Genomic DNA, 71,719 nt, shown 5'->3' with positions numbered 1-71,719 from the left:
TAAATAAATAGAATTTTAGAGATTTTATAATAATTTAGTTGTTTTGATTAATAATTTAAAATTAATGTTTTTATTTCTTTGTATTATTTAATAAATGTCATAATGACTTTTATTTATTGAGTTTAATGCACCAAGAATGTAAAATATTTTAAATTGTTAATGCATCACAACATGACTTTAAAGATGATTATTCCATAATTCTAATATAAAATTACAATTTTTAATTCATTTAAAATTATATAGTAAATAATTTTAATCTATATTGAAAAGAAACATATTTAACTAACCATCAACTTTAAAAATATATATTAATTTAGCTATAGAGACTATAATTACATTAAAAAAATGTTAATTACATATTTTATTTTACCTTATTTATAATTAAAAGTTAAAAAATTTATATAAAACAAAAAAATGTATTTAAGTCTGTATATATTTCTACGAATATAAAACTCTTTATATAATATTCCTGTAAAAATAATAATAATAATAATAATTATAATGGGTTAGTGATTTGTCTCGAAAAAAGAAGTGTTGATTAAATAGAGAGTAATGTATGAATGTATGAATGAAGTTTTATAGCAGAGAAGAAAGAAAGAGAGTCCCCTCTCTACCGCCTCAAAGCAGTCTTGCTCGGTGAAGTAGTAGTTTAGTAGCATATCATCATCACTTCAGGACAGAGCAAATCAGAGAGATTTTTGTGTGTGTTTCCCGTTTCACTACTATTGCAGGCTGCGCGTAGCAGAGTGCTGTTTTCTGTTCTGTTCTGTTCTCTTCTGTCTCTCTGGTTTTATAAGATATACTACACCCAACTCAGTAGAACAACAGCAACTACCATTTGAAATGCAACAGCACCTGATGCAGATGCAGCCCATCATGGCTGCTTACTATCCCAACAACGTCACCACTGATCATATTCAACAGGTTCTTTCCTTATTCTTCCCTTTCTTCTTCTCCTTCTTATCCCTTTTCTTCAATTGGATACACTCTCTTTTTCTCTGCTCTGCGGGACCATTTTTCTATGTTCACCGAGTACCTTCTTTTTGGCTTCATTTAACTATTTATTTTCTCTCTTTTTTTTTTCAAGCAGTACCTAGATGAGAACAAATCCTTAATTCTCAAGATTGTTGAAAGCCAGAATTCTGGCAAGCTCACCGAATGTGCTGAGTAAGTAACATTTACTATTGTCTCACTTTGCAGGCCAATATAAAAACTAAAACAACCCCCCCTCACTGCTATGTATAACTAAAACCAAGGTGTTTCAATATTTTGAGTTACATGGAGTATGGGGCTGTGACTTTCTAATTTTTGCAGCCTTTTTCTAAGATGTTGGATACCCCACAAAACTTTAAATACTTTTGACAGTTCTATATAGTCATTGACAAGAGTTTCAAAACATGATGACTTGATGAATAAAGTTACAACTTTAGGCCAACCTTTTTTGGAAACTAGATCTTCAAGTTTTATCTGCATATTAACTTTTTTCCTAAAGAATCATTAGTGCTTAACATAATAACCCTCTTGCATAATTTAAGGAACCAATCAAGGCTGCAGAGAAATCTCATGTACCTAGCTGCAATAGCTGATTCTCAACCTCAACCACCTACCATGTCTAGTCAGGTATATACCTATCTATTTTCAGAATGTTCATAACTAGTTAACTCAGGCCCTAAATATATGAGTCGATAAAAGTTAATTTATTTGATTTAAATTTGGAAAAAATATATTAATTTTTCAAATAAATGAAATTTTGTTGATTCAACTTTATATTTAAAATTGGAGTTAGTCATATCTCTATCTCTAGTTATAAGTCTCTTTGAAATATAAATAAATGTTCAATTTCAAATTAGTAGATACGTTTTTACATTTTTTAAATAAATGTATCCATACTATAATTTGTATTAGAAAACGAAAAGTCAGATTTGGACACAGCTACACTCTATTCAATTTTGTTTAACTTACACGTATTAAGAATTAAGAAATGACTATAAAGTGAAGAAAGATTAACCATTTAACAAATATTCTTCTTAATTATTGACGCTGTTTCTCATTATCATAAATGCAAAATAGAATTAATGCTGTAGAAGTGATGTACATAATAATAATTGAAGAGTACAATTGCAATAAATAATTGAAATTATATTCAAAATTGAAAATGAAATTCATTTTGAAACACAATTTTAGATATTTATTGAGACAAATGGAATACAATATTTACTTTATTTTTTATTTTTTTTAATATTCCTATGTGAATATGATAAAAAGTCTTTTCAAGGAAGATGAAATAAGCTATCAGTTAGAAAGCAATTAACTATATGGAAACTTTAACCTTAAATCTCAAAAGAAATATATTGCAGTCTGTCTACAGTTAGAGATATATGTACAATTGACCAAGCTCCATGATTAAATTTCTTATGTTCATTCATTGCATTTTTTCATCTGTTTTTCTTTTGAATAAAAGTTGGTATTCTAACATGATACAATTTGTTTAGTGAAATTTCATATTGTTTTGAACCACAATGCAGTATACTTCCGGTGGAATGATGCAGCAAGGAGCACACTACATGCAAGGTCAACAAGCTCAGCAGATGACACAACAACAACTAATGGCTGCACGCTCCTCCCTTTTGTATGCTCAACAACTTCAACAGCAGCAAGCTTTGCAAAGCCAACTTGGTATGAGTTCAAGTGGAAGTCAAGGCCTTCACATGTTGCATAGTGAAGGAGGTGGCAATGCATCTATAGGTACCAGTGGTTTTCCCGATTTCATACGCGGCTCCACGGGGGACGGTATTCATGGTACTGGTAAGCAAGACATTGGTGGCTCGGTTGAAGGACGTGGAGGAAGCTCTAGTGGTCACTCCGGTGATGGTGGCGAAACCCTTTACCTGAAATCTTCTGGTGATGGGAATTAGTTGTGAAATTAATTCCTGGTCTTTTAGTTAGGAGGATTAGGCAATGGATTTTAAGTTTAGTAGGGTAAGGATGCCATGTTTGTTTGTTTGTTTGTTTGTTTTGTTTTTATGTTAAATTAAAGGGAAAAGAATCAAAACGTTGCCTATGTTTCTGTACTAGTACTAGTAACTTTATGCATGTTGTTTTTTCTTGTGTAAAGTTTCAGCTAGAAAATGAGGTTGCTCCATTTCAGTTTTCAAGGATTCCTCTTTCTTTTTACCATCTCCCATTTTGGAACTAGCGTGAGCGATAGTAGAAATGGTTTCTCTGCTGTTTACGCGGTTATGCATTAATAACTCAGCAGTTAGATTTGGTTTATGTTTTACAATATAGTTTAAGCCAATTTAAACATACTAGTTTGATTTTAATTCAAATGTTGAGATATTTTATTGCGTGAAATTCTATGCGAAAAAGTGTGGTCATTGGTCAGTTAGCGGTTGGAATTTTGCAGCAGCATAGTGTGTCCATGCTATCAGTATTTGTCTTTCCTATTATTAAAAGTGTACTCTTGCTTTTTGCGTTAAGCAATTTTCTGTAATTTTGTGTAAGTTTTGCTATTCGTGTAATAAAGGTCATCAGATTCTCTAAATGTTTGCATGAACTACTAATCTTGTTTACAAAATTTGATTTGCATTCGCACTAGATTATGAATTCAGGCAATGTTGCGAGAACAAGACAAGCAAACTACAAATGGGGGAAACGGCATTTCTAAAGCTAGATGAAAATATTTTACACACCATACCAAAAAGAAATATACTCTTAAAAAAGGAATATAAATTCTCGAGAACTTTTAAAATAAATAGACATAGTTACCGAATTTAAGAGAATAATCAAATTTAAGATCTTTTTAAAAATAAATAATTTTTTTTATTAATATATAAATATCTTTTTTAATTTCGTAATATATATATTATCAAATTTTGAAATATTTTTTTATTATTGATCTCGGTAAAAAAATATGTTTAAGAGAGTACTCTGTAATTACTAATATTTCTTTAATTAATTTTAGATTTTCAAGCAAAAAAGAATAAATAGAGTCTAAAGAAGATACTTTGTGAATATAATACTATTTTATATTGGTCTTCCATAAAAATTCATTGTTTTGTTATATCAGCACCCTTTTGTATGGTTATTAGTGATATGACATAAAAAGGGTAATTTTTTGATAGAAGACAATATAAAACGGTTTTAGATTGTTTTTGTTTATTCATTGAACTCTTATAATAAAATTCAATTAGAAGTTTAAACCACTTTTTTATAAAATTTAATATTTTGAAAAATAAAATAAATAATGAGTAAATAAAATAAAACCATTTAATAAGTGGGACAAACAAAATTCCCTTTCACCTTCGCTCCAAGTCCAACACAAACCTATAATTCAATATTCCATCAAATGCATTTGGCTAATAATTAATATTATAACTATCAATAATTAATTTCTCTCTCTCTCTCTATCTATATATATATATATATAGTTATGATATTATTTATTGTACTCACTTTACACAGAGTCAAGTTCTTGTCTAAGATACAAGAGAGAGAAATTCGGATTTTGTATTACTTTCATCCAGAAAAAGTAGTATTTATGCATTCAGGACACACGCAACCGTTTAATAAGCATCATACGGTTTAAAAAGTACGAAGGTTTTACTTTTTATAAAAAAATATTTAAAACAACGAGCTTGTGATATAAACCGTCTGATTTTCTATTTATGCCGCAAATGCATTGTTGTGGTCTATCCCAGATCGCAGAGAATTCGAACCCGAGAAATTCCGTTACGAAGAAGAAAGAGTGGGTTAGTAGTAGCCACGAGATGGCGCGAAAGCAAAGGAAAGAAGAAGAAGAAGCTGCCGAAGTTGAAGGACAGAGTGAAGAATGTCCCTTCACGGAGCCATTCACTTTCATCTTCCATTTCACTTTCTCTCAAAAAATGGCGTTTCGCTTTCAACACTTCAACGATTTCCGATCACGTCCCTAACCGTAACCGATTCCCTTCTCTACTCTTCAATTCATGAAATCCACTCTCTCTCACACAACCCTTCCAACTTAGACCTCTTCAATGGTACGTTTCCTAAATTTTTATTTTCAATGCATTTTCCTTTCGTCTATTTTCTATATTACAACAAATCGTTCTCTATATTATTCTTCAATACTTGCCTTTTGTTTGCATTATCTTCGATTGAAATTAATTATGCGAATAATGGAATCAAGTGGCACTACTTGCTTTTTAAAGCGGTCCGCAACTGAGAAAACTGCCGCGGCAAAAAGTATAGGTACAGGCGGTTACCGTTATTTCCTGGTTCCCCACGTTACTTGCGACAAAACGCTGTTTATAAAAAATGCCGAGAATCCGGTTTTTTTTCTTCATATCATAGGAATAAAACCACGTTTTTAGAATAGATTTAAACACTATGTTAGCTTTTTGTTTAATTATGACCTTCTCTCATCTTTCAATAAGTATTATATATTATATGATAGGACAAATAATTTTAGTAGAATTTGTGCAATATTGTTATTAATTTACACTGCGACGATCACAATCTGTAACACAACATCTGTAATAGTTGAAATTGCAAAATCCTTAACGGGAATGCTATTTAAAACCTGGGATGGAATCGTTCTACAAACTATCTTCCTAAGAAGGTTAGAGGATCAGATTCAAGTGATTCTATGTAATGCTGAATTGCTGGTCCTCCATGATCAATGTTCATTGTTTGGAACTTCAAAAGTGTAGGGGAAACGGAGTTTTGGAGTTCAATCTAAAAGAATTGCGAAATCTGGGAGACATTGTATTGAGATAAAATTTGGCCTAATCGGGTAGTAGTGCCATTGGATGTTGATGCTCCAATATAAGAAACAAGAAAAGTGATGAATCATTCAATGCATACAGAAAAATCACAGTTAGTTTTTTGGTTACCATGTCAATTACATTTTGTTTACCTTAGTTTGGAAATTTAATAATCTTTCAAAACGCCCCCATCATGGAACAAACATGTGTAAAGTTTTCATTAGCTTTTCTTGCTGACAAATCAATATTTAGAACTTAAGTAAGATCTTAAAACAAATTATTACGGAAAAAAATGATGATTCCTCATCTCCATCTGCAGGGGACTCCAGTGAATATTATTGTGGGTTCTCATGTCTGGATTGAAGACCCAGAGGTAGCTTGGATTGATGGACAGGTATCAGATATCAATGGAAACGATGCTGAAATTGTAACTACAAATGGGAAAAAGGTTTGTAGATTGCCATTAATATGATTACTTATTTACTTTATTTAAATTTTTGCCTTTTTTGATGATTTATTTATTTCAAGAAACATCTGTAGGTTTATTACCAATTTTTGTTGATGATAGGTAGCACTTTATCTTGATAAATCAAGTTTTCACTCTGGAGTAGATTTATATTGCATTGGATGACAAAATAGAGTAAAGGTCCTTTCCATTTTTTAGAAATGGACATCTCCAAATACTATGGTTTTGGTGTATAAAGGTCTTTAATGTCACCAGTCTTAGAAATATTTGTCTTTATATCCCTTATACATCCTAAAACTATAGTAATGTACTCTTCGTTTCTTTTGATAAATGAAGAGGAACTCTATTTGACTAAATATTTTACATTAGCTTATTGTATGAGAAAACTTGGTACAAAAGAAAGATAAAGTATTAATGGTGTAAACGATTTACCTCTACTTTAGGAAGGGCAAATTGCTACTGAAGGGAGTCTTGGGTCCTTCCTTTTTTTTCCTTTCTTCAAACAGTGACTAGGGAAGAGATGCACAAATAATCATTGTTTATTTCTTTCACTGTTGATCTTCCGAATTCAGGATTCAATTAATCATCATGATCTACGGAAAAATTATTTAACTATGTTTAATGCCTTGAAAATCTACTTCAAACTTATTGAAGTCCAGATCAAGTTTACCACTCTATTTGGGTCTAATGTGTTCCTGCTTTTTCTTTCCGATCTGAACTCTACAGTAGGAAAATAATAATAATAATAATTTCTCTACTTCTAGATTTGTTTTCTGCATTGCTTGGTGCAGTACTAGTTCTCTCTCATGCTTGTTTTGCTGACTGATGAAAGTGAAAAGTATTGCAGTAACTTATCAAGCCAAAGATTACATCTGAATTATATTACCTGCACTTCTATTTTTTCTATTTTAAGGTTGTTGCAAATTTATCAAAAATCTTTCCTAAGGATATGGAAGCTCCTCCTGGTGGAGTGGATGATATGACTAAACTGTCCTATTTGCATGAGCCTGGAGTCCTGCAAAATTTAAAAGTTAGATATGAATTGAATAAAATATATGTAAGGCTTTCTTCCCTTTGATGCGATAAAATCCAACGAAGTTTATCAATGTAGTAGTTACCTATATTCTTAATTTTTATGGCAGACATATACCGGAAATATTCTGATTGCGATAAATCCATTCAAAAGTCTGCCTCATATTTATGGTGCACACATGATGGAACGATACAAGGCAGTGCCCGTAGGAGAGTTAAGCCCTCATGTATTTGCAGTAGCTGATGCTGCATATCGGTAATCTTTGGTTTCTTATGATTCAAATCTCATTTCTACCATTGAAGAGAATATATATTAATCAACTGACTTTAATAATATCAGGGAAATGGTTATTGAAGGGAAAAACAATTCAATTCTGGTGAGTGGAGAAAGTGGAGCTGGTAAAACCGAAACTACAAAAATGCTTATGCAATTCCTAGCTTTCGTAGGTGGTAGAGTTGCTACTGAAGGAAGAACAGTTGAACAACAAGTTCTTGAAGTAAGATTCAATTAAATGGCACTCATTATTGAACTCATAAGAAAATTTCTGTTCTTGTTTTCTTTTTACGAATAACATTCTATCTTCTTTTCTTTTCTTTGAAAATAAAGACTTCTAAATTTGGGTGCAGTCAAATCCAGTTCTGGAAGCATTCGGTAATGCTAAAACTATCAGGAATAACAATTCCAGGTGAGACTTTCTTATAACTGTCCAATAAAGGGTTCCATGGATTTTATTCTGTGATTGTCTGATGATATATAACCTAACATTTTTGTCCGGTTTTTTGATTCATGGGTAATAAAGGGTTCCCTGTGTTTCCCTCTCCCTTATAGTCTGACAGTATAAATTAACTTTGTCTTCAGTTTTGTTTCATTTCACTCCCCTAACACCCACTTGGTATTGCCAAAAGGTAGTTTGATGTTAATATGGACAGTTAGAACGGTGACTTTTTAATAATTTTGTCAATTTATTCTTTCCCGAAAAGGAAATGTTTGCCAACATAAACTGCTACATGATACTTTGTCTAAGTCATTACGGAAGAGTCTGTTTTAAAGTCTCCATATTTTTAATGGTGCAGTCGTTTTGGTAAATTTATTGAGATCCAATTTGATAAGAGTGGAAGAATCTCAGGAGCAGCCATCCGAACATACCTTCTTGAGAGATCTCGGGTTTGTCAAGTTAATGATCCTGAACGAAACTACCACTGCTTTTATCTTCTCTGTGCTGCACCACAGGAGGTAGCTCTCCATCGACAATCTACCTTTTTGTTGATTCATTCAATTATGTAAACTCATCACAAGTCTGGCTAACAGGAAATTGAGAAATACAAATTAGGAAATCCTAAATCATTTCACTACCTTAACCAGTCAAAATGCTATGAGCTGGCTGATCTAAACGATGCTCAAGAGTATCTTGCCACCCGTAGAGCTATGGATATTGTTGGAATAAGTCAAACAGATCAGGTAATTATTTCACAAGCATGAATTTAGCTTTATTCTCGCTAGAATAGAGAATGATTGCTTTTTTTCTTTCTGCTTTCCCGTGCTTTCTTTTTTCAGGAAGCCATTTTCAGAGTTGTTGCTGCAATTCTTCATCTTGGTAATATTGATTTTGCCAAAGGAAAGGAAATTGACTCATCAGTTCCAAAAGATGACAAAGCCAAATTCCACCTGAAAATAGCTGCCGAGCTTCTGATGTATGGATGTTTTTGTATTATTAATTCTGTCCATATGATATTCAATTTCCTTTCAATATGATTGTCAACATTGATCAGGTGTGATGCTGATGCCTTGGAAGATGCATTATGCAAACGTGTTATGATCACCCCTGAAGAAGTTATAAAACGGAGCCTTGACCCACAAAGTGCAACGGTCAGTAGAGATGGACTGGCAAAAACAATTTATTCTCGGCTATTTGATTGGTAGGATACTGAAAATCGAAATTAATCCATTTTTTCAGACCTCTATATTGTCTTACTAATACAAAAAGTACTGAAGATACAGGGTTCTGATTGTGATTCCTACTGCATTTGTGTGTGCTGTAACAGGCTGGTGGACAAGATTAATAATTCAATTGGACAAGACCCCAATTCTAAATGTTTGATTGGGGTCCTTGATATCTATGGTTTTGAAAGCTTTAAATTAAACAGGTAATATGATAGTTTAGAAGAATAAATATCCCTATCTGTACAAGTACATACGCAAGATTGCATTACTGAAGATATTGAAAGCATCCACCTATGCGTGTTTCCAATTTCATTCTTTTGTAACTTATTTTCAGTTTGTCATGCTCTGCAGTTTTGAGCAGTTCTGCATTAATTTCACAAATGAAAAGTTGCAGCAACATTTCAATCAGGCAAAATTTCGGACTAAATTATGCACTTAAATTTCTTTTTTTGATTTCCATATTTAATATGGTTTTGATGACGAATTTCAGCACCTGTTCAAAATGGAACAAGAAGAATATACAAAGGAGCAGATCAATTGGAGCTACATTGAATTTGTAGACAACCAAGATGTTCTGGACCTTATTGAAAAGGTTTTTCTTTCTCCCTTTTCACTTTTATCTAAGGGATTGAGGATGCTAAATTAATTTTTGATTTGGAAGTCTTTGTTAGAATATATGAAAAAATATTTTTTAATATCTTGATATTATCTTGAATTATCTCATAGGATTAATTTCTTATCTTAGTATCTCTTAAGATTAATTTCCATATTAAATTAGTCGTTATCATGATTTGTTTTTCCATTTGATTAGGATTTGGAGTTTTGTATTAAGGTCAACGCTTAATCTTCTTGTATCATCAAATTATGAATCGTAATCATAATCATATTTTATTCTTTATTCTTTCTCTCCTCTCTTTATCTGAAGCCTCACAACTTCAACTTGGTATCAAGGTGGTAAAATGCTCTGTAACTTGTTTTATCGTCATCATGCTGTTGAGTTCCCCTTAGTATGAAGGATTTCATGCCATCTTGTCAACCATACACAAAGTCCACAACATGTTTTTGAAACTCTCTTCTGCCGTGCTTTCCTTCTAGCATGTTTAGAGTACCTTGTAGGTGTTTTTCAAAATCTCTTCTCCGCCGTGCCATCTTTCTTGCTGTTGAGTAAGTCAATACTTTTATGCTAGTACTATATACATCCTATGCGTTGCCAATAACATAAATCTCCTTTGTCCTTAGCAACTTCAATTGTCCTCCCCGTGGCAAGCTCGTGAAAAACACAATGGAGCTAAAAAAGTTATTTCACACTTCAAGTTGAGTTTGTGTATATAAACAATATTATAAAAAGTATGGGAACACGTAGGACATTGTTCAAGCATAGAAACAGTTGAATGTTGCCGTGTCCAATAATAGATGCATGAAATCCATTAGCAACAATAACATGTTTCTTTAAAGACAACATGGAGTAGGATGAGTAATATGAGGAAGAACTCACAATCACTAGCACTAGAATCTAGTATACAAATATTTTCGGGAAACAAATCATTATAATAACTAAGTAATATAGAAACTAATCTTATGAGATATGTTATGATACTCTAGCATAGTATCAAGATATGAGAAGCTACTTATACTCTAACAGTTAACATATAGGCTAATCCAAATAAATGCTAATTAGGAAGTAAGGAAACAAAATATATGCTAATAATTAAAAAATATGATTCTACCCTAAATCAGAGCAATACATATTTACAACAAAAGCTCTATTTCATACCAGTCTTCAAGTAGGCTATTATTTTGGGTTTATTTGTTTGCCTAATTAGATCCCTGGTGAGGCTTTTCACTCCGTTTTGTTCTCCTTCCCTTCTTTTACAATTCTTTTACCTTGATTTTGCTTTTGCAGAAGCCTGGAGGAATTGTTGCTCTCCTTGATGAAGCTTGGTAAAATATTGTTACATTCCGTTAATTACTTCTTTTTATGTTTGCTCGCTAGATGGTTTTAACTTTCCTTCTTTTTTTCTTTACGTTGGTTAAATTAGAAATGCTCCATTTGTTTGGTTTCGTTGAATCTAAAGCTTCCTGTTGCATAACATACTATATCTACATACTTATTCTTCTTTTATCATCTCCTTTTTCTTTCAGCATGTTTCCAAAGTCAACACATGAAACATTTGCAAACAAGTTATATCAAACATTTAAGAATCACAAGCGCTTTATTAAGCCAAAATTGTCTCAAACAGATTTCACCATTGCTCATTATGCTGGAGAGGTATGACTAGCTCTCTTCAAATTGGTTGTTGCAATTTTATTTATTTGGTATTCATTTATGCCATCATAAAATATGCAGGTGACATACCAATCTGACCAATTTTTAGACAAAAACAAGGATTACGTGGTTCCTGAACATCAAGATTTATTGATTGCTTCCAAATGTCCCTTTATATCTGACCTTTTTCCACCCCTTCCAGAAGAGACATCAAAATCTTCCAAATTTTCTTCAATAGGTTCTCGTTTTAAGGTATCTTTATTTGGTTAACTTCATTTCTATTTGCGGAGTTTGCTTTAAATAACAAATTTGATGCAAGCTCTTGTAAAAAAGAAATTATCTGCAATCTTATTATCAGGAAGCTAACAAATTTGAACGGTGCAGCTGCAACTACAGCAACTAATGGAAACATTAAGTTCTACAAAACCCCATTACATTAGATGTGTGAAACCAAACAACCTCCTCAAGCCTGCAATTTTCGAAAATGTCAACATTATGCATCAACTCCGCTGTGGTGTGAGTATACTTTTATGTTCTTCCTATATTGCATTCTTTGTATAATGGTTCATACAAAACTATAGTTTTTACCAGTCTTCAATCCTTCTTCGACTGTCCCTAACTCTTTCCTGTATAGGGTGTGCTGGAGGCTATCAGAATCTCTTGTGCTGGCTACCCTACACGCTGCCCTTTGTTTGAATTTGTAAACAGATTTGGCCTCCTTGCCCCAGAGGCCATGGGAGCACAGTAAGCACTCTTTTAGTATATTTTCTATGCGAGGGAGGAAGTAAGTTTTGATTTGACATGTCTGATATTTTGGACCAAACTCGGGCATACTTCTAATTTGTTAAGTCATTGCCCCTATGACAGCTGTATTGAAAAGAATGCTTGCCAAAAGATTCTGGAAAAGATGGGGCTTAAAGGATATAGGGTAATTTGAAATGTTTCACCAGAATAATTATTTCTTGTGTTCTTGTCCATAATTCCATTATAAAACTCTAACACATTAGCAACAACTTTAACTCATTTGTAGTATTCATTTATAATACCTTCTTCAGATTTAGTTATCTAATATCAACAGGGATCTTGTACAGTCTTATAACATGCATCTGTGTATAATATTTATTCCCTACTCATGTTCACAAAATTTGTTTTATTGGCTGTCAAATGTTGTAGATTGGAAAAACAAAGGTATTCTTGAGAGCAGGTCAGATGGCTGAACTAGATGCTCGGAGAGCTCAAGTACTTGGTAGTGCAGCAAAAGTTATCCAACGGCGCATACGAACCCATCAAATTCGGAAATATTATCTTGCATTGCAAAAGAAGACCATATATGTGCAGTCTCGGTGGAGAGGTGAAATATTTTAGAAGTGAAATAGCCTAATTCATTTCTTAGGATAGATGTAGTTTTATTTTCTCGAAGTATGGATGTCCTTAAATAGAACGATGTATCTCAGAGCAGGAAGTCCCAGTAGGAGGCCTCATTGCACAATCATTCTCCCTTCTCTACACAATTTAAAATACAACATACTTTTTGTAGGAAGACTTGTATTCAAACGCTATGAGAAAATGAAAAGGGAGGCCGTTGCTGCTGCTGTGAAAATTCAAAAGAATATACGCAGATATGAAGCTAGGAAGGCTTATAAAGAACTTCATAGGTCAGTACTTATATTGCAATCAGCTTTAAGGGCCATTGCTGCTCACAAGGAGTTGAGATTTGGGATACGAACCAAAGCTTCCGTCATTATTCAGGTTTTGGCTGATAACTAATTTGGATTCTACTTTAGAGCCATAAGTATTCATTATTTAATATTCTCTCTCCCAAAAAATTGCAGGCTCGGTGGCGGTGCCACAAAATGGCCTTACATTATAAGAGGCTCAAAGAAGGTTCAATAGTTACACAATCTAGATGGAGAAGGTGTTTAGCCAGGGAAGAGCTCAAGAAACTGAAAATGGTATGTTTCATGTTTAACATGATTCTTAATTATGTGATGAACTCAATAATTATGAGAAAGACATGACTTAAAAGACCCATTATTAACCAATCAACCTAATGAGAAGAAAGGAAAAAGCTGGACTCCATCTATATAATGACATATATAACAAACTAATTTGAACCCAAAAGCTGGAATTAGAATCCCACAATTTTTGGTATTCATCTCATAATAAAGTCCACTCATATATCCATCATTAAGTAGAATCTTCAGAAATATATGACAGAATATGTATTGCACTCAACCTGCATAACTTCAGGCACACTTAGTGAAAGATGCTATCTGATGATATTTTTATTAGTAAAATCGTGCATCATCATGTAAAATTACATTCAAATTTCATTCTTTTTTTGTTCCATTTTTGTCATTATAGTACTCTGATCCAAAAAGTTGAAAATGTCTTTTAACTTTTCTCATGTGATTACAGAAGCCAAAAGATTTGTTATCTTTCTGTTTTTATATTTGGATTTCTCAAACCATTGTCATATCTTCATTGTGAAAGAAGTGATGCTGATAAAAAAATATAAACCCTGCAGAGAACTACAAACATTAATATCTCATCTGTATTGACCCTGAATTAAGTCATGCTAAAGTTTTGTGTCCCCTGATCTTTCTTTTTGGTGATTATATGAAGGACCAAATCTAATACTAACCTCATCTTTTCATTATATCATTCCCTTATTTTATCTCTGTTGAAGTTGTGGGATTTTAGAGAAAAGGAGGAGAGAAAATAATAAGGGTTTGAATATTATTGATAATAACTTTATGCTATCTTGATTACAAAAGACTCAATACTAATCTCTATTTATAGAGAAACATAGACTCAATCCTAAATCAGGAATAAATCCTAATAATAATGAGAGATATTCTAAGATATCTCTATGAATATAAATTGATCCTCAAGATACTCTAATATAATACAATAGATATTATAAGATATTTTCTAATATTCTAACAATCTCATTTAAGTTGACATTTGTTTCCATTTGCTGTAGGCTGCAAGAAAAACTGGAGCACTTCAAGAAGCAAAGACGAAACTTGAAAAACAAGTGGAGGAACTCACTTGGCGTCTCCAACAAGAAAAATGTTTAAGGGTGAGATATATCTTTTGTCGTTAAATATAACTTGAGAGGATGTTGTTGTCCTGATCTTTCCCACAATTCTCATTTTGAAAAACGTTTTTGCACAAATTATACATAAAAAGAAGGGTAAAAGGCCAAATATTTGAAAGTTTTTGTTGATCGTAAATATATTTTGTATTTATCATTTGATTTTCTGATAGGATCCTAATTTTTTTAGATGTCCAATTTTGTTTTGATTTGATCCCGATAGTCTGGGATTGTGTTTGCTTTGCTTCTGGGATCGTGTTTCCTTATGAATGATATGAGAGATATTCAAATTTAAGTTGGTGCTAGAGCACTCTGGTTTGATCCCTTTCTTGCTACTCCATCTTGTCTCTGTTTTAGTGTTTTGAATCTCTATTTTCATCCATGGAAGAGACCTCTTAGGAAACTAAGTCTGAGAAGAAGAGTTTGATTTCTTTTTCCTTTTTTGGATCTCCTACAATCATGTCAGAGAAGTTGAATGAAAAAAATTATTTGGACTGGCCTCAAAGGCAGAGCCAAGATGGAGTAGTGGGAGGAGCCAAACAGCAAGAAACATTGTGCAGAAGTCAGTCTCTCCCCAAATTGTTACATAACTCTACTGATAGAAAGAAAAAAAAAATGTAAAGATTTATAAAAGCTGAAATAGTTAAATTTAAATTAAATTGAGGGAAAGAAAGCATTGATTTTGTTCAAAATAATAGGTACTTCAAAAATAAGTGTTAAATGAAGCATGAGTTTTGTTACAAAAATTGTTACTCGGTACTAAAAACAATAAAAATAATTGGTTCTTAGAGTATGATGTAACCTGCTCAATAATTGGTTATCTCAAAAGGTTGTATCGATTACAAAACATACTAATATGAATAGTATGATTTATAATTGGTAAAAGAAAAAAAATCAAAATAAGGTATAACTTAAACAAGACAATAACAGTAAAGTATACTGATCAATTTTTGGCAGGGGCTCAGGCCCTTAGAAGCTACATCGTAGCTCCATCCCCGACTGGCATAATACATTGGAAATATGGTTTCTAGGTCAAGGATTGTATGACCAGCTTGAGAAAAAGGCAGGTGACATTGGTGTTTCTGAAAAAGAAGATTGGAAAAGTCTGATTATCAACTCTTGGCATTATTGTTGCAGTCCATTGAACGTACACTTTTGTCCATAGAAAACATGTCATGAGATTTGGAAGAAGGCCCAAACGGTCTATACTAATTATATACAACAATTGTACGAGACAATCCATAGCTTGGCAAGTTACTTCAGATGTCGATCTTGACTTGCCTTCCTATCTAAACAAGGCACAATCTGTTCTAACCAATTAAGCTGCTTATTTACGAGTCATTCTTAGTATTTAAGATTTAAGTAGCATAAAACTTAAATTTCAATTTTCATCATTTCGTTATATCAATCCCTTATTTCATTTCTATCTGATCTAAGTTGACATCTGTTTCCATTTGCCTTAGGCTGCAGGAGATACCGACGCTCTTCAAGAAGCAAAAAATAAGCTTGAAAAACGAGTGGAGGAACTCATTTGGCGTCTCCAACTAGAAAAAGGTTTAAGGGTGAGATATATCTTTTGAAGATAGATATAACTTGGGAGGATGTTGTTGTTCTGATCTCTTACGAAATTGTCATTTTGAAAAACATTTTTGCACAAATTATTAATAAAAAGAAGGGTAAAAGGCCAAACATTTGAAAGTTTTCACGTATCTTCAAAATTGGTAAACCCTCAAGAGAATCATTTGGAATCATGTGCAGACCAATCTAGCGGAATTCAAAGCAATGGAGATAGCAAAACTGCAGAACTCATTGCAGGAGATGAAGAGAAAAGTTGACGAAACTAATGTTCTGCTCCTCAAGGAGCGAGAGAATGCAAAGAAAGCTATTGAAGCAGCATCTTCTGTTATTAAAGAAACGAAGGTTCTTGTTGATGATAAAGAGAATATTAACACACTAAGAATGGAAGTCGAGAGCCTAAAGGTAAAGTTAGACATAATTTTCTGTTAGGTGAACCTTATTTCAAGGGTGTATCTCTTTCTGTATATAATAATGCTTCTTTTGAAATTGAAATCTTGTATGAGAGAGCACATTAAGTTCTGTTTACAATCTAAGTTAACATTATTGTATACATATTGTCTTACCATGTTAGGAACAAATCATTGAAGATGCGCGATGGAGGCACATGACTGGTTTTATATCTCCATTAAGAATTCATAATTGATTCAAGTAAAATGTTTTGTTTTTGAATATGCCTATGGACTAGTTTATCACAAAACTGACTAAGGAACACAATTTCTTTCGAAGCTTATGGTGATATACCTGTGTTTTTATTAGAAGTATATCATGATGATATCTTCGTCTGTGATATTTTCTTGTCATTATCTTCACACAGACTTCACTCAAGTTGGAAAAACAGAAAGCCAAAGAGTTTGAAAGAAAATATAACGAAGCTAAAATTTGTAGTGAAGAAAGAGGTAAAAGGTTAGAAGACACGGAGAAGAAGCTTCGTCAGCTCCAAGAATCAATGACTAGGTAGTATATATAATGAACAATAATCCCTGATTTATGTCTACTCGTGATAATCAATAATGATTTCTGAAAATATTGATTGAAATGTTTAAAATTCTTGAGTTCCAAATTTCTTGCTGTATAGGTTTTCTTTCTAGTGAGATGTGGGGATACATATCATTGGCTAACTTATCTTAATTTTATCTTTCTTTTAACTTAGGTTTACTTCTCAGAAGACCTTATAGCTAATTTCAAAAGTCATCATCAAAAGTTACATCAATCCCACTCTTAATTTGCTCGGATGGTTGAACGAAATCTCACAGTTCTATTATTAGGTTGGCTAAAAGAGAAGATAACTAATGTAGAATCAGTTTCTACATCAACAATTTGTGTCCATGGTGTTGGGTTGTTCCAATTTCATTGTTTTTTCCATTTTCTGCCTCGGCCACTGCTTCAGTTTCTGTTTGATTATGTTGGGTTGTTCCAATTTCATTGTTTTTTCCATTTTCTGCCTCGGCCACTGCTTCAGTTTCTGTTTGATTATGTTGGGTTGTTCCAATTTCATTGTTTTTTCCATTTTCTGCCTCGGCCACTGCTTCAGTTTCTGTTTGATTATGTTGGGTTGTTCCAATTTCATTGTTTTTTCCATTTTCTGCCTCGGCCACTGCTTCAGTTTCTGTTTGATTATGTTGGGTTGTTCCAATTTCATTGTTTTTTCCATTTTCTGCCTCGGCCACTGCTTCAGTTTCTGTTTGATTATGTTGGGTTGTTCCAATTTCATTGTTTTTTCCATTTTCTGCCTCGGCCACTGCTTCAGTTTCTGTTTGATTATGTTGGGTTGTTCCAATTTCATTGTTTTTTCCATTTTCTGCCTCGGCCACTGCTTCAGTTTCTGTTTGATTATGTTGGGTTGTTCCAATTTCATTGTTTTTTCCATTTTCTGCCTCGGCCACTGCTTCAGTTTCTGTTTGATTATGTTGGGTTGTTCCAATTTCATTGTTTTTTCCATTTTCTGCCTCGGCCACTGCTTCAGTTTCTGTTTGATTATGTTGGGTTGTTCCAATTTCATTGTTTTTTCCATTTTCTGCCTCGGCCACTGCTTCAGTTTCTGTTTGATTATGTTGGGTTGTTCCAATTTCATTGTTTTTTCCATTTTCTGCCTCGGCCACTGCTTCAGTTTCTGTTTGATTATGTTGGGTTGTTCCAATTTCATTGTTTTTTCCATTTTCTGCCTCGGCCACTGCTTCAGTTTCTGTTTGATTATGTTGGGTTGTTCCAATTTCATTGTTTTTTCCATTTTCTGCCTCGGCCACTGCTTCAGTTTCTGTTTGATTATGTTGGGTTGTTCCAATTTCATTGTTTTTTCCATTTTCTGCCTCGGCCACTGCTTCAGTTTCTGTTTGATTATGTTGGGTTGTTCCAATTTCATTGTTTTTTCCATTTTCTGCCTCGGCCACTGCTTCAGTTTCTGTTTGATTATGTTGGGTTGTTCCAATTTCATTGTTTTTTCCATTTTCTGCCTCGGCCACTGCTTCAGTTTCTGTTTGATTATGTTGGGTTGTTCCAATTTCATTGTTTTTTCCATTTTCTGCCTCGGCCACTGCTTCAGTTTCTGTTTGATTATGTTGGGTTGTTCCAATTTCATTGTTTTTTCCATTTTCTGCCTCGGCCACTGCTTCAGTTTCTGTTTGATTATGTTGGGTTGTTCCAATTTCATTGTTTTTTCCATTTTCTGCCTCGGCCACTGCTTCAGTTTCTGTTTGATTATGTTGGGTTGTTCCAATTTCATTGTTTTTTCCATTTTCTGCCTCGGCCACTGCTTCAGTTTCTGTTTGATTATGTTGGGTTGTTCCAATTTCATTGTTTTTTCCATTTTCTGCCTCGGCCACTGCTTCAGTTTCTGTTTGATTATGTTGGGTTGTTCCAATTTCATTGTTTTTTCCATTTTCTGCCTCGGCCACTGCTTCAGTTTCTGTTTGATTATGTTGGGTTGTTCCAATTTCATTGTTTTTTCCATTTTCTGCCTCGGCCACTGCTTCAGTTTCTGTTTGATTATGTTGGGTTGTTCCAATTTCATTGTTTTTTCCATTTTCTGCCTCGGCCACTGCTTCAGTTTCTGTTTGATTATGTTGGGTTGTTCCAATTTCATTGTTTTTTCCATTTTCTGCCTCGGCCACTGCTTCAGTTTCTGTTTGATTATGTTGGGTTGTTCCAATTTCATTGTTTTTTCCATTTTCTGCCTCGGCCACTGCTTCAGTTTCTGTTTGATTATGTTGGGTTGTTCCAATTTCATTGTTTTTTCCATTTTCTGCCTCGGCCACTGCTTCAGTTTCTGTTTGATTATGTTGGGTTGTTCCAATTTCATTGTTTTTTCCATTTTCTGCCTCGGCCACTGCTTCAGTTTCTGTTTGATTATGTTGGGTTGTTCCAATTTCATTGTTTTTTCCATTTTCTGCCTCGGCCACTGCTTCAGTTTCTGTTTGATTATGTTGGGTTGTTCCAATTTCATTGTTTTTTCCATTTTCTGCCTCGGCCACTGCTTCAGTTTCTGTTTGATTATGTTGGGTTGTTCCAATTTCATTGTTTTTTCCATTTTCTGCCTCGGCCACTGCTTCAGTTTCTGTTTGATTATGTTGGGTTGTTCCAATTTCATTGTTTTTTCCATTTTCTGCCTCGGCCACTGCTTCAGTTTCTGTTTGATTATGTTGGGTTGTTCCAATTTCATTGTTTTTTCCATTTTCTGCCTCGGCCACTGCTTCAGTTTCTGTTTGATTATGTTGGGTTGTTCCAATTTCATTGTTTTTTCCATTTTCTGCCTCGGCCACTGCTTCAGTTTCTGTTTGATTATGTTGGGTTGTTCCAATTTCATTGTTTTTTCCATTTTCTGCCTCGGCCACTGCTTCAGTTTCTGTTACAACAACCGGTTCAGGTTCTGCTGTCCTTTCAGCTGGGATAGGGGCAGTTTCTGTTTGTTCAAACATCCAAGGTTGGTATTCTAAAGTTTCAATTGGATATGTGTGTACTTGCTCCCCCTGAATGCCAACTTTGGGGTAGTATGGTTGGTTCTCAAAGAAGGTTACATCCATGGTGTGGTAGAATTTTTTGGTGATGGGTGAGTAACATCTGTACCCTTTTTGGTGAGGTGAGTAACCAAGAAAAATGCACTTGATAGATTTGGGGTCAAGTTTACTACGGTGTGGGTTGTGGTTGTGGACGAAGGATGAGCATCCAAAAATCTTTAAGGGAATGGAGGTGAGTATTTTGCTGGTTGGGAAGAAGATTTGGAGTGTGGAGAGGGGGGTCTTGAGGTTAAGGATCCGGGAAGGCATTCTATTTATAAGGTGTGTTGCCGAAAGGACAGCTTCCCCCCAAAACTGGTTCGGGACATTTGTGGCTAACATGATTGATCTAGTTACTTCCAAAATATGTCTATTCTTTCTTTCCGCAACTCCGTTTTGTTGTGGAGTGTCCACACAAGAGCTTTGGTGAACAATGCCAACTTTTTGTAGGTAAGAACTTAGAATCGAATTGTAGTACTCACAACCATTGTCAGTTCTAAGCACTTGGATCTTGTTGTGAAATTGAGTTTGCACCATGTTGTGGAAAACCTCAAAGATCCTTCCTACTTCTGATTTCTCTTTCATTAAAAATACCCAGGTAACACGAGTGTGATCGTCAATGAACGTGACAAACCATCTAGAACCAGTAACATTCTTAATGCGTGATGGTCCCCATACATCACTATGAATTAGGGCGAAAGGTTGGGATGGCTTATAGGGTTGGGGTGGGTATTGGCTACGTGTATGTTTGGACAATTGACAAATTTCACACTGAAAATGCTTCTGATTTTTATTGAATAAAGAAGGAAATAATTTTTCCAGATACATGAAATTTGGGTGGCCTAATCGATAGTGCCATAACATTACAGGATTGTCACTACTTGGAACACTAGCTGCTGCATATGACTGGTTCTTGAGTCCTCTTTCTAATTCTTCAGCTTGAAGTAGGTAGAGTCCAGCACACTCTTTAGCACTGCCAATCGTCTTCCCCGACTCCAAAATCTGAAATTCACACAAGTTAGGAGAAAATTTAGTAACACATTTCAAATCTCTTGTGATTTTGCTAATGGACAGCAAGTTGCAATCAAGTTTTGGCACATATAGAACATATTCTAGTGTAATATTAGGTGACAAAATAATTGATCCTGTACCCATGACCTTAGAATGTGTGCCATCTGCTATTCGGACAGTGCAGTTAAATGGATAAGGAGAATAACTAGTAAACAAATTAAAATTTCCAGTCATGTGATCTGAAGCCCCTGAGTCAACAATCCATGACTTTGTTTTTCCCATGCTAGTATTTAGAGCATGTGAGACATTACCTCTCTGAGCCACTACAGCCGTACCACCTTTTTCTGTAGAGAGCATGGTTTGTTTGAAGATTTTTTGTAAAGCCTCCATTTGTTCCTTGTTAAATGGAAATGAAGTAGATTTTACCTCAGCTTCTTGGTGGTTAAAAATTGCGTTGCCTCTGCTGTCCCTGCTTTTGAATTGCTTGGCTTCTGGGGGTTTTCCATGTATAACCCAACATATTTCTTGTGTATGGCCTGGTTTCTTGCAGTGATCACACCAGGGACGATTTTTCTTTTGAAATGGCCGAATTTGGTTTCCTCTTGCAGCCATTGCTGAGCTCTCGGTGGGAGGTGTTGAGGTGGCATTTCCCAACATGAGTTTCCTCCTGCTCTCTTCTCTCCTTACTTCTGAAAAGGCTTCCCGAATTTTGGGAAGAGGTTTGGTTCCAAGGATCCTTCCACGGACTTCATCAAGGTCCTTGTTTAGTCCCAATAGGAACATGTAGATTCTGTCCTTCTCCACCAGCTCTTTGAATTTTTTCTTATCCCCTGGACAGTCCCATGTGACTTCTTCATATACATCTAGTTGTTGCCAATGTCTACTAAGTGTATTAAAATACTCAGTAACAGAAGATTCTCCTTGTCGAAGGTTGTGTAGAATGCTTCTTATCTCAAATATGGCAGAGGTATTGTCCACATTTGAATATGTTTCCTTCACAGCATCCCATATCTCCTTTGCCGAATCATAGAACATGAAAATTTCACCAATTTCGTTGGTCATGGTGTTGAGCAGCCATGACATTACTTGGCTATTCTCAAGTTTCCATTTTTGAAGGGTGGCATCTCCTTCTTGGGGACATTTTGTGTCTCCTGTGATGTAGTCTTCTCTCCCTTTTCCTTGAAGGAAGATCTTGACTGATCTTACCCATTGGGTATAGTTTTGACCATTTAATTTATGGCCAGTGATGAGATGACTGAGCCCATCATGTGAACTGGTCGGAAATGATCCAGTTTCCATCTTTGGCTGTTTGTCGGAAGGTTCACCCATTGCTGGCGGCGCTAGGGTTTTCTTAGGGATGGATCAGATCGAGCTCTGATACCATGCGGAATTTTCTTATTTTATTTTCTATATCTTTACAATAATACAAAGCAGAATTTATATAGACTAGGAGATTAAGGCTGGGCGCTAATCTAGCCTAAGAATTAGGGAAGTTATTCTCCTCATAATTGCTAATTCTAATGAGATAGGAAAGACTAGAAATTAGCTAATACTAATCTATATTTAATGGACATACAGCTGTCATAAAACTGTACAAAACAAAATATGTTGATTCTCCTTAATTAGCGTCAATCTTCAACAATATGCATGAAAACAAATTAAAGCTTGACAATTGTTTTAAAAATGTCTCTTCTCTGTTGGTAGAGAGCTGCTGAAAGTGGTCATGTTACCGTGGGGGTGATAATAGGCCGAACTGAACTAGACTTTGCAAGACCTGAGTTTAATCTGTCAAAAAAAATCAAGGCCTAAGCTTGACTTGTGGCCTATCATAGACTTTTTTTAGGCGTAAGTCTGACCTTTACGAAAGTTTGGTACGAACTATTAGTCTATTTAAAAGCCTAGTTCATATTAACATTTTAAATAAGGATTTAGACATATTTTTTAATAGATTAACAAGTTAATATATTAATGATAAGGCGTGTACAAAAGATATTTTGCCTATCTCTAAAAAGACTAATAGAACAATAAAAAGCGTGAATTTTGTTGAACCTGTACAACCATAACATCCATTTATTTCACTTTTTGCAACAAACTTGATGTATATATGAACAATTATTAACAAAATAAAATAATAAAATACATACGTTAAATTTATAGCACAATGATTTTGAGAAAGAAGAATAAGTATGGAGTGAGAACAAAAAATTAGGGTTCAAAATTCTAATAAAGAGTCTTTTTTTAAAGAGAGAAAATGAAGAGTCTTTAATACACAAATATGACGAGTCTTTTATTTTATTATTACTATATCTATATATAAATATTATATTTTAATTACATATATACGGACCGGCCTGTCAGGCCTAATAGGTTTTTTTTAGAAAGTATGAGTCTAGGCTATTTAAATAAATAAGTTTTTTAAAAAGCTTAACCTAACCTTTTTACTAAACAGGTAAGGCTGAGCTAGACTTTTAATAGGCCAAGCCATAGGCTCCTGTTGGGCGGCCTAGTTTATTCGCACCCCTACGTGGATGCAAAAACATCTTTGGTAACTAAATCTATTTTAAACCAAATGTTATTGGTTTGGGTATTTCTATGTAAATTTTACTTTTTTCTTGGTCACCTAATGATTAATCAGGAACTGCATAGCCCATGAGTGAAGCAGACGCATAGCCCATGAATGAAGCAGACGGAATCGTCTCTCTTAAATGGAGGATAAACCACAGATGTCACTAAATCAACAACAGGAGAATCAAGAGTTACTCATTAGATGTATTGCACAATCTCTAGGCTTTTCTGGGAACAGACCAATTGCTGCTTGTCATATGCAAATGTTTCTTGCTTGCACTGGAGATCATTTGAAGTTGAGTGTAGTGTTTTTATCGTATCATCCAAACTACTGGCCATGCAACTAGGTGTGAAAACAGAACTTGCTTGTGCTATTGCTCTTTTTCTTGCGTGTCTTACCTAACATATTACTTTCAAGTCATTCATATTTCCATTTGGACTTCAGACCCAGGATAACAATAATGTCTTGGCCTATTGGTAATCAAATGCCTCAACACTTGCCTTGTTACTCCAGAACATACTCAAAGCAAGTGGTTCTGCCGGAATGGCTCGTCAGCACTGTCATTCATCATCAACAGCCTGTTTGGGAGGATGACTCGAGTAACATAGCTCCTGGCTTGAATAGATTAATCCCCGTTGAAAAGCTTTTATTTTCAGATAATGTTAAATAACAACCAGAAATGAGATCTGAATAATATTTCGTTTTATTAAGTGTGCATATATATATATATATAATAACATGATACAAGGCTACAGAAATGGAAACAAGGTCACTCCTAATTTTGTAATAATTTCCTGTCTAAAGCAAGAATAACGTCCCAGACAAAATAGCTCAATTTAAGAGACTATGAGTTGATTCTCCTACTTAATTTACACCCTATTTACAATATTCACATCTTGACAATAAGCCTAGTCCATTTCTTTTTCAGTGTTTTCGTGGAACTCCAGATGGAGTCAATTTTTCCCTAATCTATGGTAGCACAAGCAGGAGAGTAGATACATCAAGACAAGTTGAAGTCAATTACCAATCTGTGCTTTTCAAACAGCAGCTTAGAGAATATGTGGAAAAGATATATGGAATTATTCGCTATAACTTGAAGAAAGAAATTTCTCTTTTACTTGGATTGTCCATCCAGGTATGACAATCTCTTCACTACTCTTTAGTAAAGCTTCTATTAGGTTGAAACATTACTATTTTTATGTGATGAGATAGGTGCCAAGACCATCCAGAGCAAGCTTGGTCAAGGGATCATCATGTTTTGTTGCAAACACCAATGCCCAGGGCGCAATGATTGCTCCCTAGCAGGAGAGTGAAAAGCCTAGGAACTATTTTGAGTACTTTGAAAGAAAATCATGTTAGTTGAACCGCTTTTGCATCATTATTTTATTTCTATGATTCTGGCTCCGTGTAGCAATTTGAGCCAACTACACTACTTGTTCTTTACGGTGTGTGTGTGTGTGTGTATATATATATATATATTAGGATCTCTCCTATTAAATATATCACTGATAAAAAAAATGTATACTTTTCTTGAAGTATGATAAAATTACACGACATTCCTTGTTGTTTCTCAAGTTACCTGTATATATTCTCTATTTTGGTTTTAGGCAGTGGATGGTTTGTGCTAATAATTAATTAAGTTAGGTTTATTTAAATTTGAGCTAGAAGGTTGATCTACATAATTTCCTCAAACCTTAGTGAGGAATGTACATACATTTTTTACATAAATTTATTTTCCTTTCTTTGGGTGGTGGTTGTGTTTTCATTTATTTCTAGTTGTCATGCTCTGATTTCCTCTCACTTCTGCTTTATTTTGGCAGGTTCCCCCATTTTGGTTCAAAGGTGTTCACACGAAAATTTTCTCTCATGAATGTACACTTATTCAACAGGTTGTTTTTTGTACTTTTTTTTCATTCTCATTTTTATATCCTCAAGTATTCATTTTTTATTAGTCTTCTTTGAAAACAAGAGTGATGCTCATTTAGTAATGGAGAATTTGTCAAAGCTGGTTTGGCTAAAGTAGATCATTGGTGTTATGATGTGCATGAAATTAACAATGGTGTTATTCTTTTCGGTAGTTCAGTTCATTTAATAGGTACGCTAACCTTCCTGTCCTTTCTCCAAAAAAAAAAAAAAAAAGCAGTATACAGGTTCAGCCTGGAATGAGATCAAACATATTAGACAAGCTATTGGATTTCTGATATCTATATTCTTGGCTACATATCATCTTGCATATGTTAAGAACCTAGAGAGGAGAAATGGAAAAATGTCAGAAATAGAAATTAGGAACAACTTATTGAATGATTAAGAACATCAATTTTTTTCTCTAGTGAAAAAACTGTGTTTCCCTCCCTTCTTCTAACGGTCACAGATGGCAAAATATGGTAAACTGATTTTTTCTTACCTTTATTAATGTAATAAAGTCATCCATCCGAACCCACATAAAACACAGGACGATAAGCCATGACTTGTGCCCATTAAGTGAAAGAAATCTCTGATCAGGTCCTTAGTATTCAGCAGTTACATTGAAATAGCATCATGTACTGGGATGCCCAATTTAATTAATATAAGTGCCTTCGTCCATTGCACGGTTCCAAGTCACAGGGAAAACTCTTTCCATGTTCAATTCAAAATATTTATAATCTTTTTGAGTGGAAGAGTAGCCAAGAAAACACATTTAATAGCACGGGGTTCAAGTTTACCAAGATGTTTATGTTCATGAGCAAAAGTCATGCATCCAAAAATTTTCAATAGTAAATCAGCAAAGATTGATGCAATGGAAAAATGTTTAAAGAAAATTTGAAAAGGAGTTTGAAATTGAAACACACGCGATGGCATGCGATTAATCAAATATGCAGCTATCAAGACAGACCCACAAATATTTTGGGACATTGGTAGAGACGAGTAATGCACGTGCCACCTCAAGAAGATGTTGATTTTTTCTTTGCAATTCCATTTTGCTGAGGTGAGTTAACACATGAGCTTTGATGAACAATTCCATTTTCCATAAAAAAAAATCTCACGACTGTGTTAAAGTATTTAGTTCCATTGTCAGTTCTAAACACTTGTTTTTGAGAGTTAAATTGTGTCTGCACCAATTTACAAAAAGTTTTTAATATATGAGCTATCTCTTATTTTTCTTTCAATAAGTACACCCAACAAAGTCTAGTATGATCACCTGTAAAGGTGATAAACCATCTTTTGTTGGATTAAAAACTTATCCTATTAAGCCTCCAAACATCACTATGAATCATCGAAAAAGGTTTTGAAGGTTTATACTCATGTATTGGAAAGGAATTTCGATGATGTTTAGTAAACTAACAAATTTCACATTGAAATGTGGAAATATCTTGATTAACAAAATGTTTTATTATTTGAATATCTTGATTAACAAAAAGTTTTATATCTTGATTAACAATTATTTAAAACTAGGGTGGCCTAACCTCAAATGCCACAACATAATATCATCTTTATTATTTGAAACAAAAAAAAAGATACAACTGAAGAACCTATGGGTCCAGATTGGTGTCTGTTTTTAGGTCTATCTTCAAGATAGTAGAGTCCACCACTTTGCTTAGCATTGCCAATCATCTTCTCCGAAATCTTGAAATGCACAATGAGTTTCAAAAAAACGAGCTTCACATTTTTTATTTTGGGTTAATTTACTGATAAAACATTTTCCTACCACGACTGAAAAAGAGCCATCAACAACCTTAATTTCTAAATTACTTGCACAAGGTTTATATGAGAAAAATAAACTAAGTACTTCAGTCATATGGTTAGTAGCTCCGGAATCAACAATCCAACTATGGTTAGGGATGACACTAAGATGGACTGATAAAAAATTACCTTTTTGAACCATGGAGCTAGAAGGGTTTGAGATTCAAGAAGTTTGTATAATTGATCTATCTGCTCCTTGGTGAACGGAAATGAACTTGAGGAATACCGTAACTCTTGATTAGAAGTAGCTTGAAATGCACGACTTTCTCCTTTCTTCTTCGCATTAGGAGGCTTCCCATGTAGCTTCCAACAAGTCTTGCGCATGTGCCACAGACGTTTGCAATGGTCACACCATGGCTTCTCTTATTTCTTACTATCTTTATTGCCTTCCTCATTGAAATTTGTTGAAGAATCAAGGGAAATCAGATTTGATTCTCTTTTATTTTATATTCTATTTATTTTTATTTTATAATTCTGTCATTATTACATAGTATTACTATTGTAATTTTTTCCCCTATATAAACCGCTTAGGGCTGTAGTAATAAAACATGAAAGTATTTTGTCTTTTACTTTCTTCATGGTATCTAGAGCTCTTGGTTAGGTTTCTGTAAAGCTTTCTCCAACCCAATGGGGTTTGGGGTTCCAAAATTAGAAAGAGTACTAACATTTTGTCTACCTAATGGCACACAATACCCCATGGAAGGCAATCCTTATGGGTAGTGGCGGCGGCAGATGGTTTGGGTGAAAAATCAGAAACAATCAACAACGCCAGCGGTGTTGGTTTAGTAGCGGCAACCTTGGTGGTGGTGACCTAGGCAGTGGTGGCCCTGGTGGCGATGACTGGAATGGTTTATCTAACAACGGTTTTTCCAATTTTTTTGTCCATGAGGGAACTTCTAATGCCCTCAAAGTTGAAATCCAGAAACTCAATGGAAAAAATTATGTCAAATGGTCCCAAACTGCAAGATTGATACTAGACGGGAAAATATGGTTTCCTCACATGAGAGGGGCAAATGCCTATAACTGATATGAATTATAGGTTTTGGAAATTTGAGAACTCTTATTGAATTACAGGTAAGTTTCCCAATTCATATCTCCATTAAACTAATTAGCCAAGCAATGATTAATGATTAACGAATTTTCAGATTCTCAGAACTTCTAAGTTGGATCTGGTTCTGCAGGTTCCTGAATTGTACCATTCATGAAGCCATATTTGCCTTTGCCGTCCAAAATGCTCACACTGTTTGGGCTCAATATGTGTAATTTTTCCCATTCAGTTTCTGCACGATGACTTGTAAGGAATTACTTTGGTTGTTTCTTCCCATACCAAAACCACCAACATCTCTGTATCCGATGCCAGAGCCATCGTAATAATCGTTGTTGTAAAACCCTCCAAAGTTACCTCCAGTTGAAAGGAACCATCGTTCCACTGACCGGTACCACCAGAACTGTGATCGCGTCCATGGCTGCTGCCGCTGCCAGTACCCCCTCTTGGACTGCCACCATGGCCCGTGCCATCACCGGCACTGCCACCTGGTCCGGTTCCATCACCAGGGTCGCCGTCACAACCAAGGCTTCCATGTGCTATGCTGTCGGTTGAGTTTCCATTGCCGGTAGGGTTACCACAGAGGAGCCGCTTAGGGCTTGTCACAAGATAGGTGGTTCATCCCTTTTGCCTAGATAAGAAATCTATGGCTCTGATACCATATAGATAAATATTATTGATAATTGTTGTGTATTATTCTGCCAAATAGAGGTTCCTTTTATAGGAGAAAGTACAATTACTTCTTAAATTTAGAAGTGACATAAAGAAATAAAAAAACTGAAAGAAGAGGAATAATTCTAATAATGACAAGATATTTGGACAGTATTCAACAGCTATATTGAAATAGCATCATGTACTGGGATGCCCAATTTAATTAATATAAGTGCCTTCGTCCATGCACGGTGTGTTCCAAGTCACAGGGAAACTCTTTTCATGGGCAGTTAATTTTTAAAATAAAACCCTCTGAAAGCTGTCTAAAAACAGAAAATGGTTTTCAGGTTGCAAAGTTAGCTAATCTAAAAACACATAAATAAAGACCAACATATCGATCGTGTAAACCCGTGAGGGCCTGGAAGTACAACAATACACATATAGCATGAAGGAGTCTGTTTTATTTTATATATAGCAATAATGAGTAATAATAGATAGTACTTCCCAGTTTGGTAGGTTTGTATTAGTTAAGATATATCCTTTTGAACAAAAGGTTGGACACCTCAACTGACTTGAGTTAAAGGTTGAAGAAGTTCAGAGACCGGTGTTCAAATCTTGTTAGAGTAAAAAATACTAAGATAACAGCTAATATGTCAACTTTATCATATCTAAAAATAAATTTATCATTTTGAAAATATGTATCATGATATTGTATGTAACATTAACCATTTGAAGCATCTATTTTGCAGCATTCCGTTTTCTGTTGATGACATGTCGTAGTCATGGGAGCAGATTGATATCTCAGATATAGAGCCCCACCACTAATAAGTGGAAACTCTGGTCTTAGCTTTTTGTTGCCCCACGCAGATTAACAGCTTTTGTTGTAGAATTGACTCCCCGCTTACCTGGTATTCTTATACACCTCCATGAGGATATAAAGTCACATTCAGTTTAGATCAGATGTCATCAATGAATGCTCAAATGTTGGCTTTGATTGTGATAGAAACAAGTCACTGTAATAAACATGCCAAATTTACTTGGTAGTTTAAAACATGGACTGACACGACACAAGGCCCGTTGTGCAACTTTTTGTTTGAGGCTGGCGTGAAAAGAATAATACTACACAGGCCTTTACATCTTGTTTTCTCGGCTTATTACTTTGCTCAGAATAAGTTCTTTATATAGAATGATAAGAATTTCACCAGATTTTAGTGAGGAATGAAGTCCATGATTCAGAATATGTAACAACAAGAGTTCATTAGTTATAATTTTATAGAGACTTGTCCTGTCATACATTTGCATTGCTTTTGAGTTGGGCAACTGACCTTATCACCAATATTCCATTTCCCGGGAAATGGAGAGTTGGCTGATTTTTTAATTTTTATTTATCCATCTCCCACCATATCTTTACTTGCTCATTGGTACAGGGAATTAGACCAGTAAAATAACAATTTTTATAAACATGGTACATGTGAGACAAATAGTAGATAATCGGATCCTTTAAGTATGGATATGGTTCAAATTTTGACCGGTCAGTATGAAATAACATCTGTTAAAAGATATCAAACTCTTAAATGAACTTTTGAACTTCGAATGATTAATCTTTGACTTTTTAATTTTAACTGAAGATCCATAATATCATCTAATGTCACTTTTGATGCTACATACAACACTATTTATTGACATATAATAAGATAGAAATACTAATAATTAATAATTCAAGCACATATTGATGGGTCAAAGCAAAACCAATTTGTTGTTAGATCTTTAGAGTAACAAGGTTTCTCCACTGTTTCATATTCAATGTCCAAATGAACCTCTGATTGGGACCAGAGCTAAAGAAGAGCTCAGAGATCATTGTGTGGGTGACAATGATATGTTGTTTAAAGCAAAGGTGTGAAATGTTTAAGAGGCAAAGTGACGACAATGAAATGCTTGAGAAAACATCGCAATAGAAAAGTAGTTTGATAGAAAGGGATGTCCAAGCGACAGGCTATGAGGGGTTGTTAAAAAACATATCAACCCGGTAAGTCCTAAATTTTTTAGAGTATATTTCGTTTGGAGTTGGGTTTTGGAGAGAAAGGGAGGGAAATGTTTATTTTTCATTTTTTATAGGCAAAAAAAATTCTATAGTCCTTTTAACTCATAAAAATATTATCTTGATCATTTAACTTTCTTTATAACAAATTGGTTTTTTATGTTTTTAAAAGTCACAATATTGAATTATTTTTAATCATAACTTTATTTCAATCATTTTTAGTTAGAGATTTTTAAAATTTTACTGTAAGTTTTGTTATCGATCATGTAAAGAATAACATAACAGATTTTTATGTGATTTTATTATATGAATTAAGAGAAACTCACGTTTAATTTTAAGAACCCTAGCATGCATTTTACTCCAATTCTCTCTTTTTTAATTATTTTTTAAAAATTAATTGAAGGTTTATGTTTTTAAGATTATTTCAATCAAAATCTCTTAAGAGTTACGTGAGTTTTATTGAAAAAATTAAGAGAATTTTGAATTTTGATTTTTCTTATTTGAAATTATGACAATTGATGCAAATATTTATAAACATAAATGACGAACTTGACAAAAAAAAAATACATAATTAACTTGTTAAAACAATAACAAATTAATCTATAATTTGTGTGTAACTTAAAAGATCGCATGATGTATTTTACTTTTTTTAATTAAATAAATTATAAAATATTTCTAAAGTCGATAAAAAGAATAATTGAAATATTATATTTTCATGTCATTATTTCAAAAAATAAAATCAAATATATATTAACATATAGATTTACTCACCACAAACTCTCCAAAATTCTAACTCTGAAAGGTACTTTTACAAATTTTTAACACTGTAAACTATAAGAGAGATTGTTGTTTTTTAAATTCTAAAAGGTCTATTAGTATTATTTAGACAAAAGTGAGGAGAGGTGAGTGTAATTTCTGATTTTATATATTCTCCTAAACATTCCAACGTATTAGTAAACCCGTTGGGATACATTAACTTCAAAATTTATTACGGTCAATAATTACTCGTCCTTAAAACTAGCTCGTACATATTTAGCAAGATATATGCAAAAGTCTGAATTTCTAACAATACATTAGTAAGTACTAATCAGTCTCATAGCTTATAACTCACGAGTCTCATAGAATTTTAGGTTGTTTTTTTAGTAGTATTTATTAAGTATACATAATTTCTATAAAAAAATACTTCTATTTTTATTTTCAAATCAACAAAAGTTTATTTTATTGAATGTTTTATCCATGGATCACAAGTGGAGAGTTGGCTTTTGTACCCTCCATTTAAACTTATACCCCCAATTTGTTAAAAATCCAATTTTAATTCACGTGAGCGGTAAAAAAAAAATTACTCTAAAATCAGAACCTCGTTGAAATTTCCGGTAAGTCAATTTTTGCAACTAAATTTCCGGTAGTTATATTTATTACCGGAAATTTGGTTAATGAAATTTCAGGTAGTTGTATTTTCAATACCGGAAATTTCAAATTTCCGGAAGCTACCGGAAATTTCAAAAATTTTGAAAAATCCGGTAGTCAGTTTTTGTTCACCGGAAATTTCGTTTTTTGAAATTTCCGGTAGTTATTCCGGAAATTTAAAAAATCTGGTACTTAATTTTTTTTTTTTTAATATGTTTTTAATTTGTTTGTTATTTTATTTTAATTTTTTTTTTTGAAATAGGGATGGAAAACACACAACCAGTATTTATAGATTTAACTGAAACATTTACAACTGATCAAATTTTTGAGTCACGAGAAGCTGTCATATCATGGGCAAGAGAGATAGGTCGACAAAATTGAGTAGCAGTTATCATTACTCGATCAGACGTAGAGACTGGAAAGAGAGGAAGAAAGTCAAAATTAATTCTTGGTTGTGATAGAGGTGGACAATATAAGTCAAATAAAAATGACACACGTACTTCAACTAAAAAGTGTGGATGTCCGTTTAAACTTAGATCGAGACCACTGAAAACTGATGAAAGATGGATTATTAGTTTAATTTGTGGACTTCACAACCATGAGTTAGTAGCTACTTTTGAGAATAATGCATTTATGGGACGCTTAACAGAAGAAGATAAGAAACATGTTGACGAGTTGACAAAGTATCACGTTGCACCGAGACATATCTTGTCATCTTTGAGAGATCGAGATACGGAGAATGTGACTAGTATCTATCAAATTTACAAGCGACGAAGTACATACAGGAAGAATTTGATGGGACCTAGAACTGATATGCAACATTTGTTGAAGTTACTTGAAGCTGAGAAATATACTTGTTTTGAAAAATCCGGTAGTCAGTTTTTGTTCACCGGAAATTTCGTTTTTTGAAATTTCCGGTAGTTATTCCGGAAATTTAAAAAATCTGGTACTTAATTTTTTTTTTTTTAATATGTTTTTAATTTGTTTGTTATTTTATTTTAATTTTTTTTTTTGAAATAGGGATGGAAAACACACAACCAGTATTTATAGATTTAACTGAAACATTTACAACTGATCAAATTTTTGAGTCACGAGAAGCTGTCATATCATGGGCAAGAGAGATAGGTCGACAAAATTGAGTAGCAGTTATCATTACTCGATCAGACGTAGAGACTGGAAAGAGAGGAAGAAAGTCAAAATTAATTATTGGTTGTGATAGAGGTGGACAATATAAGTCAAATAAAAATGACACACGTACTTCAACTAAAAAGTGTGGATGTCCGTTTAAACTTAGATCGAGACCACTGAAAACTGATGAAAGATGGATTATTAGTTTAATTTGTGGACTTCACAACCATGAGTTAGTAGCTACTTTTGAGAATAATGCATTTATGGGACACTTAACAGAAGAAGATAAGAAACATGTTGACGAGTTGACAAAATATCACGTTGTACCGAGACATATCTTGTCATATTTGAGAGATCGAGATACGGAGAATGTGACTAGTATCTATCAAATTTACAAGCGACGAAGTACATACAGGAAGAATTTGATGGGACCTAGAACTGATATGCAACATTTGTTGAAGTTACTTGAAGCTGAGAAATATACTTGTTGGAGTAGGACTCATGAGGACTCCAACGTTGTGAGGGATATGTTTTGGACGCACACAAATTCCATAACTTTGCTTAACATGTTCCCTCTTGTATTGATCATGGATAGCACCTACAAAACCAACAAGTATAGGTTACCGTTGTTTGAAATTGTTGGTGTAACTTCAACTTGGTTGACATTTAATGTTGCATTTGCTTATATGGATTCTGAACGTCAAGACAACTTTTGGTGGGCATTGGAGAAGTTAAAAGAGTTGTTTTTTTCAAACACGCCATTTCCTCAGGTGATTGTGACTGACAGAGAACTGGCTTTAATGAATGCAATTAAAGTTGTATTTCCATCTTCAACAAATTTACTTTGTCAACTTCATATTAACAAAAATGTTGGAGCCAAATGCAAACAGTATATATTAAAGAAAGACATGCAAGAACCCATTCTTGAGTTGTGGAGGAAAATTGTTTATTGTTCTGAAGAGAAGGAGTACGAGGAACTTTTGCAAGTATTTGAGCAAGCATGTGTCGATAATATTATTTTCTTTGACTACGTCAGAGACACATGGTTGAATCCTCATAAGGAAAGATTTGTTGAAGCATGGACCAATCGAGTATTGCATCTAGGAAATACTACGACTAATAGGTATGTCATTAAAATTTCACATTTTGTATGATATATGATATATGATTTATGCATGATATATGATCATTACTTCACATTTTGTATTTTTTTTGTTTAAATATTAGGGTTGAGTCTGCTCATTGGTCATTGAAGAGATTTTTGGAACACAGTAAAGGAGATTTTTGTAAGGCATGGAATGGTATGAATGACATGTTGAAGTTTCAAATTATTAAGATCAAAGGTTCATTTGAGATAAGTAAAGGTCGCAAAGAGCATATACACAACAATCCATTCTTTGAGAAATTGACTTGGGTGGTATCCAAGAAAGCCTTAGGTGATATTGTTGAAGAATACAAGAGAGTCAGTTATGTCGGTAACGACAAAGATGTGTGTTGTTGTATACTTAGAAAGACTCATGGATTACCTTGTGCATGTGAGTTAGCAGGATACAAGATGAAAGGTGTTCCAATCCCATTAGATGCTGTTCATATACATTGGAGGAAATTAACCTTGAATAGTGATCAAGAGAATGACCAGTTGACAAATGATTCAGAGTTGGACATTACATCGGAGATGGATATAATTTGGAAAAAATGGAAAACACTTAATATTGCTGGAAGAAGGGCTTTAAAGAGCAAGTTGCGTGAAATAGCATATCCGGAGACAACATCAATGTGTGCACCAGTGGATAAAATCAAAACAAAAGGTGGTGTTAAGAAAAAAGGCAATAAGCCGAAGGGATATGACGTATATCGCGACCCATCATACTTTGAGCATGTTGATACTCAAGTCTCCCAGCAGGCATCCAAACAAGTCTCCCATCAAGCATCCAAACAAGTCTCCCATCAGGTTAAAAAATATTTCCACGAGTTTCCTTCTTTAATTCATCCATATATTGAAGACATAGTTAATGTTAAAGCAGATGGAAACTGTGGATATCGTACTATTGCTGCTTTACTTGGTTATGGTGAAGAATACTGGAACATTATACGTCGGCAGTTGTATACAGAGATTAAGTCCAAACCTGATTTATATGCTGCATTATTCAAGGAACGTTTGCAAGAAGTGACAGAGTCTTTACTTGTAACTGAGTTGGAAAACCAAGCTAACGAGAAGTGGATGACCATTCCTGATATGAGTTACGTGATAGCAACAAAATATAATCTTGTTCTTGTTACATTAGCAAAAACTTTTTGTTTGACTTTTTTCCCATTGAGGGGTGCACATAATGGAGATTTGTCACGTGATCGTGTTATCAGCATTGGTTTTGTTAACGAAAATCATTGGGTTCAAGTTAAATTGAAATCTGCATGTCCGTTACCTCCACTTGCATGGCATTGGAAGAAGCATCGTAGCGATGAGTCTACATCATGGGTTATCGCTTATGCAGGACGTCTACAACATTGAGGTTCTTTAGATTTAGAAAATAATTCACATTATATGTCTTTGGCAGATTATTGACACTTTTGAGTTGTATGTTGTTTTAAATGATATGATTGACACTTTAAATATTGTATTCAATTTAGATGATTGCCACTTTTAATTTGTATGTTGCTTTAAATAAATCACTAATAACTCAGAATAATAAATAAATCGCTAATAATAACTCAGAATAATAAATAAACCGCTAATAATAACTCATACCACCAACTGCGTGACACCGTGTACAACTAGTATCGGGACCAGCATCATGACTATGACCAACATCAGCATCATAACTAGGACCAGCATATGCAGCAACATAAGGGATCATCCGAGGATGAGATATCCTATAATACCACTGGATGTATCCCTCAACACACTCATGTGGATATGCAGTTGGATGCAATCTAGCTCGAAGTGATCGTACAGAATTCCGGTACATACTTCATTCAACATCGACATCACGTGCAACAAGCATCGATGGTGTAGGAGGAATGTGTTGAGTATACCTAAACTGTCGTATGCACCTCTCGGGTAATACGGAACCATCTTGAAACACTAACTAATGTATCCTGTAAATAATGACACAGACTGAAATCGTGTCACAGCGTTCTCATTGTAATTCGGTGCCTAGATAATATCCGTATCCCTCAAAGCATCCAACTTTGCCCTGTAATATGCAACATTCTCAGATGTTTGTTTTGCAGTCCAATGAAACATCCGTGGCATCGAGGAAATATGTTCATCCATATCCCATTTACAAATATCAGGAAAATGTTCATAAATCCAAGTCTGTAAATAATTGAAATGTAGTAAAATTATTAAGGTGATGAAATAATTAAAAAAATAATGATAAGTATAATAAATATAATAAATATAATAGTACCTGAAATAAAGATAAATATCCTCTAATCTGTTTGGTTGCAGGCAATGTACTATCTCTAAGATAATCATATAACACAACAAGTGCAGCCGGTCCCCATGCCCATTTACCACAACTATCAAGATCTTGAAACAGAAAGAGATATTTTGCAGATACAAGTGTAAAACTTTTATCCGCAAGAATGGTACATCCTACCAAATGAAGTAGATATGCCCTAGCTGCACAGTCATATATTCGTTCATGAAGTTTCTTATAAAATACCTCTTTCAACCACTCAAAACTATACGAAGCCCCTCTATTGGTCCTAGTCTCAGTGACAGCTTCATCATATGCAACCCCCAACAACTCAACAGCAGCAGCAATTGCCAAATCTTCATTGACATTTGCGGGAGGTGTGAAAAACTCTCCAGTACATGGGATGCTCAAAAGACCCCTGACGTCGTCAAGAGTAATAGTCATTTCACCGAATGGCAGGTGAAATGAACTAGTCTCTGCGTGCCATCTCTCAGCAAAAGCAGATATCATATTACCGTCAATCATATGCAAACTACATCTTCTCAGATGACGTAATCCAGATATATTAATCCAATGATCTATTTGAGCAGGTAAATGATATCTAATATCAATGAATTTGTCTTGCTTTTTGCCATTCGAAACAACTTTCAAGGCACGTCTATCCTGTTTAATTAAAAATAACACAATTAAAAATATATTATAATCTTATACTACAAATAAATTATAATGTGTAATAAAATAACTTATACTACAAATATATTATAATATGTAATAAAATAAATTATTTACTAACTTGTCCATTCCACACATTAATTGCAATATGATGCTCATAATCTGTAAGGACAGAAAGATCATAAGGACCTCCAAGAAACATGGGTTCTTCTGGTGCTGCTGACCATGTTCATCATCAAATTGTTGCTGCTACTGATCATGTTCATCATAAAACACATGATCGTGCTGGGGCTGCTCATCCTGGGGCGCCTGCCTTTCCTCATTTCTCTTTCTCCTTTTTTCAACAGCAGCTCTCCTAATTCTCTTAACTAAAGTCAGGCTTGGCCCAAACTGAGATAGAGCCCGCACAAGAGCCCAGTAGCGAGAGACCACCCAGAAGTCGCACCAGTAGCACCGTCTCTTCTCTTTCTTCTCCTTTTTCTCTCTCCTTCTCTCTCTTTCTCTGTGTAGGAGGCCGAACTCGCGAATGATCACCACCATCATATTTTCCTCCTCTGGTCCTCACTAACAAAATTCAATAAACAAAAAAAAAAAAAAAAATTACACAGTGTACCAGAAATTTCAAAAAGGAATGAAATTTCCGGTAGTTCAAAATGCATACCGGAAATTTCAAAAATGAAATTTCCGGGAATGCATCCGGAAATTTCAAATTTCCAGTATTGATTTTGAACTACCGAATTTTTCAAATTTCCGGTTTGCCTTCCCGGAAATTTCAAAAATGAAATTTCCAGTATGCATTTTGAACTACCGGAAATTTCAATCCTTTTGAAATTTCCGGTAAAATTTTTTTTTTCTGAAAAACTCACTTTTCCGGATTTTTCATGTGTGGGGGTAAACTGTTTTCATTTTTTTCTTATTTTGACTTTTACTGTTTTTTAAGGTTATTTTGGGTATTTCACTCAAAAAAACATTAAGTTGGGGGGTATAACTTTAAATGGGGGTACAAAAGCTAATTCTCTTAACTAAAGTCAGGCTTGGCCCAAACTGAGATAGAGCCCGCACAAGAGCCCAGTAGCGAGAGACCACCCAGAAGTCGCACCAGTAGCACCGTCTCTTCTCTTTCTTCTTCTTCTTTCTTCTCCTCTTTCTCTCTCCTTCTCTCTCTTTCTCTGTGTACATTGTAAAAGTAACACATAAAGAAAGAAGAAGAGAGAGAGATTGAGTTAGGGAGAGAGAGAGAGAGAGAGAGAGAGAGAGATTGCGTTAGGCATCACCGTTGTGTGTTTGATTGACTTGATGCGTATGCGGTGGTTCCTCCGAAACCCTATAAAAACCCTTCCGACTTTGAATCCGAGTATCAAAATAATCCGTCGTTCTATCTCATTTGGAGGTTTCGTTCCTCACTCAAGATCGTCGGTTAGAATCCGAATCCCAATGGCAGCAATCCACAACAACAGCGAAGCTGGACTCGCGAAGCGTTTCTGGATCAAGTTCAACCGCGAATCCATCTTCGCTATGTATACTCCCTTTGTGATCTCCTTAGCGTCCGGAAACTTGAAGATCGATTCCTTTCGTCAATACATCGCTCAAGATGTTCATTTTCTTCGCGCTTTCGCTCTAGCGTGAGTGTCCTTCAATAGTATTAATTAATTAATTAATATGCTTACTTATCCCTAATCAAAGTTTTGGTTGCTGAGAAAGTTTACAAAATAAAGTAGATAGACAGACAGATAGATAAATAAATACGTTTGATTTTGATTTTTGATCTATGTAGACAACTATATTCTATATAGATATATTAGAATATTGGAATATGTTTGTTGTATTGGATGGTGGAAATGAAATGTTCTCTAGACTGAATTCATGTGATTTGAAAGTAAGTGTAAATGAACTTGTGGATTTTATAAGTGAGTGAAACTAAAATTTCATGTGTATGGAATTTTATTTTATGTCTATTTGTTTTCTTCTGTTTGTCAGTTTTTCTCAGCAACCAAAACTGGAGAGTTTGATTATTTGGTGAGATTGTATAATCATTTGATTGAGGTGAGTTTCAGTATTTAAAATCTAGAACACCGTGCAAGACTTCCCTCTTCCTTACTATCATTTTTCTGTCTTTTTTTAAGAGAGGAAGATATTATTAAAAGGTTATGGTAAGTAATATGGTTGTTTGTGTTTATTCTTTGAGTTTCTATGATTTCATAGGTATGAGTTGGCTGAAGAGTGTGCAGACGATGATGACGATAAACTTGGACTCTCTCAGTTGAGGAAGGAAGTTTTAGAGGAGCTGAAGATGCATGACTCACTGGTAGAGGTAAGACATTTTTCCTCGTAAAATTGGCCTGAAATTGGGCAATTTTTTTTAAATATTGTTCATTGTAATTCTACTACTTATGTTTGTGAATTGTGACTTGAATTATGAAGTCTTCAAGGGGAAGAAGGCAGCTGTCACAATTTCCATTTTTGAACGGGACAGGTCCAAATAATACTAAGGGGTTGCTTACTAATAGTAAAGATAAATTGTCTGCTAAATGCTGATTGGATTCCTATTACCTTGGAAAACTTGAAACATTTGTATGCATAATAGTGAAGTTTTATGTGATTGGAAATTTGGAATATGACCTTGAGGGACATCCATTCCAGGAACAGATTAAGAGTACTTATAAATTATTGTTTATTTATGAGAGGAAAGTTGGGTTTTGCTTATGCACCATTTGTTGTCGTCATTATTGTTGTTTATAGTGTTGATTCCATGTTTAGGATTAAGCCGATATTTAAAGTTTAAATGAACAAAATGTGTCTCATCTCATGCTTGCTTGCTTCATGGAATTTTCGAACAGTCAATATGTACTTTACACATGCTTGTATTTTCTCCCCCTTTTAACTCATACAGCTTATATTATTGCGATTTTATGCTAATGATGTGTAGGAATGGGGATTGGACCTTGCCAAAGAGCACAGTGTTAATACTGCAACAATTAAGTATACCAACTTCTTGTTGGCTACCGCTTCTGGGAAGATTGAAGGACTTAAAAGTTCTGGTAAACTTGCAACACCATTTGAGAAAACAAAAATTGCTGCTTATACTATAGGTGCCATGACTCCTTGCATGAGGCTTTATGCCTTTCTTGGTAAAAAGATCAAGGAACTTCTGGACTCTGACGAAAGTACTCACCCGTATAGCAAGTGGATCGACAACTATTCCTCTGATGGTTTCCAGGTTTGTCATGTTGACAGTAGAGCCATACCATATATAGCCTTTGTGGTTGCTTGGATATTATTTTGAGTCTTGGTCGAATATACATTTAATCATGGCATTCTTGTGCCCTAATTACTCAGTTATTCTTATATTTGAATTTAGGCTTCTGCTCTGCAAACTGAAGATTTGCTCGACAAACTAAGTGTCTCTTTGACCGGTGAAGAACTCGATGTCATTGAAAAGCTTTATTACCAGGCAATAAAGCTTGAAATAGACTTCTTTACTGCTCAACCACTTTTTCAGCCAACTATAGCACCCTTGACTAAAGGACATAACCCTGCAGAAGATCATCTTGTGATTTTTTCTGATTTTGATTTAACATGCACTGTTGTTGATTCATCTGCCATCTTGGCAGAAATTGCTATAGTGACGGCACCAAAATCTGATCAGAATCAGACTGAAGATCAAATAACTCGAATGTCGTCTTCTGACCTCAGGAATACCTGGGGTTTTCTATCTAAACAATATACAGAGGAGTATGAGCAATGTATAGAAAGCATTATGCCTGCCAATAGATGTATGATGATTTTCTGTATTCTCTCTCATATGGTCTTAACTTCTCTAGATAGAATATGTGTTTTGTAAGATTTCGTTGATTTGCTTTGTTCTTGTATGATTTTCAGTGGAAGATTTTGATTATAAAGAACTGTCTGTGGCACTTGAGCAACTCTCAAAATTCGAGAACTCAGCAAATAATAGGGTTGTCGAGTCAGGGGTTCTCAAGGGTATAAATATAGAAGATATAAAGCGTGCTGGAGAGCGTTTGATCCTTCAAGATGGTTGCACCGACTTTTTTCGGAGAGTTGTTAAGAATGAAAATTTAAATGCCAATGTGCATGTTCTTTCATACTGCTGGTGTGGTGACCTCATTAGGTCTGCTTTTTCTTCAGGTGCATATTCCTTACCTTGAGCTGTGATTTATTTCTCTTTGATGATACTAGTATTATAAATGTTTATTTTCAACTTTAGCTTGTGGAATCAAATAATAGGACACCTCATTCTGAATCAATATCAAGTGTGACCATTTCACACTTCGGAGTCATCCTAGTCTTGGCGGTTCTATAAAAACCCTGTTTGGGACTTGTGTTGTTGGTCAACATGTGTCTCCTTTCACTTCGGAGCTTTTCATATGATGTTTTTTTATAGTTCTGGTAGGAACAAGGCAGCTAATTCTTATGTGACCGTACTACAAGTTTTTAGAAATCTTAAATTTGCAAGGGGTAGAATCTTTTTAAGTTGTTTCTACTCTGCCCATGGTTTTCATTAGCTTGCTTCTTTCTTTGCTGCTTTGTTATTTCTCAACTTTCAAAGATTTAATTAAGACGACATTTCAACTTTTATCATGTTATTTGTGAGTTATATGTTTCTATATATGTTGGAGTTTTGGACCTGACAAAGCACAACTTTTGTATTCAAATGGTTTATGCAAATAAATTGAATCACCAGGAGTTCTTCATTCTTGTTTGTCTTGCCCTTTTTGAGTGCTTGGAGCCTTGGACCATATCCATGATTTTCTGTAAATAATTGTTCCCTTGATTCCTAGCATAAATTGTTTTGGCCAATCCTTCACCATCAAGTTGATGGAAATTGATAATTGATGATAATTTAGTTTCTGTTTCTAAATTTTGTCTCATAAATTTATGTTTCTAAATTTTGGCCAGCTGATTTAAATGAGATGAATGTTCATGCCAATGAGTTCACTTATGAGGGATCTGTTTCCACCGGTGACATTGTGAAGAGGGTGGAGTCTCCTATTGACAAAGTCCAAGCTTTTCGTAATTTATTGAAAGATTGTAATGATGACAAGAAGAAGTTAACCATTTACATTGGAGACTCGGTGGGTGATTTACTTTGTCTACTTGAAGCAGATGTCGGAATTGTGGTTGGTTCAAGTTCAAGTCTTAGGACAGTTGGGATGCAATTTGGTATTTCATTTGTCCCTTTGTTTTCTGGCTTGGTTAAGAAACAGAAAGAATTCAGTGAAGAAAGCTCTTCCAATTGGAAGGGTTTATCTGGCATTCTTTACACAGTCTCTAGTTGGGCTGAAGTGCATGCTTTTGTTTTGGGTTGCTAGTGTTATTTTGTGTCTCGTGCACCCAAATTCATGCTAGGCTAAAAGAAAGAAACATATATATATATAGTGCAATACAAATACACAAGCAAGCAGGTGGCTAATTTTATAAGTGGCCACAGATTTTCTGCTGTCTCTCTTATTTCTCTTTCAGGATGTTGCAATTCAGAGACATGGTGACATTCTGATTAATGGATATGCTGTAACCAGGGTATCTACGATCTCCTAGTGTTTCTTTGATGTATATGTTTGCTCATAATTATTGATATCATCTTTCCGATTAAATCTTATCAGGAATGAGAAATTTCAGACAGCAATCTTTCATATGCTTGTTAGATCAAGACACAATTCAGACTTTGAAGTGTTGTACTGGTATTTAGTAGGCTACTGCCGTTCCATAATTTTAAGGATTCGGCAGAGAGATCCTGTGTATTTTCGGTTGACTCCTTGATTTAGGAATGCATATTCATAAATGTTCATCTTTATTTTGGGACACTTTTCATTTTTTTAAATAACTTGGCAGCTTTATTCTAGATTAATGGTTCTGATCTATTCCAGTAGATTATAGGAGATTTATAGTCATGTAAAGTTTAATAGCGGCTGAGGCACTTTGATGTTTATTCTAAACTCTTTTTCAGATCCTTAGTACTTTAAGAAGTCATTCCTGATAAATTGTAGACTTGGTAAAGAAAATAAAAGGGTTGAAATACTTGGTATAGACGAATGATAGAATAAGGAAACAAAATCTACTATAATAGTCATTAGTACTGTTAAAAATTAGAAGGGTTTTTATTCTTAAAAAAAGCTTTATTTTATTTTATGATGTTTTAATAGCTAGTTGATCTGTAAATCCCTTCAAATTTTAGCTGATAATTAATTATAAGCCTTACGAAAAACTTACAGCTTATTATATGGACATCTTGTTTAATATCTTGCATATTACAATTTATCCAAATAAGAAATCGGATTAAGTACATTTTAAAAGTTATTACGACATTGAGTAAGGAAATAACACAATTATTTACATAGATAAGGTCAATGACAATAAAGATGTTTTATTAAAATAAAAGACAATAAAGATACGTGCACAGCCCATTTATATAATTCAGCAAATCATGTTACTTTCTACCCAGTATAATTTTTATGGCAAACTTTTCACTCTGTTTTTCTCCTCGTAGATTTTTTGTCTCTCTTTTCATATAAATAGTTGAGTTTTCTTCGTACTAAACATGGCGTGTTATTCTATGTGGAAGATTATTTTCTTCTTCCATACAAAATAGCCCCTCTCTCTTAAAATACACAACATCATTATAGTTATGATGAGAATGATTCAAACCAGAGCTTTTGGTAAAATAAATGAACAAGCTATTAACCCATAACTTGATTTGTTGTTTACGATTATTGATTGATTACATTAAAATAGAAACTAGGAAAGTTGTTCGTGTTATTATTATTGGAAATCAAGTGGTTTATTTGAGCTCCTCTTATTTTAAAATCTTTGTGGATGTAACATGGGTTGTTATCCGTACAGGTTGTTTTAAATTCTTTTAGGTATGTAATTAATTTAATATTTACACGTGTTGAGTGCTCAATAATTCAGTTGAATGACACACAAATCCTCTTCCGAGGAAGGTCAATATTTTTTACAAAAAAAATGATAAAACGTCTGTGCCAAAGCATACTTTTTAGTGTAATTTCTCAGATTAGTTAATTAATTTCTACCACAATTCTGGTTAATGTCTCTATTTAAATTGAAAACAATCCATTATGATCCCAACTGAGCACTAATTCTATATTATAGTAGTCTTCATAAGGTGATTTGTGATCAAATAGAGTAACTAATTTCATATTTATTTAAAAATTTAGTAAATTATGATGGATTTTTTTTTTCTCTCTTATAAAAAATATATGGGCATTTCCAAAATTTTCATCCATAGTAACTTATTCCGGTAGAATAAAATGGTCATTGATAAATAAAATTATATTAATATTCTTAAATATTTAACTCAACTGAAAAATGTTCATATTGTTAGATGGTATATATGTTTGAGTTCGAATCCAAAACCTCTTAATTGTATGAATTTTTTATGATAATTATACAATTTCATTTATAAAAAGAAAAAAGAAATTACATTAATTAAAGAATATTTTATGATAAAATCATTAAATAATATGAAAGGAAGTTATAATTGCGACATAAAATGATAAGTAGAATGAATATTATTTTGCTTATAATCGAGAATCGAGACCAGATCAACTATCTTGCAAAGTTCTTATGGTCTAGAAGTAATGTTGTATAGTATACGGCCAAAACATGCATCATTCATTAGCACTTAGCACATAATGCAAAACACGAAAAAACTGTTAAATTATTTTTTGCTTAGGATACAAGACTAGCTTGAGGGAAATGGAGTGCTTTAAACTCTTTCTTCTATCTAACAAAGGAAAAAAAATCGTAATGCAACTTTGACTGAAAATTATGGCTGGTCAATTGTGGAAATTCTTTGTTTCCTGACCTACTACATGATAAATGGTTGAGTAAGATAGAAGAAACTGAAAAGCATCTATCAAAATCATGGCCAGAATCCTCTACAACAACATCAAATCCTGCTTTCATGTTCATACTTTTTATAAAGTCTTACTTTCTCATGAAATAGAAAACCACTTCACTTGACAAGGATTATTGTGTGGTTGTCCAAATTTCATTCTTTTTATTAAGGTCCATAAAAAGTACTTTATAAATTAGACTTAAACAAATATTTAATATGCGAATTAATTTTACGTTCACGTTCAATACAAATTTACTATTTTATCATTTCATACATACAATTTCAAAATATTCTTACAAGAATTAAACAGTGCGATAAAACAAACAATAAACTTTAAACTAAATTTAACTCAATTTTTAAAATTTAAACTAAATACTTCTATTAAAATTTAACTAGTTTACATCGATAATACTTATCATTTAAACTCTTTAATTTATACTTTGAATTTGTGAGGGGATTATGAAAATTCAGTACATTTTTGAAAAATATAAATACATATATACTAATAAAATGAAATTTAGTTTGGTCATACCCTGACAAAAGAGCTGTGAGTGAGGTCCACCATGTTACAAATGAAACCCCTTGGTCCAAACAAATTGAATCATTCACCATCATTAATAATTTTTTTCTCCTGTCAGATTCCCACTAGTAGTTTATAAGATAGAATATTCCTTCACTGTTAGAATATTAGTATATGTAAAAAATCCCATACATATGGAGAAGTACATACATAATCTACATAATCTGTTCAATAATTATACCGCCGGTGTTAAATATAAGAGAAAATTAAACCAATAAAAATTTATATATTTAATTTAAATTTTAAATTAAATACAATAATATTTGTTGATTCTGAGTTTTTCTTATATTTAAAATCGGAAGAAATTAAATATTATGAAATGGCATTTGAGTATTGTTTAACATACAAATTACTTTTCTTTTTTTAAACATAAAATAAAAGTCCTTTGCTTCATCCATCTCTGCCTTATATACTTACTTAGGTCTCAAAGATATATCTCCCAACCATCATATCCTTTCTTATTTCTTCTTCAAATTAGTGCAGCAGAAAAGGAAGATGATGAGGTTGAAGTTGAAGTATTTGGCTATGAAGATGTTGTTGGAGCCATGGCCAAATAAATGATGGCACAAGAATTATACATATATATGCCTTCTAGGCAAGTCTGATGCTTGGCTTTTCATCTCTGTTTGTTGGTTTAGTTTTTGTGAGAATCAAATCAAATAAGGCATGGGAATTTATTATTTTCTAGCTAGTATATTATATAATATATATCATATTATAAGATATGATAATTAAGTTGTCTAGTTCACTATGTCTTTGAAACAGCACTTCTCCCTTTTCCTTTTCCTTTTCCTTTTCCTGTTTGACTGTATGATGATGATATATAAATTTATGTAGCCTTCTCTGTTTGCTATGCCATAGCTGCATTTAATTACTACTTGTATGAATCAGAATCAGTTTTTTTTTCTTTCTGTTCTTAATTTACTGTATTCAATATTCATCATATATATTAGAAAATTAACAACAGCAACAATTTATTGTTAGTTGAGTCAAAAAAAAAAATTATCGTTTAGTAAATTAATTAAGAAAAGATGGTACTGTGTTCTGGATAGAATAAAATCATGTGATCCTTTCTGGAATGGATTTACAATATTATTAATTAAAAGTATTAATAGCTTATGACATATTGCAGTATACGTGAAAGAGTGACATAAAAAGTATTAATAGCTTAAGACAATATTATTATTTAAAAGTATTAATAGCTTATGACAGTATTACTAATTTAAAGTATAAATAGTTAGTTGAATTTGTGAAGAATTATTAATGAGAGTTATTCATTTTATATGTCATTTCTCATTTATAATTTTTGTTCAATAAATAAATTAAATTATTCAGAAATATATTTTTTTTTTTTTTTGCAAAAAAAGTTCTATTTTATTCACTTATTTCCTAAAATTGTGATATTGCCTTATTATAGTTTGGTTGGATACCATGCATTCCAATGATAGATATTATTGAGACAGCATAAAATTTGTCAATTAGGAAACAAAATAATGTTTCAAATAGTTTTCTTTTTTTACTAAAAAATTGACATTCATTAAATTAATTTGGTATAATACGATGTTAGAGAAGAACATAAATTCGAAGTCGTTAAGACCAAAAATAAGGAATCTATGAACAAATATATAAGATCTAATTTAGTAGCAGAAAACGGTAAAATGGATCTAAATGTGATAAATTAAAGTTTGTAGAATAGTCATGCATATGGAAGTGATAAATGCATACATAGATTGAATATATAATGAATTTAATTTAATTTGTGAATCTTAACCAAATCAACACCATAATAAAACACAAAATCAAACAACATCATATCATTACAATGAACAAAACAACTTTATGTTCGGACAACGAATTCACACACAAATTTTGATGAATTTGATATTGTTGAAGTTAAAAATATAAGTTTATTTAAATGTTTGATTTATGAATTTGATGAATATATGAATTTTTTAGGTTTTATTCGAAGATAATGATGATGAATTTTTTGAGTTTGTCTAAAAATGAATAATATTGTTGATATTTTATGACATAAAAATTAAATTGTTACTTAAAATTAAATAAATAGTTAAATCGAAGAAATAAAAAATAAATAACTAAATTATTATATAAAATCAAATTAAGAAATTAAGAAAGTGCAAAAGGTATTTTGTCATAATTTTAATTAGGAGAATTATTTTAATTAGTTTCCTAATGATTCTTTTTACTCGTGAGTGACCATTATATTACTTGACTAAGTTTGATTGTGGCGGGGAAATGTTAATTAGGAAAGGTGATAATTTTGAAGCATAAAAGCCAAATTAAGGACATAGATCTGTAGTTCTCTCCAATAGCTTAGTAGTTGTTATCTGCAACACTTTAATTGAGGATAAGCATGATAATTCCATGATCGGTTCTACCATCCATTTGTCCATTATCTAATTCATTAATTACTAAAATTAAGGCTAATTAAATTTGGGTTAGAGTCCAAGTGTCCCACCTGGTGGAAAGTGATGTGCACCAACAAATATTAATAATAACCTGACTAGTCAATAAACTAACTTTTATTGGTTTATGAGTCATCCAAGGGAAATAAAGACAGACATCATGACGATTAATTTGTTTGATTCGAACAAGGAGAATTTAATCAACACTAAATTATTGAATAAATTGAAGTTTTACATTAAATAGAAATCAAATTTATATCTCACTTTAAAAACCAATTTTTTAAATTTGGGGCAGTTTGATAAAAAAGGATTGGATTAGATATAATATAAAATCCTAATTTGGGATAAGAGTTTAATTATTATAAAGGGAGATCATCTATTTGGAAAAGAAAAAAAGATATTTATCACTTTACAAACAAGTTTTGTAATTATAAGTGAGACTCTGTACGAATAAAAATCCACAAGAATATAATGGCAATTTCAGCTTCCAACATTGTGATCAATGACTGTTTTTCTAACCTTTTGATATTTTCCATTATTTTGTTTTGACTTCAAGTGGCAAACATAAGAAATTTTTAGTGATTAAAAGCTTGAATTGCCATGCTTGTAATGGATGCATACATAAGAAGTTTATTTGCAATTAATTTACTAATTCATTTCAAAATAAATATAATATAGTGCAAAAATTAAATAAACTTATGAGCATGTATATGAACATTAAAAACATGGTTGGAATACCGTGAGAGATAATCGTAAAATGATTATTAGTATCATCGTTATTAATAATAATTTATCTTTTTTCAATTTAAAATAAAAAATGTGTTGATAGTCTTTCGACGACAATCTTAAATATTCTCGGAACATCTTGAAAAAAGAGATGAAATTGTTGGTTTGTAGTTATTTCTCAACTTAAACTCTTTATACACTAAACATTCTTTAGACGAAGAATGTGATATATATTGGAGTTCATAATCTTTATATAGAGTGATAGTTAATTAAATTCTCATTATTCTAAAAGAGATCAATAATTACATCCATTTGTTTACGTGATATTTGAAAATAAATTTGATATAACTAAAAATCACAATATTTAGTGATTTACAAAAGATTAGACAGAAGAGATTCAAGTTTTCAATTTGTTGAAAGTCACGATGTGATTCTTTCAATTTTTATTAAGCCATTTAGATCATTGACTGCACTAACAATATTAATTACTGCCTTAGTCGGCTCTATATATAATAAGACCTTGCAGATTAAATTACTACAGTTAAAAATTTAGTTGTAATATTAAATTTATTGGAAATTTAAATTATTTTACTATTTATTTTTAAAGAAAAAGGATTAATGTATGTTTTTATTATAATATTTATTAAAGATTGTAAAAAAAACTGTATTATAATTAGAAATATGTTAGTAAAAGAAAATTAATATAAAATAAAAAAAAATATTATAAAAAAGACAAAAAAAGGCATTAAAAGAGTCTTATACATTTCTCTTTTCCGTTAATAACTATGAATTACTGATTGCAGTGAATACTGGTCGTCATATTTCTACCAAGTAAGCAAAATGTTATTTTTCCTTGGATACTACCTATTTTTGCCAAGCATAGACTTTTGCTTCATTTTATTTTCTATAGGGTGCCAAGAAATTCTTAGCGCATAAAAAGACATTTTATCACGTTTTTTAACACAAAAAATGGTAACTCTCAGTCTCATACCGCATAAAATACAAAAGACATGGGCCAAAAGGAAAAAAAGTATACTGAAAGATACCAATCAGCTTTCTTTGTTGAAAAAAGCAAAGTTGAAAAGAAAGGAAATGACAAAAGATGAACTTTATATCGCTTTCAATTTTATATTGTCCAAGATATATGGATTGGATATGATGGATATATAAAAATAGAAAACAAAGGTACCTAAACCCAAAGCCTTTAATAAAAATATTTGGAGATATTAGACTATATATGAAGTTCGAAGTTTTATCTAAATTTCTCAGTTATGAATGTAAATTTCAAGTAATGTTTAATATTTTGTAAAAAAAAATTGGCTTTTAAGTTTAAACCATGGTGCACACTTTACCACTTCAACTTTCTCCATAAGCTTCAATAGAAGCTCATTGTATTCTTTCATAACTTTTGGTTATTGTTTTTGTGCTGTTATCAATCAATCAATTTTGATCATAAGTTAATCCTCATTTTTCAATATTTGATTTCTATTTTCAGCAACACCAACACTTTTAAGAACAAATAAATTAGATGTTTCATCACACCATAGAAGATATGAACGATTGTCTTTCTAAAATACAATAACTCAAATCGTAAATGAAAAAAGATACTAAAACAAATGGTAGAAACTATAATAATGAAAGAATCAACACAAATTAATTTAAATTTTTTTGAGTAAAAACCCTCAAACAAAACATAAATAGAACAACTCAAGTAATTAAAAGGACAACCAAAGAATGACTGATATGAATTTGTATTTATCCTTGAAATCCTTATTACAATTTTCTTCGATACATGATTCATTAAACCATAAATACATGATTCATTAAACCATAAATTACTTATAGTACATTACCCTTTCATAGTTGAAGTAAATTGAGAGCCACCACTTATCCTATCATATTGTTTTTACAAATATAGTATAATTTATAGAAAATGAACAGAGATGAAAAAAGACATCAATGGAGGAAGGCAAGAAAATTAGAGAAGAAGACTTCTCAATAATGTGTTGTATAAAAGTATAATTTATTGCAATTTAGTCTCAATATTATTGTCCATTAGCTAATATACACGACAATTTTTCAAATTTAAACAATGTCAAATAAATTAACAAGATTTGATTATGTAACAACTAACGTGCAAACTCACCCGTCTTTAACAATGTTATTTAACTGAAATTAACGGATGAGCTAACTTGATTAACAGTAAAAGAAATCATGGACTATTTTGGAATTATGACTAAGTTGATACAAATCAACAAAGTTAGAGACAAAATTGAGTATTTACTCATTATCATCAAATATCATCAAAACTAATAATAATGTCGTAATGTAAACTCAAAATTACAATATGGGTGCTAGCCAAAAATAATAATATTACATTTGCCACTAAATTAATGCTACATGTTAGTTGAATACAGTAACAACCACCTCCAAGTCTCTAAATAAGAGATAAGTTAGATGAATTAAATATTGACTGAAGTTTTCTTCATCCTGATATCATGCTTTGTTGGTCGTCAATCATTGCTTATCCAGTCAAAGCCCGGATCAAATACAAGGGTTGTGTATGAAACCTTAACCGAATACTTAAATGGATCAATGATGCATATTTTAGTGAAAATAAATGTAAATAGAACAATAATGTATCATAGTTAACACCAATTGAAAAAGAAAAGCAAAAAATCAGCATGAGAAACAGAAGTTCCCATTGCGTGCAACATCCCTCTCTCCAAGGCCTTTTAGAAATGATCGCATAGCTAGATGTTCAGAGGCGTATGTCATGAAGGATGTTAAAATTATGCTCCCAACAATCATCAAACCTAACCTGTTTGAAATAAAACGAAATCATAACTGTAAATTTGAATAGAAGATTTGAAGCTTATATGAGCATGCAAGCATATGTGGCCTCCCATGTGAGTGTTTAATGTCAGATGGAGGAGTAAATCATAATCATTAGATCATAACTACAAAAAGAAATATAATTAAACCAACTTCAAGCTGAATGCATAAAAATCAACATAAGATTATTTAGACATGTTCTATTCCATTTCCATTTCACGCAGAATTAGCACCTGTTTTCCATGCGCTGTAAGTGAACAACAAAAAACTACAGTAGAAGACAGGCAGAAAAAACCTCCTGATACAATTATGTTGCTCTTTCCAGAAATACATACTCTCTGTTCGGTATTTCCTTTACTATTTCCTCCTTCTCCCTTAAAAGATACAAAAGCAAAGCTATGAAAGCCCTAACTGTTTGCAGCTGAATGTGGTTCCAGATCCCATTTCTCATCAGATGCATGTGATTACAACACAAAAAATAATAAAGGCTTACCAGGGATCATAGCTTTTATATATTTGAAATTCAATAATTGACTAAAGCCAATGATAACAAAAACATACTGGAAATTGGGAGTTATTTCTAAACCAAAAAGATGAAAACTGAAATTTTACCTAAAATAAATATGAAGTCTTTAAGAAGACAAATTGTGATGCCAGCTGTGCATGTTTCAATATGATATCTACACTAATAACTCTTAATGAAAATTACCGTAGAAACAAAGCGGTTATTCCAAAAAGGCAAGGTAAAGATGGAGCAATAATGGCCAAGAAGGCCATCCCTAATCCATAGAACCATGTAGCAGCATCACAAGATGATATCTGACGCTGGTGGCCTGTGAAAACAGATGACATAAAATTAATGAATAAAAAAAAAGTATCTTGAGGATACAGTTAAATGAAAAACACATCGCCTAAAATAAACTCTACTTCTAGGGAACATACGTTTTCCTGAATCGTCATCAGAAGATTCAGGTTGAGACAATGAGGAAGAAGTTCGTGATGCCGTGATTCTTCCCCAATGATAAATCAAATTGAGATAACCTCCAAATAATATAAAGAAGATTATGAAAGCCCATTCATAGAACAAAAGCAAACCAGTCCATGGAGTCACTTGCCGTGGTACTATCACAAGAGTTAGTCCAAGAGACACCACTGCAGCCATAAAACAGACACAAACAGAAACACCACCCAAACATGTAGGCACCTTGTACTGAGTACCATTTAAGAGCTGTTTGATATCATAAAGAATACTTTTAGCATATTAAAAATCTATAAGCATGTGTGGTATACACAACCAACCACAGGAACTGCATTCTCTGATGTGAGGCCATTGCATGACTCAGTTATATGATGAAAACGATATACAGTGTTGAGTTTAGGAATTTTGGGTGCCACTCTATGTTGAGGATTGTGTCCATCTCCTTTGTCAAATGAACTGGTTGTGCAAGCCTCACATAAGAGAATTCAAATCCCAAAACTAGAAGTTAAAGAATCAAAAACTGACCTGATGGGTGGAACTGATTGTAGAAGTAGAAATGCCAGTATAAGAAAGTGGACCACCTGATTTAACCCTATAATAAAGGTGTCTGACATGATCACACAGTGAGCTCCTACAACAGGAACCAAAGTACCCTTGATTCTACAGAAAATACAATATTATGAGACTTATGTGAATTCTTAATTCTTTTAGAATAATATTAGCCCACGGTAGCTGACCTTTAGAGATGAGCGATAACAGCAGAAGAGTACAGCAGAAAGTGGTAGCAGAAAAAGAAACTTCACGAGAAAATCATCATTAGGATTTTGGCCCCCTCTGGTTCCAGGAAGGGATTCCGGCAACTGGTCCCTTACATTCTACAGCACCAACAACATAAGAAACAAATAAAGTCAAGCTACAATACTTTGTCATAAACATCAACTTGACTTAATTCTTTGTCAAAAACATCAACTTGTCTTAATTCTTTGTCAAAAACATCAACTTGTTGACATGAGTACTTAAACAGTATAGACTTCTATAAAATTTGCACAACACAAATTCTTCTGAGATATTTCAAAAATAGGACAATAAGTTGCTCAAATACCTGCCAAACATCAACAGGTTTCAAAAGCCATGATGTCCACCAGTCCCAAGGCTTAAGAGGGCCTAGCGTATAATGAATCACACGGAGTTCGCTCTCATCTACCATCCACTGTGGATAAGTCAGCATACATATTAAACAATTGAACTGGAACACTCCGGAATATTAAATGCATATGTTTAGTATGTATAAAGAGTGTATGAACTATGAAATCTTATTGCAGCTAACTCAGGCTATGACAAAAAGAGATAGATTCAGAGTTTCTCAATTCTTATTGAAATCATGTTCAATTGTTCATCTATCTCTCACCGCTCTAAAAGTCAGAAAAAACGTTTTGAACCAGTTGGCAAAGGTTTCTAACCATGTATGCTAAAGCGAAAGTTTCTAGCATGAAATAAAGCAAGATGAAAATGTTGAGAAAAAATTGTTCTGCACGACACCTTTCCCAATCTATATTGCCAGATAAAAATGTGCTGATTCTAACTGTTATAATTGTCACGTTGCCAGCAGTAAAATTTGAATCCCATACCAGCACTAAAGAATTCGTTTAGGCCTTATCATAATTAACATCGCCATAATGCCATATCTGGTAAATAGCTGCTTCAGCCCTTACTCCAGTTTCTACCATAAGCTAACCAAAACAAAATAAAACCATCTGAACACAAATGAATATCCTTATCATTTTGGTGGTGGCAGTTTCTCCCCTAGTCATTGTCGAAAAATATTTATTTTTCTTTCTTTAACCTATACAAAAGGCTTTAGTTGTTAAACCGGTCCCATCATAACTGTAACATTAGTTAGTTAAACGTCAAGAAAGCAAAAATGCAGGACTCCTACACACAAGTCAGACAATATAATAAGGCAACTTGATTTAACAGGCATCCATCAACTCAAGACTCAAATAAGAAGATCAGGCATAAGTTCAAAAGAGAAGAAACAGAAGGGGGATGTATCAATCAAGGATTGCCCCTAGTAGTTACTTAAAAGGAAAGAACCATTCTCTTATTACCTATATTCCAGTACCTTGTTAGCCAGCATGTAAAGACCAACATCTGCATTATAAAGCGTAGAAAGTCGCTCCATTTCAGGAACTGGTCTAGAATCCAATATATCCGGACTCAAATCAGGCTCAAAAACATGTGCATTGGGAAATCCAGAGTAATATGAATTGAGGAACCCCTGATCCCCTGTGAAAGCAGGAAAATAGCCAATTGTTCTCAAATCAATCAGGTTAAAATAAAGGAAATTCATATTTGTATAAATGAAAAACAACATCCCCCAATAGTAGTATGCAAAAATCACGGTACCTCCAGTGTAAGATGGCAGAGTTTTGACTTTGCTCAGCATGTCATTAAAAAGGGTCGTAGATGGTTGCACCACCATGACTCCTGAATTTAACCTCTCAGAATGCTTCAAGTTAGCACAGAATTTCCCGCACTTAAAAAGCTCTTCAATATTTCTAACCACAATAGTGTCGGCATCAAGGTATACAACTGCATGTATACAATCATCGATATCCAATTAATAAATCAAACTGTAAATTCAAGAAGTTACATTCCCATTTAAAAATCAACAACCTAAATTAAAATTTTATGAGTGACTGTGTTCTTCATAACATAACTTGTATAACAAGAAACAAAAAAAAGTACCTTTCTTGTAATCAGTCATGTTAAATATTTTGAGCTTGGTATAAACACCCCAAAATCTCTTTGGACGCACTTGATTAGGATTTTCCAATAAACTAATTTTCTCAACTATCCACCCATCAGCCTACACTTAGATAAATAAATTCATAAACCTTAATAACCAAAATTAATTAAGTAGCGAAGGTTAATTAATAATGCTGAGGAAAAAATAAAAAATAAAAAAGAATGAAATATGGAACCTCGAGGAGGTTATTGGCGTAATCAGAGACACCATCTGAAACTAAAACAACCATATCCTTATTGGATCGAGTGTCACGAATGGATTTGCCAAGAACCCTAACGCCTAACAAAAATTCATCTCCGTATAAGAGACTCGCGTATGCCACGTCGGTTCTCTTTGATTCAGATCCAAAACCACATTTCGAATTTACTGACAGTATGAAAATTGTTATGAACCATAATAAGCATTGTTGCATTGTAAGTTAAGTTTCAGAAAATTGGATTGAAAGGGTTTTGAAATTTCACAGTAGTTAGTTCCTGAACTGAACGTAGAATGGAACCTATCTCTCTCTCTCTCTCTCTCTCTCTGTCTTTCTGAATTGTGATCGTGTGTAGCGAGGCTTACGGGATAAACCCACGCACTCTTCCACTCTGATGTCAAAACTTCAAAACCATCCAAATTTTAATAAATTATTATTATTATTATTTATTTATGCCTTTACAATTTCAAAAAAGTCTTTATTATTAGACATTTTTTAATATTTAATTAAATATAACCCAGCATATCTATTTTCGTTTCTTCACTTTTTATTCTTTCACACATCACATTTTTGTTTCTCTTATGCCCTTCTCTATGTTCGTTTGAAATTTAGTTAAGGATAGATAGGTGCTGTGGAAATGAGTGTATGTTGCCTTTACTGAGTGTTACAGGACTGAGATTGCTATCACCTCTAGCCTCTAGGAGTAGTTTCTCGTTGCTAAGCCCCTTCTTCTCATTACCCTCTAAATTTCATATCTGAAAATTTATGATGAGGAACAATAAATTCAGGTTGAAGATCAATATAGTTGGATTTTTGTTATTATTTAATTGATTTACATATTATATCATTAGTTTTAGATTTTTTAATTAAATTTTAAATAAATTTATGAAATCATTTTTAAATTTAAAAATTTCAAAAATTGCTAGTCATCGTCAATGATATGGTCAGCTTGTGAAACACCTCAATATTTTTTATTTAAAAATTTAATAAGAACTTTTAAAAAAACTTTTATGAAATTGCAAGAATATAAATAAATAATAATAATTTGTAGCGATTAAAATTAAAACTACTCATAATTGCAAAGACTAAAAACATATTTAAACAAAATTTTAACGATAATAGATGATAGTTTTCAAAAATAGTAATTATCTTTATTGATAAGATGATGATTTTAATTAATGTTAATTAAGATATACATATTTATTTTTTCTTATATTTATCAAATCAATATCATTTAAATCATTATATCAATTATATAAATGAAACTAATCATTAACATCCATTTTTAAAATTCGACAATTTGTGATGATTAGAGTTATAAATTTCTTTCTAAAGATTTATAGTAGATGTTGTCTATATTATAATTTGCTTACAAAAATATGAATTTGATTAGAAAGTAAAGTGCGATGTTGTAGATAAATTATTGTGAATATATCATAACAAATCACGAGTTTACTAAAATTACAATTCTTAATATTTACACTTTACATTTTACCAAAGTGGTGATGGTGGCCCCGTACATTTTAATATTTTTTATTTTTATCTTTTTAGTTAAATGTGTTTAATCTTTACAAAATTAAAAAAATTTAAGTTTAATATTTAATTTTTGTTTAATCTCTATTTTGATTTTATATGGACTTTTTTAAGAAGTAAGTATCATATTTTGACAATAAACTTTTTAAAATAGAGACTAAAAACAAATATAAAAATTATTATAGATTAAAAAAATGACAATTTTTTTATAATAATTAAAAATAAAATTTTATAAAAATTAAACTTTATTTTATCTTTTTTTAATTATCAAAATTACACTTTCTATTTATTAAGAGTTTAATTTTAAAAATTAAAATATAATTCTAAAATATTTACGACTAACCCTACAATTTACTTATTTGGAGGATTCAAATTCTACTCCATATCAATTTTGTTGGGAGGAGTAAGAATAAGGTAGCACACGAATTGGCTAGGCTTACTCCACAAAGGCCCAATTTTGTTTGGTTCAACACCCCTTTAAAAAAATTATTGGCTTTTGACATGGTTTAATAAAGTTTATTGTCTTAAAAAAAATCTAAAAGTATTGTATTGGAAGTTTTCTTTTAAAAGTTTAAAAAATTTTAAGGTAAATTTTTTATTTTTTATAAGTTAAAGTAAATTAAAATAAAAGAAAAATAACCAAAGTATGAGAGGCGTAAACCTAACTATAAAACAGGAAATAAAAAGAGAAAAACCTAAAAAATAAGCAAAATCTCCATTAAAGGATATTGGGAATTTCAGTTCTAGAGTATTATAAACATTAGTATATTCTACTTTTCCAATTTTTTTTAGTGGTTGTGGATCACTAACTTGTGGATCATTGATTTATAATAATTAGCACTACAAGAAAACAAGCCATTTGTGAAGGCTTTTACCCTCACAAATGGCTATAATCAGCCACAAATGTGACATTTGTGAGGGTTTTTGGCAGCCACAAAGAAGCTGGTCACAAAATTTTGTGAGGGCTTTTGCAGCCACAAAGTGCTAGAAACAGATTGACATTTGTGAGGGCTTTTGCAGCCACAAAAGACAGCTGTTTGTGAGGTTGTGAGGGCTTAGGCCGCCACAAAGGACAGACTGATTCTGAAATCAACGTTTGTGAGGGCCCAGGCCGCCACAAACTCTCTCCTTTGTGACGGCTTAGGCCGCCACAAATGACATCCCGTTTAAAGTATTTTGTGACGGCTTAGGCCGCCACAAATGACATCCCGTTTAAAAAAAACATTTTGTGAGGGCTTAGGCCGCCACAAAGTATTACGTATATTAAAAAATTAATTTTTTTAAATTCAAAATTAATTCTGTATTATAATTTTATATATAATAAATTAATATAAATTTAAAATTTATATTTAAATTGTAATTAAATTAAAATTATAATTAAATTTAAAATATAATTAAATTTAAAATATAATATCATTATAAAATAAATTTAATATATAATAAACTAATCTGAATATAATTAAAAATTAAAATTAAATTTAAAATAAAATATTTAAATTATAATTATAATTAAAGATTAATTTAAATTACAAATAAAAAAAATTAAAATTAAAATTAAATTAAAATTTAAATAAAATTAAATATTAAAATAAAAATAAATATTATATATAAAAATATAATATTAATAATAATTAAATTAATTACCACAAAATCAAATAAAACATGCATTCCAAAATTAACAAATAATGTCTTACATACCCAAAATTTATAAATAATGTCTTACAAACGCAAAATTAAACACACAATAATTAACTAAGACAACATAATTAATATGTGTTCATACAACCCAAAAATAAATTATGAAATTATTCAGATGACATCAATCCTCATAATAATTCCTCTGATCAGCTCCACTCACACCATCATTATTTCCTGCCATGCCCGACGAAAGAAGTCCCTCAAAAGTATTATGAATTTGTGTTGGAGGAGACATCATGGTTTGAAATTGAATTTCATCTTCAATGGCACCACCACTAGTCGAATGAGGAGCCCTAGCTGGTTGAGGTTGATTTAAATCTGGTCTGATCAACCCAGCTGTTGGCATAGTTGGTCGGTATGCAGTTTGATGATCTGGTTGAGGTTGAGGAATTTGATGTGAAGAGGACGGAACATACGGATAATTATGAAAATATTGTTGTTGTTGAAACATTGGCGGCTGCTGCTGTACTTGCTGGAAGGCAGAGTTCGGAGGATCCTGGTGTTGCTGTTGGAAATTTGGAGGCGGTTGCTGCTGCTGGGAGTATTGAGAGTAATTTTGTTGCTGCTGGAATAGTGGTTGTTGAGGCAAGTATTGAGGCCGAGGCGGGAACTGCTGATGAAACACAGGAGGAAATGAAAATTGTTGTTGTTGAAATTGTTGTTGTTGCTGCTGAAACTGCTGCTGCTGCTCTTGAAACTTTTGTTTCCACTCCTCATTCAATTTATCAATTGCGGCTTGTATCAGCTGTTGTGTCTTTTCTTCTTGCTCACTTGCCCATTGCTTCTTTAACTGGTCAAGATCATTATCTATCGACGGACGATGAGATCGATCCGTACTAGCATAAGAAGAAGACGTCTCAGTCTGAATATAGCCGGTTGGACCTTTCTTAAAGGTTGATGATAAACTACCGGCACCCAGCACACGCCCTTTGTACTTGCCACCACTGATGTGCATAAAACTTGCGGTCTCATATTGTTTCCGCTGCACTGGACCAGCTCGCTGAGCAGGAGGAAGAGTAGCTTGATGATCATCCCATTCTTTCATGATTTGTTGAAGTTGTTCCTATATTAAAAATAAAAAAATAAAATAGTTAATAATTAATATATAATAATTTATAGGTCTAATTAATATATAACAATTAATATATAATAATTACCTGAATATTTTTTGATAATTCATCAGTATACTCATTTGTTTCAGGATTAACATGAAGATAGCGATGTATCTCAGCCTGAGTGACCTCCCTTCCAAGTTGCTTTTCCTAAAATATTAAATTAATGTCAAGTTTATAAGTTGGTGAAATGTGATGATTAATTGAATATAAATTAATAGATATATATTATAAATAATAATAAATTACCATATAATATTTAATTTCTCCAGCAGACATGGAACCTCCCTTATGAGTACTGGTACCCCTCTCAGATGCTCTATTAGTCTTTGCTTTTTCTCTCTTCTGTTTGTAAGCATCTGTGTTCCATTTCCTCCACAAAGCAGTCCAAACATTTTCACCAATCCAATTAGGCCGTTTTTCCTCCCCCTTATTACGTGCGTAAGCCAACATAGATGAGAGACGCTTTGAAAAGCGATGGTCAAATGAAGCCAAAACTGCGGCATCATGCTCTCTTTTCCAAGTGCATTTGGTCTGTTGTTTGTTGAAATTTAAAAAATATTAAAAATATAATTAGTAATTCAGTAAATTAATCAAATGTATAAATAAATAGTAATTAAATAAATTAATCTAATGACTTACTTTGAAACAATGTAAAAACTGATCAACTTCCCTAATTTGAGGTGTCTTATCCTCTTTTATCTCACCCCAAGACAACCATGGTTTTTTATATTTCTCTTGTATGACTTCAGCAATTGCCTTTGCAGATGATTTAAAAGGAAGATATCTTCAAAGTTTATATGCAAATTAAATATAAAAATAAATTAATAAAATTAATAATGTATTTACATTGCAATAATAATGAAATATTTAATCAATCATAGTTTACATACCCATCTCCTTCTGGAATGATGACAATGCGGTTGTAGCAATCAACACATCCGGGATCCATTATTTCGTCTAAGGTATAAGGCTCTACTGGGACCTCCGGATATAGAGGAATAGCTCCACCACTAGTACCAATGGACGGCATCGGCATGAGAGATGGGTCATTAACAACACGTTTAGCAACTTTTTTCTTACCACGTGATGTTTTGGATATTCCTCGTATTGCCGCCGTTCCTGTTCCTCCCGATCCATCCGAACCTCCTGATCCTCCTACTCCCGACACTGAAGCCATGTCTATATATATATATATCCATATCCATACATATATATAATATAATATATGTGTGTATACAATTAACATAAGATTAATTAATAATGAAATATACATAAATAAATTATAACACTGACATAAATAAAGAAATATATATAAAATATAAAAATATATATATAAGGTGTCGTTCATTTCAATTACAATATATAATATTATAGATATAGAAACACACATATATATATAATTAATTAATTGTCTTCGTCTTCGTCTTCGTCATCATCGTCGTCGTCATTTGATGAGTGAATTAAGTCATTGCCTTCATCATTCTCTAATTCATCTATTTCTTGTTCATCAACTTCTTCTCCAATGTGTGACTCATGACAAAGTTGACTAATAGTCTCATCTCCAATCACATGATCCAAATTTGACATTTCATCCATTTGAAATGCAACTTCTTCATTTTGACCTGCTTCAACTTCTTCGATTCCACTCGTTGGTCTTGTTTTGATTGCAGCACACCAACCTTGTTTGCTTCTGACAGTTGATGGATAAGGAACATAATAGACTTGTCTTACATTATGGGCCAGGGCAAATGGATCAAACCGTGGATATTTTTTGCTCATACGAATGTCTACAGTATTGGATATCAAATTTATTTTAGTTCCTCTGCTAGATGGATCAAACCACTTACAGTAAAACAACACCACTTTTTTCGCATAATCTAGGAACGTGTAGTCAATTTCGTAAATATGCTCAATTATGCCATAGAAATCTTCTACTACACCACTATCAGAGACACTTTTCATACAAACTCCACTATTAATTGTTTCTTTTCCTTCAGTCCAAGATTCAGTGTGAAATTTGTATCCATTGACGTAATAGGTGTGCCATTCTTTGAAACTTCTACTCGGGCCCATAGATAAGTGCCTTAAGTGGATGTTGATAGGAGTTTGTTCTTCGAGATGCACTTGTTGTTGAAACCATAATGGGAAATTTGAATGTATATCATCAGATGATTGTCCCGTATTTAAAAATGCCCTGATCGATGACCATATATATGGTGAATATCAATTTAATCATATAATTAAATATAATTAATATGAAGAGAAATTTGAAACGTACTCAATGTATGGTTTAACTTCGGTGCAGTTAATCAAAACGTGAACATGTGCCGCATTAAATACTTTGTCGCTTGGCCAGAAAATCGGAAAATCCCTACCAGCATGATGACCAGACAAGCAAAAAACTGATAAAGCATGTGGATGACGTATAACACTATCAGTAGCGTTTCTTCCGTTAACTGGTGACAACGTTTCGTTGTTGAAATAATGAGAACAAAAGTGTGTTGTTTCACGGTGAAGGTAAGATGAACAAATTGAGCCCTCAACTCTAGCTTTGTTTTTCACCGACCGTTTTGAATAACCCATGAACCTATAATATACAAAGAGATGTACAATAAGCTCCATGTATATATAAGTTGAAGTATATTGAAAATCAAGTATATGTATATATATATCACCTTTCAAATGGATACATCCATCTATACTGAACTGGTCCACCAAGCCTAGCTTCACTTGCAAGATGCACTGAGAGATGCTCCATGGAATCAAAAAACCCAGGAGGAAATACTTTCTCCAACTTACATAGAATGATCGGAATGTCATTTTCCATCTTGATGAGATCTTTATCATAGAGTGTTGAAGAACACAAATTCTTGAAATATTGACTCACTTCAATAAGTGGGTTCAATACATGTGTCGGTAAAGCACTAAAGGCAATAGGAAGTAAACACTCTAAAAATATATGACAATCATGACTTTTCATCCCATGCATCCTCCCATTTTCCACATCAGCACATCTTGCCAAATTAGAACAATAACCGTCAGGCGTCTTCAGCTCTTTGATCCAACGATAAACAGATTTGGCTTCATCAGTAGATAAAGTGTAATTCGCACGAGGTTTTAGGGTCTTGCCGTTTTGTTCCACCAACAACAAATCTGGTCGTCTGCAATATATACCTATGTCTTTTCTGGCTTTGTCATTATCTTTTGTTTTTCCTTTCACATTCATCACAGTATTAAATATGTTGTCAAAGAAATTTTTCTCAATATGCATTACATCGAGATTATGTCTCAAAAGATTATCTTTCCAATACGGTAGATCCCAAAAAATACATCTTTTTGTCCAATTGTGCCATTGTCCATAACCTTGTGGTTTACAGGCCACACCATTAACAACATGTACCTTTGGCATATCTTTTACTTTATTCCAAACTTGTTCTGATGTCAACTTAAGCGGTGGTCCTAGACTTTCTGCATAGCCCTTCATAAATGCAGCTTTGTTCCTTCTAAATGCATGATCAGCAGGTAAAAACCTACGATGCGAGTCAAACCACGATGCTTTCCCGCCAAATTTTAAAGTAAATGCTTTTGTATCTTCCATACAAATAGGACAAGCTAATTTACCATGGGTGCCCCATCCTGACAACATCCCATAAGCGGGGAAATCATTAATGGTCCACATCAATGCAGCTCTCATCATAAAATTTTCTCTCCGAGCAATATCATATGTCAAGACACCATTCCACAACCTCTTCAAATCGTCAATCAAAGGTTGTAAAAAAATATCAATACCAGTTGTAGGATTAGAAGGACCTGGTATCACAGCAGCTAAGAACATATAAGGTTTAGACATACACATATTAGGAGGAAGATTGTAAGGAGTAACAATAACCGGCCAACAAGAATAAGGAGTAGACGATGCTTGTATGTACGACGTAAATCCATCTGAGGATAATCCAAGTCTTACATTGCGTGGATCTGACGCAAAATCAGGATGCATTTGATCAAAGTGTTTCCATGCCTGACCATCAGACGGATGTCGCAACTCGCTTGAATTTCTTCTATTCTCATAATGCCACGTCATATTTCCTGCAGTTTGTATTGATGCAAACAATCTCTGCAATCTTGATACAATAGGTAGGTAAAACATTGCTTTCCTTGGAATTGATTTTCCCCTACTTACCCTAGAGTTATTCCTTTGGTGATACCTTGGTTGTTGACAAAATTTGCATTCAACTAAGTTAGCATCATTCATACCAAATTCATTGTCATAATACAACATGCAACCTTTAACACAACAATCAATCCTCTTGACACCTAATCCTAACTTTGACACTAACCGTTTCGCATCATAATAACTTTGCGGCAAACCATCTCTAACAGGTGTTGCATCTAGCATCATTTTAGTCATGAAATCCAAAGCTAAATCAGGAACATGAAATTGAGACTTTAGACCTAATAGTCTAATACACATTGATAACTTTGAGTTTGAAGAACCTTCAAACAACGGTTTATTTGTCTCTTTCAAAAGACCATAAAATCTCTGAGCTTCTTCATTGGGAAGTCCATCGGTATCGTCATATTGATCTTCATTGAATGACAAATTAACCCCAACAGCATCCGAGATCATATCATTCATCGCCTCAAAGTGTTGATAGTTATAATAATCTATACCTAACATGGTAGTACTACTTGAAGGACCTGTGTTATAATTCTCCATAGATGTACTAGTATTAGGCGCCGCTGGAGACTCTTCTCCATGATTAGTCCAAATCCAGTAGTTAGGCATAAATCCATCTGCATACAAATGCACTCTTATTTCATCTTCACTTTTAAACCGTCTACATCGACATAAACAACATGGACATCTCATTCCCCCTTCATCTTGGACAATTTGTTGCACTCTCGCAAAATTCAGAAAGTCTTCAACCTTGTTAGCAAAACGTTGTTTAAGACCCTTTCTTCCAGGAAAATTCCTATCGTACATCCAACTACGGTATAAATCCATATATATATATATATATATATATATATATATCTGTGTGTGTGTGTGTGTGTGTGTGTATATATATATGTATATGTTTATTCTAAAAATTAAATAAATATATAAATTATGTGCATATATATTTATATATATATCGATGTTTTATATATTAATTGCTTTATTTTTCAAAAGCATTATATATAAATTTTGACATATTTATATGTCAATTAGGGGAGCATGCATCTGCACACAATATAATATATTATTACCAATACAATAAATATATATAAACCGAAATAAAATTATATATATATATCAATACAATATAATATATTATTATCAATACAATACAATAATATATAATATATTATTATCAATATAATATATATATCAATACAATAAATTATATATATCAATACAATAAATATATATAAACCTATATAAAATTTTAAATGATGTTTTTTTAAAAATCAAGACTAATAATCAAGACTTATTTATAACAAAAAATAATAATATCATCAATTTTAATAATGTTTTTTTAAATAATAATTATATTAAAACTAATATATTTTAACCGTGGTTTGAAACTTTAATTTATCATATATTAATATGTAAACAACATCATTTCTATTTTTTTAAAAATAAATTTATAAAACTAATCTAAATATAAATATTACTAATCTATATTTTAAAAATAATATATATATTTACTAATCTAAATTTAAAATATATAAAATACTAACTTGATGCCGAGTAGCGTCTGACTTCAAGCTTTCACTCACGTACGATATGCTTGCAAGTCTTCGAAATAATTAACAAGCACTGTAAAAATAAAAATCAATAACATTAATTAGTTATATCAAATTAAAAAATAAAATTATAAAACTACATATATAATATAATTATACTTACCAAATTTAAATGAAGCTTAAGAGTAATTTTGTGTAGAGAGAAGGAGGAGAGAATGGTTAGAATGAGGTTGTAGAGAGAAGTTGGATGTGAAAAAATGAAGGAGGAGGGGAGAAAAATATATATAGATTCAGGTTGAGCATTTGTGGCGGCTAAAGCAGCCACAATGCCAACGGATATATTGATATTTGTGGCGGCCTGGGCGGCCAGAAAAGCCAACGGCTATAATGCCATTTGTGGCGGCTTTTGCCGCCAGTAATTCTAACGGTAAAATGCTTTGTGACGGCCTTTTCCGCCAGTAATTGGGCCTCCATTTGTGGCGGCCTTTGCCGCCAGTAATGCCAACGGTACAATCCTTTGTGACGGCCTAAGCGGCCACAAAATCCAGCTGGATTGGGCCTCCTTTGTGGCGGCCTTTGCAGCCACAAATGCCACGTGCGCGTTCCTTTGTGGCGGCCTTTGCAGCCACAAATGCCACGTGCGCGTTCCTTTGTGGCGGCCTTTGCAGCCACAAATGCCACGTGCGCGTTCTAAGCCCTCACAAAATCACAATGTTGTGATTTTGTGAGGGCTTAGGCAGCCACAAATTCCAGTTAAATATTTAAAAATTTGTGAGGGCTTTTTCAGCCACAAATAAAGACCAATTTCAATTTTGACATTTGTGAGGGCTTTTTCGGTCACTAATTTGTGAGGGTTTTATTCGGCCACAAAATATTTATAAAGTTGGCCACAAAATGATGTTTTTCTTGTAGTGTAGAGATGGTAAAATAGATGGATTGGATTGATATAATTTGGATTATAATTGATGATAAAATAATTCATTAATCTATTTATAATCCATTAAAAGATCTTAAAAAATATACTTCAATTCATCAATTAAAATAAAAACCATCAAATCCAATATTATTATCACAATTTATTAGATATTCATTCAATCTATTTTAACTTTTTTAGTATTATAATAAATTATATATCTACAATAACAATGGTTTTTGTTATTCTTAAATTTAATTAATTAATTATTTAAAAAACTATAATAGAGGTAGTTTAAGAGGAGATATAATATATATATTTTATTGTGGTGTTGATAATTTGTCTTTTTTGATACATTATAAGACAACGGTTTACATGAATTGGGTAGAAATACTATCATATCGTGGTATTGATAATTTTTTCTCTTTGATACTTCAAGAGATAAACACGTAAATTTTATGTGAAATATTGTGTGTATATAATCCGTGATAATGAATAATTTTTTATTTAAAAAACAATTTTAAAATATATCATTTGATGCCTCAACAAACACAAATGAGACACTAACTAATTAAAATAAATTACAACTTATTTGAAGTTTTATCACTATTATTAGATATTGTTTTGGTTTATGAAAAAAGTAAAAGAAAAGAAAATAAGAAAAATGGAAAAATAAATGTATAAAAGATATATGGTTAAATAAGTCTTTCGTTGATATAAATATATCAAATTGCCCGAGTTTATGATTGAATACATACACTAATACACTAAAGACTTGATTAACATCTTAATTGAAAATACTTATAGACTTAAATATTTGTTAAGGGTTAGTTTGATAATCAGTAATATTTAAAATGTATATTTAGTTATTAACTTAAGGAATAAAAGGTCGAACAATATGCTAAATGGTGAATCGGTGTCTATTCTTTCTACAATGAAGAAATGATGAATAGCGGTGGTGGACCCAGCCATGTGGGGAACCTAATCTTTCATCCTTTTATTGATACCAAAATATATAGAAAATAAAAATAGCTTATCACAAAGTCGTTAGCATGAAGCAGTTTCCTTTTTCTTTTGGTAAAATTAGTTCCAATAATGAGGAGGAATCAAGTACCATTCCTTTTCCCTTCGGGAATTGCCCATTTCACATGGCTTCCAACCCTTTCCCCTTCATCATTTATGTATGGGTCCAATTATTAATCTTTGATTGGAAAAACTATAATGTATAACATATGTTTTATCTAATATATATATTTGCAAAGTGCCAGATGTGCCCATGTGGTGGCCACAATATGACACTCATTGGCTTTATGATAGAGAATGGGATTTGGTATTTACAGACAATGATTGTCACAAAACACATTCCCTTATTACATATCTCTTTTACACTTCACTCGAGAAAGTTCATGCTTGTGTCTTGTTGCCCATGTTGAATTTTATTTAACCTATAATTTCTAAATAAAATATAAATATAAATAATAATTAAAAAGTTGCTATTTTTAATATAACTAATAATAAATAAATTTTTATATAATCAGACATCCATTATTATTATGATATTTTTTAGAACTAAGTAGAAAAAAAAAAGTAATGTGCAAGAGACTAAATTATTACTTGTAGTACAAATATAAAAGCATGCTTTATATAAGTGGTTAATAACCACAATTTCATAATGACTAGTGAAACAAACAATTTTTTAAAGTGGATTATGCACTTCTATTTTGTGTTAACGACTTTTATTAAGCAATCAAAATATACTATAAAATATTTGCTTAAAAGTAGAAGTATTATTGTATCTTGAATCTTCAGTTGAGGTGTAAGAATGTTCTCTGAGTACAATATTGATTCATGATTGTATCTTAAAACCTACCCTATTTATGTTGATAATAAATAAGCATTACGACCAGTTAAATGTTTTTACTTGGGTTGACTCTATCAAATATCATAAGCAGTTCAGAAACACATTCTGTGCATGTTCTGATGTCTATGAGATTTCAAATGAGTCCAAATATTGACAGTCATCAATTGCACATGATTAGTTAGTTCAGATCCCAAGTACCCACGTATTATATCCAATAAATAATTATCCTTTTTTTGTTCATCATCATTTATCTATCACCAATTTATCTTTAACTATAAACTAATTTATCTCTAGAATAGCTTCCTATAACTTTCCTTACCCTCCCTTTGTTCCCTGTAATCAAATATGCCAAAACATTAAGAGGAACAAACAAAGTCAGAAGAGAACAACACAGCCACCAAAATGCAAACTCATTGGTTGTTCTTGTATTGTTACATTGGTGTGTCTCTCTTTTTTATTGAGGGAGCTCAAATTGCAACATACAATGAATTGTCAACTCTTATCTCCATCAAATCTAGTATCATTGATCCAATGAATCATTTAAAGGATTGGCAGCAGCCGAGCAACGCGACGATGCAGGATGATGGTTGGAACCATTATTGTAACTGGACTGGAATTAGTTGCAACTCTAAAGGGTTTGTAGAGAGTCTTGAACTCTACAACATGAACTTAAGTGGTGTTATTACATACCACATTCAATCCCTTTCAAGTTTATCTTATTTCAACATAAGTTGTAACAACTTTGCTTCAACACTTCCCAAATCACTATCTAACCTCACATCTCTAAAGAGTTTTGATGTGAGCCAGAACTACTTTACTGGCAGATTTCCCACTGGTCTTGGAAGAGCTGCAGGGTTGAGATCAATCAATGGATCAAGCAATGAATTTTCAGGTCTTCTTCCTGAGGATATTGGAAACTCAACATTGCTTGAGAGCCTCGATTTTCGAGGGAGCTACTTTATAAGTCCAATTCCAAAGAGTTTTAAAAATTTGCAGAAACTTAAGTTTCTAGGCTTATCAGGCAATAACTTCACAGGAAAGATTCCAGAATATCTTGGAGAACTGAGTTCTTTAGATACATTGATTATGGGATACAATGAGTTTGAAGGTGAAATCCCTGCAGAGTTTGGAAACATGACTAATCTTCAATATCTTGATTTGGCTGTAGGAACTCTCAGTGGACAAATTCCAGTTGAATTCGGTAAGTTGAAGAACCTCACGACAGTTTACTTATATCGAAACAACTTGACAGGGAAAATTCCACCTGAGCTTGGCAACATTATGTCACTAGCATTTCTAGACCTCTCTGACAATCAAATCTCAGGAGAGATTCCAAAAGAACTTGCTAAATTAGAAAACCTTCAGCTTTTGAATTTGATGAGCAATAAACTAACTGGTTTTGTACCAGAGAAGCTTGGTGAATTGAAAAACTTACAGGTTCTTGAGCTATGGAAAAATTATTTAGAAGGTCCTTTGCCACTGAACCTTGGAAAATATTCACCTTTGCAGTGGTTAGATGTCTCTTCTAACTCATTGTCCGGTGAGATCCCTCCAGGTTTGTGTACTGAAGGAAATCTCATTAAACTAATCCTCTTCAACAATTCCTTCACCGGTCTCATTCCTAGTGGACTTTCGAACTGTTCGTCTTTGGTGCGTGTTCGGATTCAGAACAATCTAATTTCTGGAACCATTCCTGTTGGATTTGGCAATCTCCCTAGCCTTCAACGGCTTGAGTTGGCAAAGAACAACCTCACTGGAAAAATTCCTATTGATGTTACCTCTTCCACATCACTTTCCTTCATTGATGTATCCTGGAACCACCTTGATTCATCTCTGCCTTCAGAAATTCTTTCTATTCCAACCCTTCAAACCTTCATTGCCTCTCACAACAACCTTGGAGGAACTATCCCGGATGAGTTCCAGGGCTGTCCATCTCTTTCTGTGCTTGATCTTTCAAATGCAAATATCACTGGCACAATCCCAGAAAGTATAGCTTCTTGTCAAAGATTAGTCAACCTTAATCTTAGAAACAATCATTTGACAGGTGGAATCCCAAAATCAATCACAAACATGCCAACCTTATCTGTTCTTGACTTGTCCAACAATTCGCTGACCGGTAGGATACCTGAAAACTTTGGCAGCTCACCAGCTCTGGAAATGATGAATCTGTCCTATAACAAGCTGGAGGGGCCAGTACCCTCAAATGAGATTCCTCTGATGATGAATCCTAACGATCTTATCGGCAATGTGGGTCTTTGCGGAGGCATTCTCCCTCCATGTTCTCAGAGTTTGACTGTGACAAGTCAGAAAAGGAGCTCACACATTAAGCACGTTGTTATCGGTTTTGTGTCTGGCATTTCAGTGATTTTATCTTTTAGTGCTGTATATTTTGGAGGCAAATGGTTATGCAATAGATGGTATTTGTATAATAATTTCATCCATGATTGGTTCAGACATAGCGGTGAAGATTGGCCCTGGAGGTTTGTAGCATTCCAAAGGATCAGTTTCACAAGTAATGAGATACTGAGTTGCATAAAGGAATCAAATATCATAGGCATGGGTGGCAATGGTATTGTTTACAAAGCTGAAATCCATAAACCTCAGGTAACAGTAGCAGTGAAGAAACTGTGGAGATCAAGAGTAGACATAGAAAATGGGAATAATG

General features: G+C 33.0%; 6 protein-coding genes and 1 pseudogene across 11 annotated transcripts in view; 5 read left to right on the top strand and 2 right to left on the bottom strand.

Moving 5' to 3' along the window:
- Positions 1–533: 533 nt before the first annotated feature.
- LOC101492187 (GRF1-interacting factor 1) lies at positions 534–3,155 on the top strand. The gene is made up of 4 exons (XM_004495539.4): positions 534–924; positions 1,091–1,167; positions 1,536–1,620; positions 2,526–3,155. Exons 1-4 carry the CDS (start codon positions 844–846, stop codon positions 2,913–2,915), a joined length of 633 nt encoding a protein of 210 aa, XP_004495596.1. The 5' UTR covers positions 534–843; the 3' UTR covers positions 2,916–3,155.
- Positions 3,156–4,580: 1,425 nt separating this feature from the next.
- On the top strand, positions 4,581–17,451 carry LOC101491333 (myosin-9-like). Of its 5 annotated transcripts, none has more exons than XM_073367567.1 (27): positions 4,581–5,018; positions 6,064–6,192; positions 7,157–7,267; positions 7,353–7,498; positions 7,583–7,739; positions 7,870–7,928; positions 8,317–8,476; positions 8,552–8,701; positions 8,798–8,934; positions 9,013–9,159; positions 9,286–9,387; positions 9,536–9,593; positions 9,675–9,776; positions 11,088–11,125; positions 11,327–11,453; positions 11,532–11,702; positions 11,835–11,966; positions 12,085–12,194; positions 12,318–12,378; positions 12,624–12,801; positions 12,988–13,199; positions 13,283–13,402; positions 14,437–14,535; positions 16,014–16,112; positions 16,309–16,530; positions 16,943–17,082; positions 17,279–17,451. In XM_073367567.1, exons 1-27 carry the CDS (start codon positions 5,016–5,018, stop codon positions 17,301–17,303), a joined length of 3,195 nt encoding a protein of 1,064 aa, XP_073223668.1. In that variant the 5' UTR covers positions 4,581–5,015; the 3' UTR covers positions 17,304–17,451. The 5 variants fall into 5 exon arrangements, with proteins under 5 accessions (XP_073223668.1, XP_073223667.1, XP_027189556.1 ...); XM_073367566.1 differs by having other exon boundaries at positions 4,583–5,018; positions 7,124–7,267; XM_027333755.1 differs by lacking the exon at positions 4,581–5,018 and having other exon boundaries at positions 6,037–6,192; positions 7,124–7,267.
- Positions 17,452–23,833: 6,382 nt separating this feature from the next.
- Positions 23,834–30,403, top strand: LOC101491851 (myosin-11-like; annotated as a pseudogene).
- Positions 30,404–38,873: 8,470 nt separating this feature from the next.
- LOC101490905 (bifunctional TH2 protein, mitochondrial) lies at positions 38,874–43,741 on the top strand. 2 transcript variants are annotated; one of them, XR_189642.4, is made up of 7 exons: positions 38,874–39,399; positions 39,980–40,088; positions 40,704–40,994; positions 41,136–41,550; positions 41,657–41,923; positions 42,695–43,315; positions 43,399–43,741. XR_189642.4 is itself a non-coding variant. In XM_004495536.4 (6 exons), exons 1-6 carry the CDS (start codon positions 39,074–39,076, stop codon positions 43,105–43,107), a joined length of 1,821 nt encoding a protein of 606 aa, XP_004495593.1. In that variant the 5' UTR covers positions 38,874–39,073; the 3' UTR covers positions 43,108–43,397. The 2 variants fall into 2 exon arrangements, 1 of the variants encoding a protein (XP_004495593.1); XM_004495536.4 differs by lacking the exon at positions 43,399–43,741 and having other exon boundaries at positions 42,695–43,397.
- Positions 43,742–51,645: 7,904 nt separating this feature from the next.
- Positions 51,646–56,606, bottom strand: LOC101490585 (inositol phosphorylceramide glucuronosyltransferase 1-like). Its single transcript, XM_004495535.4, has 10 exons — positions 56,184–56,606; positions 55,948–56,068; positions 55,606–55,791; positions 55,322–55,485; positions 54,302–54,409; positions 53,937–54,074; positions 53,725–53,859; positions 53,163–53,448; positions 52,930–53,053; positions 51,646–52,206 (listed from the first exon to the last, which is right to left on the bottom strand). The coding sequence occupies exons 1-10, from the start codon at positions 56,418–56,420 to the stop codon at positions 52,065–52,067; spliced, it is 1,641 nt and encodes a 546-aa protein (XP_004495592.1). The 5' UTR covers positions 56,421–56,606; the 3' UTR covers positions 51,646–52,064.
- A 2,711-nt stretch (positions 56,607–59,317) lies between these two features.
- LOC140920201 (uncharacterized) lies at positions 59,318–66,754 on the bottom strand. The gene is made up of 3 exons (XM_073368102.1): positions 66,707–66,754; positions 60,593–60,697; positions 59,318–60,498 (listed from the first exon to the last, which is right to left on the bottom strand). The coding sequence occupies exons 1-3, from the start codon at positions 66,752–66,754 to the stop codon at positions 59,557–59,559; spliced, it is 1,095 nt and encodes a 364-aa protein (XP_073224203.1). The 3' UTR covers positions 59,318–59,556.
- Positions 66,755–69,136: 2,382 nt separating this feature from the next.
- LOC101490267 (uncharacterized) overlaps positions 69,137–71,719 on the top strand; it is a 3,615-nt gene continuing 1,032 nt past the window's right edge. The window contains exon 1 of the mRNA XM_004495534.4: positions 69,137–71,719. This exon is cut by the window's right edge and continues 393 nt beyond it. Within this exon, the coding sequence (XP_004495591.1) occupies positions 69,457–71,719 (2,263 nt within the window). The 5' untranslated portion in view covers positions 69,137–69,456.

Source organism: Cicer arietinum, chromosome 4, assembly GCF_000331145.2.
Source record: "Cicer arietinum cultivar CDC Frontier isolate Library 1 chromosome 4, Cicar.CDCFrontier_v2.0, whole genome shotgun sequence".
Lineage (NCBI taxonomy): Eukaryota > Viridiplantae > Streptophyta > Magnoliopsida > Fabales > Fabaceae > Cicer > Cicer arietinum.
This window is presented reverse-complemented; position numbering and strand designations above follow the sequence as displayed.

Bases quoted from the DNA above. Each gene is read 5' to 3' on its own strand.
- LOC101492187 (XM_004495539.4), top strand. From the start codon at position 844: ATGCAACAGCACCTGATGCAGATGCAGCCCATCATGGCTGCTTACTAT. The intron at 925-1,090 runs GTTCTTTCCTTA...TTTTTCAAGCAG, and splicing joins CCACTGATCATATTCAACAG to TACCTAGATGAGAACAAATC. The intron at 1,168-1,535 runs GTAAGTAACATT...GCATAATTTAAG, and splicing joins AAGCTCACCGAATGTGCTGA to GAACCAATCAAGGCTGCAGA.
- LOC101491333 (XM_027333755.1), top strand. From the start codon at position 6,037: ATGATGATTCCTCATCTCCATCTGCAGGGGACTCCAGTGAATATTATT. The intron at 8,702-8,797 runs GTAATTATTTCA...TTCTTTTTTCAG, and splicing joins GAATAAGTCAAACAGATCAG to GAAGCCATTTTCAGAGTTGT. The intron at 17,083-17,278 runs GTAGTATATATA...CTTTTAACTTAG, and splicing joins CTCCAAGAATCAATGACTAG to GTTTACTTCTCAGAAGACCT.
- LOC101490905 (XM_004495536.4), top strand. From the start codon at position 39,074: ATGCGTATGCGGTGGTTCCTCCGAAACCCTATAAAAACCCTTCCGACT. The intron at 40,089-40,703 runs GTAAGACATTTT...AATGATGTGTAG, and splicing joins TGCATGACTCACTGGTAGAG to GAATGGGGATTGGACCTTGC. The intron at 40,995-41,135 runs GTTTGTCATGTT...ATTTGAATTTAG, and splicing joins ATTCCTCTGATGGTTTCCAG to GCTTCTGCTCTGCAAACTGA.
- LOC101490585 (XM_004495535.4), bottom strand. From the start codon at position 56,420: ATGCAACAATGCTTATTATGGTTCATAACAATTTTCATACTGTCAGTA. The intron at 53,860-53,936 runs GTCAGCTACCGT...TATTTTCTGTAG, and splicing joins GTTATCGCTCATCTCTAAAG to AATCAAGGGTACTTTGGTTC. The intron at 53,054-53,162 runs GTATGTTCCCTA...CTGTTTTCACAG, and splicing joins TGATGACGATTCAGGAAAAC to GCCACCAGCGTCAGATATCA.
- LOC140920201 (XM_073368102.1), bottom strand. From the start codon at position 66,754: ATGGAGGCCCAATTACTGGCGGAAAAGGCCGTCACAAAGCATTTTACC. The intron at 60,698-66,706 runs GTTAGAATTACT...TTAATATTTTAG, and splicing joins CCGTCACAAAGCATTTTACC to GAAAAGCAACTTGGAAGGGA. The intron at 60,499-60,592 runs GTAATTATTATA...TTTTTAATATAG, and splicing joins AATTATCAAAAAATATTCAG to GAACAACTTCAACAAATCAT.